The 72,089-nt window shown below is 46.0% G+C and overlaps 1 protein-coding gene across 1 annotated transcript in view; it reads left to right on the top strand.

Moving 5' to 3' along the window:
• Nucleotides 1-71,953: 71,953 nt before the first annotated feature.
• LOC141247840 (general transcription factor II-I repeat domain-containing protein 2-like) overlaps nt 71,954-72,089 on the top strand; it is a 1,836-nt gene continuing 1,700 nt past the window's right edge. Inside the window, exon 1 of the mRNA XM_073669273.1 lies at nt 71,954-72,089. This exon is cut by the window's right edge and continues 1,700 nt beyond it. Within this exon, the coding sequence (XP_073525374.1) occupies nt 71,954-72,089 (136 nt within the window).

Genomic DNA, 72,089 nt, shown 5'->3' with positions numbered 1-72,089 from the left:
TTCTGGCTTTGCTGGACTTCATTGTATAACTACTTTCTAGCTAGCCTGTGCTCTGTATCTAACTCTGTTAGTTTGCTTGGTCTACGGACCTCTGTGTTCTTTATATTTTGTTTGTTCGTCTGTCTGCTACTATTTCTGTTAGGAGGTGTCCCATTTTCCTCCCAGTCCTTAGTACTTGTAGGGATTCCTTCCCCACATCTATAGGTCTCCGTACAGACTAGCTTAGGACTTTAGCAGGTCTGATCGCAGGATCAGGTCCCCTGTTACATCGTAGGGATTAATCTGAGTTCTATCGTAGGGACAGATCTCCTCTCTTTCCTTAGCTCTGGTAGCAGAACATAACACAAACTGCCCAGTGCTGCAGAGCTGTTGAAAGCTGTAACACAGCCGTCTGATCTGTGGCTCTCACTGCTGAACATACAGCCAGGCATGGTTGTGTGTGACAATGGGCGGAACCTGGTGACAGAGAAATGACAGCTGGGGTAGAAACGGTTTCCCTCTATGCCAGTCCTTTCACCGAGCTAAAGAATATGGCTGTGGTGAAATACAACTCCCACTGAGAAGCTGTTTCAGATTGAAAAACATTGTGCCCACCAGAGGATTTGATTCTGAGGGCTAACCTTTTTCAAGAACCCCATAGCAGCTGCAAAGTTAGCGCTATCATGAACTTTCCTGAAGTAGAAGCCAAGGCACACCAGAGGATTCTCTGGTGGGACTGTCCAACCATGCCGAGAAGCAGTCCTGGCTAAGAAAAGTGTGTGGAAAGGTTCCCGGACACTCTATGGCTGCTTTTTTAATGTGGATCGGCCATGTTTATACATGTTATTTCTCAAGCCCCATTACAGAACAGGCCAGTGTCCAACTCTGTATTTAAGAAATTAAATGCGCAAAGAAATATGTGTGTGTGTGTCAAAGCACCACCGACAAGGGAGAGTTGATGCTGGATGGGCTGCCATTGCTTCTGCAACAAGCAGCAATACAGGACTTCCTACGAGAAATGACATGCAGGGTAGATAGGGTTTCCCTCTATGCCAGTCCTTTCACCGAGCTAAATACAACTGTCAGCAAAAAAAAGTTGTGGACTGGCTCCATACCATCCCTGGCCACATTCACCTGTCCACATGTTTGTGATAAGGCGGTCCTTCTCAGAACGTGCACTGGGGAGGGCACGGGTAATGTTGAGGGACACGTGCTTGTGGAAGGCAGAGGCGATACCGGGAAATATAGCAATGCAAAAGTGCAAAAACGCATCAAAAACGCTACTTGTGAACATTACCCAAGGTGTAGAGGAGTATTTTTGGTTTTGGTTATTTATTTTGCCTTCTGTACAAGTCATTATCCTGGTAAGCATGTTCCTTAACATATTTCCCAGGAAAATCCATTTTGGTTTAGTTTTTGCATGTTTTATTGTGAGTCCTTAAAAGTGGTGTAATACTCTGACAATGTTGTTAACAGCAGTTGCCTGGGAGTCAGAAATGCTTCCAGGGGTCTTCCCCATGCTGTTCCCGTGTCATTTGAGCACTGTTCCCATCGATTTGGGCAATTTTTAGGCCCTCTGCAGACTGCCGGGGGGAGCCGCCTGAAATATGCTCCAGTTTCCCATAGACTTACATTGGGCTCGTTGCTTGGGTCGAGCACCCGAGTATTCCAATTTGCTCGACCCGAGCAATGAGTACCCGAGCATTTTAGTGCTTGCTCATCACTAATGTGGTCATTTCGGAGATGGAGGCTGTAGAGGAGTATGTGGCAGAGGAGGATGAGGTGCAGGAGCTGTAGACTGTGGGGGCAACCTTGATTGACAAAGGGCACGCAATCATTGGTATCGGTAGGACGTGTTCCGTCCCAAGGTCCGACTGGGTCCCGGCTTCCACTATTTTAACCCAGTGTGCCATCAGCGAGATGTACCGTCCCTGCCCACAAGCACTTGTCCACGTGTCCGTGGTTAGGTGGACTTTCCCGGTAACTGCATTGTTGAGGGCACGGCAAATGTTTTGGGACACGTGTTTGTGTAATGCGGGGACGGCACACCAGGAGAAATGGTGGCGGTTCGGGACCAAGTACCGAGGGACGGCCGCCGCCATCAGGTTGCGGAATGCTTCCGTCTCCTTGAGCCTAGAAGGCAACATTTCAAGCACAAGCAGTTGGGAAATGTGGGAAATTAGTAGTGTGGCCTGTGGGGTGTCGGCTGCATATTTGCGCTTGTGTTCCAAGGACTGGGGTATGGACAACTGAATGCAGCAGTGGGACAAGGACGTGGACGTGCTTCCTGATGCTGCTACTTGAGAGTGTGCAACGACAGGTGCAGTGCAGGAGGCATCTTCGCATGCACCATGGACAGGGGATTGGCTTGCATGCACAACAGCGGAAGAAGCAGTGGTGCCACCTGCAGACACTTTTCCTTGATCCTGGGATTTGGCCCACAAAGTTGGGTGCTTTGTTGCCATGTGCCTGATCATGCTGGTGGTGGTCAGGCTGGTAGTTTTGCCACCCCTGCTGATGCTGGCCTGGCAGGTGGTGCAAATGGCCTTTTTGGGGTTATAGGCAAAGTCTTTAAAAAACAACCAGACTCGGGAAGACCTAACAGTTGTACTGGCAACTTCCTTCATGTTGGTGTTGCGGGGAACGGTTGCCTGTCTTGTTTCTGAGGCCTCCACACTGCTTTTTCCTGCCTGTTGGGGTGCTCTGCCTCCCTCCCCCTGTGTGCTGCTGTCATCGCTCTGCATGTCCTCCTGCCAGGTTTGGTCAGTTACTATATCATCCACCACCTCGTCTTCCACTTCCGCACTCTGTTCCTCCTCCTGACTTTCTGGCAATTATGTCTCATCTTCGTTCACCTCTTGTGACACTTTCCCACCGTCGCCTTCGTGTGACCATGGCTGCTCAAATATTTGGGCATCGCTACATGCGATTTCCTCTTTCCCCACTTCAAATGGACCGGGTGAGAGACCCGAATCTTTAAATGGAAGAGTGAACAGCTCTTCGGAGTGTCCAAGTGTGGGATCAGTTGTCTCCGAGCACTTGGCATGGTGGGAGGAAGGAGGATCAGGGTGAGGAATATGCAGTCCAGACCCACGGCTACTGAGACTTGACTGTGTGGAAGACAGGGTGGTGGTGGTGGCTAAGTGACTGGAAGCATTATCTGCTATCCAACCAATAACCTTTTGACACTGCTCTGGGATCAATAGTGGTGTGCTGCGGTCTCCTTAGAGTTGGGACAGGAAGGTCGGGCGAGAAGATGTGGGTGTTTGCTGTGGCACAATTTCAGCTTTCCCACGGCCTCGGCCTCTGCATGCACCATCACCATCACGTATAGTTCCCCGTCCCTTGCCATACCCCTTGCCCATTTTAAATGGTGGACAATATCTTCAACTCTCACTACAAATGGCTGAATTTGGAGCGAAGTTATATGTATTCTATGTGACGGAGAAACCACCGTTTTAAATGCCTGGCCTGTAGGTAACTATTTTGAACAGCAAACCGGTGTCAATAACTTTGCTGACACAATGATAAAAAAAATTTAATGTATGCCATAAATGGCAGTATTTTCTGAAAACGTATATGTGATCTGTGTGACGGAGAAAACACAGTTTTAAATACCTGGCTTGTAGGTAACTATTTTGAACAGCAAACTGATGTTAATTTCTTCACTGACACACTGAAACAAATTTTAATGGATGCCAGAAATGGCAGTATTTTTGATGCAATTATATGTGATCCATGTGGCTGACAAACCACGGTTTTAAATAGCTGGATTTTTAGCGCTGTAATATGGAAAGGACGTGGCTGTATTCTGCAGTGCCAACAAGCAAATGGCGCAGAACAACGGTGTTCTCTGGATTGCTTTTTAAGCAGATAATGAGGATTAAGATCCAAAAAAAATTATTCCTGGCCCCTGAGACCTGGGCCTATTTCTAGAAATATCTAACAGCAGCAGCAGACAAAACTGGAATGGAGCCTCTTGTGCTATGTGCACTGCAGTCTGCTATATATACTGCCTGCCTATATATACTGCCTGCCTGATATCTCTGCAGATGGGTTAGTCCTCAGAAGGACTGTTTGTTGAGATGGATATGTGTCTCTAATATAGTTTGGTACACCTACACTAACTAGAAACAAGCTCAGCAGCGCCTCTCCCTACACTGTCTGATTCCGGAGTGACTGTGACGAGCATGGCGGCGCCAGGTCTGATATAGACCTGATGACATTGTGCGTCCAGCCAATCACTGTAATGCCACAACTAACATGGCTACTGCATTACATTGAGTGGCAGGCAATTTCTGCATGTTCATTGGCTCTGTAAAGAGAGCCAAACATGCAGGGAGGAGACCCGAGCTCCCGCCGAGTAACCCCGGAAATACTCGGTGAGCGCCGAGCATCTCGAGCAGTGAGATGCTCGGGTGAGCAGTGAGATGCTCGGGCGAGCACTGAGCAGTAGCGAGCATGCTCACTCATCACTAAATTTTAACATTTTACTACCTTATCTGGCCATGTGGTGTGTGGACATAATCAGACATATCCTGTTTCATTGATGAAAGCGGGACACTGAAAGTCACAATGCCTATTTTTCCAGGACCATCAGGTGGCCCCTACTATTGCTAAAGGGCCAGAAGTCGGCGCTCACTATTGTTAGAGGGCCCTCAGCCGTCTATGCTTTGCATAGCCGTATACTTCTACTACAATATAACAATTCCATCTGAGGTTGTCAATTTTTCTTTTTTGTATATATTCTGTAAAGTTTGATAATTGGATGTCCAGCAGGCGGCCCTCACAATGTATAGAGTCCCAGCAGGTGTACTCCACTATTTTTAGAGGGCCAGCAGGCATCTTGGGTAGTGTTGAGCCACCCCCGTAGTGTTCGAGTTCGGTTCGGTTCGTCAAACACCCGTGTGTTCGCCGAACTGTTCGTCGAACACCTTCGAACACCGTTAAAACCAATGGCAGGCAAACAAAAACACATAGAAAACACCTTCAAAGGTGTCCAAAAGCTGACAAACTGCTCAGAAGACACAACTAACACATGGAAAAGTGACAAGTACATATAGTCATGCGAAAAGAAAAGAGGTGGAGGAGTAAAAGGAGGGGGAGACACAGATATAGGCATGTCATGCCCTTCTAAAATCCAAAAAGTGAGAAGCCGACACGTTCAGTCCGCTCCTGCCCGTGCCACCTCTGTGTCGCCAGGTTTGTGCCAGAGCCACGGTGAACCCTGATGGCCAGCCCCCCTCTCCCAATACTGGTGCCTGTCCGCTGGTGGGTCGAGCGAGCCCCCCTGTGGTGGAGGCAGCTCTAAGCTTTTTAATTTAAATTGTCTCTCTAATTTGAATGAATACACTTTAAATCCATTTACAAGGATCTATTGGAGGGCAAGTCTCATGCCAGCAGCCGTGTAATTCCAGCTCCAGTAGCGTCCACTAAAGCTGCTGCAGTTAAAAAGCTTTTATAAGGATCGAGCTCGGCTGTCCACCGCAAGGCATCCTACTGCCAGTCCCAGCCCCTATGCCTTGGGGTGCCTCCTGATGCTCTTCACTGAGTATCCCGTGGTCCCGAAGCATTTCCTTTGAAAAAATTAAGTGTCCAAACTACAGGTGGTGTAGCTTGCTTAACAGTCGGGATAATCCGCTGACTAGCAGACACTGCTACTAGGCACAAAGTATTTCCTGGTCTAGATGCAGTTAAAAATTTGTAATTAGATACTCTCGTTGGATGCTGAGAAAGCATTCCATAGAGTCTCCTGACACGCCATATATGATTCTCTTAAAAAACTTGCGGTAGGGGTCTAGGGGACCCTTTTATAGCCAAAATCACGGCCCTGTATCACAATACGTCACCTAGGCTGAAGATAAATGGAACTGTAGCACCCTGAGGGCTCGGTTGCTACAGAGGTATTGCACCTCACCCAGAGGTGTGATATCTCACTCTCAGGTAAGGATGGAGTGTGGATCAGGACCCGACACCTGCATGCATTACACCACATTGCCGTGGGGCAGGGCGACCAATATGCCTTTGAGTTGGGCACGACAGTCCCTGTCTCTGGCTGGAGTGGGTGGAGGGAACACTGAGGAAGGGGAACCCTGTAGTGCAGGAGCAGGGAGGAAGCAGTTCCTGGGTGCATTGAGAAGGGAGTATAAAAGGTGGGCACCATCTTAGTTCAGTGCAGAGAAGTCAGAGCAGAAGTGGCAGGGAGCAGGGGCTCTGCATGAGCTCTGCTCCGGAGGCGGGCCTAGTAACAGAGGCCCAGGCCTGGAAGAGGGAGAAGGAAGGGAGAGGAGCGGAGAAGGCTCCAGGAACGAGGAATGAAGGGATCCCAGGGGTGCGGACGGGTGAGTCGCCACCGCACGCCCGAATCCACCTGCGTGGAGGTGTCAGGCCAAAGGGGGAGACCGGTCCCCGAAACTAGTGGAGGCAGGAAACGACCCTCAGCTAGAAACCGGAGGCTGTGACATTTTATGTGGCGCAGCCCCTCGCTACACCCGCTAGGAAGGCACCACATAGGGTCAGGGAAACTGGCGCCAAGTTTACCAAGAGGAGGCCCGAGGCAGCCGGACAGAAGGGTTGGTAAGAAAGGCCAGACAAAGGACACACAAAGGGGGTCCTGTGAAGCGCTCCAAAGTTATCTGGGAGTTGTCTGAGCCCCTCACCTGGTGAGCACAGTACGACGTGGGCAGCCGTTACCTGCAGACGTGGTCTGGATAATAAGAACTGTGAGTAAAGGCCCTGGACTGCATCACAGACTCCGTGTCATTACTGCTGCTGCGCTGCACCATCACCCCCATCCTCCACATACACTGCCCTGAGGCTATACTCCTCCCGTGGGGAGTTATGCTACGCTCTGCTGCACCCACAACACCAGCCTCAGCGGTCTGCCCTGCAGCGGCGGTTCACTCTGACCGCAATCCACGGGTGGCGTAGTCGGACATTTAAACATCAAAACCACATAAATAGTTCCGCCACTGGTTTGACCACCCTGAGCCACGGAACCGGGTCGCCGCCACGAAGACTACAACCACCAGCATCCACCAAAAAGGGTCCGGCTCCGGGTGTCCCAAAGCCCAGGGGGTGCATCAGAACATTTTCATCACCTTTCACAATCACCAATGGGACAAGGCAGGGATGTCCTCTGTCCCCTCTCTTATACATCCTAGTGACGGAGCACCTGCTCTCATCAATTCGCCATAACCCCAATATTAGGTGGATTGAGGTGGGAGGCACCGAGTACAAGTGCTCTCTATTTGCTGATGATGTCCTAGTATATATCACTCAATCACATATATCCATCCATGCTGTTATGGCTGAAATATATCACTTTGTTACATGGTCAAATTTTAAAATCAATGCAGCGAAGTCTGAGGCCCTCGATGTCTCCCTCCCCAAATCCATATAGGATTCCATCCAGTCCAACTTTCCCTTTGCCTGGCCCTCACAGGGTATCAAATACTTAGGAATTCACATTCATAGAGACCTCTCCCATCTATGTTATCTTAATTTTGGGCCCTTTATTGAACAACTCCATACAGACCATGGTTGGCAAGTTAGAACTGTAAGATTCACTACGTGAACCACTGGTGTTTTGTGGAAAAGCACATGTACACTGTGTTCCAAATTATTATGTAAAAAGTGTTTAGGAGTGATAAGGGAAGAATTTGTTTGTTTGTCAGTTAAACTCATTGATGGTGATGTGTGTCAGGGCTCTTTATATCACTGTAAGCAATTGCAGACACCTGTGCTAATTAGTTTGGCAGGTGTGTCCAATGAAAGGCAAGACTACTTAAGAAGGCTGTCTCACATTATTAAGCAGCCTACATTTTCTGCCAAAATGGGAAAGAAAAAGGATGTGTCGGCTGCTGAGAAGCAACAAATTGTGGAGTGTTTAGGTCAAGGCATGACTACAATCAACATTGTGCGATGATCAGGATGAAGTGTCTTGGCAATCAAGAAGTATGTAGCTGATTCACAGTACACACGTGTGCGTGCTGATAAGGGCAAATTGAGGACTCTTTCCTACAGGCAATTACATCAGGTTAAAAGAGCAGCGGCAAAAAAGCCTTGTCATAGCAGCAGACAAGTTTTTGAAGCTGCTGGTGCCTCCAACGTCCCCCGAACAGCAAGATGCAGGGTCCTTCAGAGGTTTGCAGCTGTGCATACGTCATCCTGTCGACCTCCTCTATCCACTTCACACAAGCAGAAACGGCTCCAGTGGGCTAAACATTACATGAAGACTGATTTCAAAACTGTTTTGTTCACGGATGAGTGCCGTGCAGCGCTCGATGGTCCAGATGGATGGAGTGGAGGATGGCTGGTTGATGGACACCCCACGCAAACACGGCTACAGCGCCAACAAGGAGGAGGTGGAGTAATGTTTTGGGCTGGAATCATGGGGAGAGAGATTGTCGGCCCCTTTAGGATCCCTGAAGGCGCTAATGATGAACTCCATAATGTATGTGGATTTTCTCAAACAGCACTTCCTGCCATGGTTCAAGAAGAAGAACCGTGTATTTCACAGCAAGATCATTTTTTTGCATGATAATGCACCATCTCATGCTGCACATAAAACATCTGCATCTCTGGCTGATATGGGCATAAAAGGGGACAAACTTATGGTGTGACCCCCATGCTCCCCTGACCTCTACCCCATTCAGAACCTCTGGAGCATCATCAAAAGGAGTGTCTATGATGGCGGGAGGCAGTTCAGATCTAAGCAACAGCTCTGGGAGGGTATTCTGTGCTCATGCAAAACAATTGAAGCAGAAACCATCCAAAACCTGACAAATTCAATGGACGAGAGAGTTCAGAAGCTCCTTTCGAACAAGGGGTCCTATGTGAAAATGTAACATCACCTAGAATAAAGTTTTGAGTTGAAAACTGTTTGACTTCAGTTTCTAATAACCTGCTAATGCTTATAATTTCAAAAATGACCATTTTTTTGGTCTTTATTAAAAAGAAAAGGTTGATTGAAAAGTTTGGGGGATCTAAGAGTGTGGCAACCCAGTAGTCATGATTACTTCGAATTCTGACAATATGAGGGTCATGTTGCAGGTAGTGCAGCAAGAAGGCACTTATGTGTCTTGCGCATCTCGGAGCCTCAAAATTATTTTCCGGGCTAGATGCAGCTAAAAATTATTATTAATTTTAAATCTGGTGGAGCTTAGTATAGATGGCCTAATAGGATCAGTGCTGCACACTGCTACAAAGCCCAAATTATTTTCCAGCCAAGATACAGATAAACATGATTAGTAATTTTAAATCTGGTGGAGCTTATTATAGATGGCCTAATAGAATCAGTGCTGCACACTGCTACAAAGCCCAAATTATTTTCCAGCCAAGATACAGATAAACATGATTAGTAATTTGAAAGCTTAAAACGATTGGTAGAGTGATTTTAACCAATCATCAAGCTTTTACTCTCCCCAGGATGACACAGGGGTAGAAAAGTCGTTTCGGATCCATGATTTGTTCATCTTTATGAACGTGAGTCTGTCTACATTATCAGTGGAGAGCTGCGTGCGCTTATCTGTCAGCACACCACCAGCAGCGCTGAACACACGTTCAGACAGAACGCTGGCTGCGGGGCATGACAAGATCTCCAAGGCGTAAGTGGCTAGCTCCAGCCATTTATCCAGATTGGAAGCCCAAAAAGAGCAAGGGTCCAGTGACACAGTCATGGCTTCAATGTTTACTTGGAGATACTCCTGTACCATCGTCTCTAGGCGTTGACTATGTGTCAGACTTCTTGTCTCCTGTGGCCTTGCAAAGGATGGGCTAAAAAAGTGGTGAAATGATTCCGCAAAATTGATGTTACCAGCAGATACTGTGGTTCTGTTACGGTTTGAGTGCTGAACACTTGACGGTCCCACGGTTGGCAAGTTGGAACTGTGAGATTCACTACGTGCACCACTGGTATTTTGTGGAAAAGCACATGTAAGATTCTGCAACAGTCTCTGCTGATACTCCTGCATGCGTGCATCCCTTTCTATGGCAGGAATAATTTCTGCAAATTTACTTTTGTACCGGGGATCTAACAGTGTGGCAACCCAGTAGTCAGGATTATTTCTAATTCTCACAATTCGAGGGTCATGTTGCAGGTAGTGCAGCAAGAAGGCACTCATGTGTGTTGCGCATCCAGGAGCACCATGTCCCTGTTGTGTTGGTGGCGAGGTAACAATCATGCTTCCTTCCTCTGTCCTCTCCCCCCAACCTCGCACAACAGAAATGTGATCAAGGTCTCCCTCATCTGATGAGTCTTCCATCAGTTCGTCCTCCACTTCTTCCTGGTCTCCTGCACCTTCCTCACTAGTTTGGCTGCTACCATGCGCCCTGGTAAAATCATCTCCCCCACCCTCACATGCCTGCCGCCTTGGTGCTGCCGACCATCTGGACCTTGCAGATGTTAGCCCTTCCGCATACAACTCCTCCTCCTCTACTTCCTCCACCTCCTCTTGTGCCACCACCTGACTCCGAATTCTGTTTAACATGTGCTCCAGCATGTAAATCACCAGAATAGTCATGCTGATAATGGCATCGTCAGCACTAAACATCTTCGTCGCCATTTCAAAACTGTGCAGAAGGGCGCATAGGTCCCTTATCTGAGACCACTCCTCCAGCGTGATTTGCCCCACCTCTGGATCTCGTTGGCCCAGGCTATACGTCAGAACGTATTGCACCAGGGATTGTCGGTGCTGCCACAGTCGCTGCAACATGTGCAGAGTTGAATTCCACCGGGTAGGCACATCGCATTTTAGCCGGTGAAGTGGCAGGCCCAACGACTTCTGTAGAGATGTAAGTCGCTGAGCTGCGGGATGCGAATGGCGGAAGTGAGCACACAGCGACCGTGCCCTCTGCAGAAGGCCATCTAGTCTGGGATAGTGGGCTAAAAATTGCTGGACAACCAGGTTCAACACGTGAGCCATACAAGGCACGTGTGTGACATTGCCCCGGCGAAGGGCCGCACCCAGGTTTGCAGCATTGTCGCACACGGCCTTCCCTGGTTTCAGGTCCAGTGGAGACAACCATTCATGAAATTGGTTCTCCAGAGCTGACCACAACTCCTCAGCTGTGTGACTCACATTTCCCAGACATTTCAAAGTAAAAACCGCCTGATGACGTTGAGCCCTACTGCCAGCATAGTAAGGAGGTGTGCAGGATCCCTTCTGCACAGTTAGAAAGCTTGTGGAATGACCAGACAGGCTTTGGGTGCAGGTGGAAGACCGAGAGGAGGTTGAGGAGGCAGAAGCAGAGGAGGAACTTTGACATAAACAGGATTGACGCACAACTCGTGGGGACGGCAAGACTTGGACAGCAGCCCCTTGTCCTGCTGTCACCATAGTTACAAAGTGCCCAGTCAGCGACATGTAACGCCCCTGTCCATGCCTACTCTTCCAAGTGTCTGTGGTGAAATGCACCCTGTCACACACAGAGTTTCTCAAAGAAGCGGTGATGTTGTGTGCGACATGCTGGTGGAGCGCAGGCACACCTTTCTTTGAGAAGTAGTGCCGACTGGGCATCTGGTACTGGGGCACTGCGACGGACATAAGGTCTCGAAAATCCTCTGTATCCACCAGGCGGAAAGGCAGCATTTCTGTAGCCAAGAGCTTGCAGATGGTGAAATTCAACCTCTTAGCTTTCTCATGGCTAGGAGGAAATGGTCTTTTACTTGTCCACATCTGAGGGACCGAGGGCTGGCTATTGTGCTTAGACGGGGTTGATAAGGGTGTCCCCGGCGAACTGCCGGTCTGTGAGGAAGATGCAGGCGGACATGTTAGGTTGCCTTGATCCAAAGGTGGTGCTATCGATGTCGGACAGCGCTCAACACCAGCTGGTGTTACCACCTCCAAAGAAAATGATGACCTGCCAATCACGCTGGCTGTTGCGGGTAAAGAGGTGGCAGGTCTGCGCCCCAAAACAGGTGTGACTGCTGTCCCCCCAGTCACAGAGGATGAAGAGGCCGCGGATGCACAAGATATGGCAGACGGTGGTTGGCCCGGCCGGCTAGGCCGCATTGTAGCACACTGAGCTTCCCACTGCAACTTATGCTTCATGTCCATGTGCCAGTTCATGCATGAAGTACTCAAACTATGTATTTTTTGGCCTCTACTTAGCTTTTGCTGACAAATGTTACAGATAACACGAATTGGGTCATCTTTATCGATCTGAAAAAATGCCCAGGCTATGCAAGGCTTAGCACCCATGCGACCTGAAGAGCCACCACGACTTGTGGTGAGAGGCAGAGTTGTGTTTGAGGATGCAGTTGTTGACGTGCTTCCAGTACTACGTCTCTGTCCAGGAAGGCGCAACCTGACCTCGTCGTCACTAGCATCTTCCTCCACCTCCTCTGCTGACCTCATCTCTTGGCTGACTGTTGGTTGACAGTAAGTGGGATCTCCAACCTCATCATCATCACCCTGTGCGTTATCACACCCGTCGTCCTCAGAGCCAACCTGTTCCTGCCCTGACAAAAAACTAAAGTTGTCGCTCCAATCACGTATTTGAGTCTCATCATCGTCCTCCTCATTGTCTCCACCAACAGGAGTTACAGTTTGGGAATGAGGGTCTACATTATGGTCAGAACCTTCTGCGTCTGGTCCTGGATCCGACTCATAAAGATTCTGGGCATCAGTGCAGATCATTTCCTCGTCTGGATTCACTGAAGCGCTGTAGTCGACCTCTGATTCCCAGGCTATAGTATGAGTAAACAGCTCTGCAGACTCAACCATCTGTTCTACCTCATACTAAGACGGGCAGCTGGAGATTTGGGAGCTGTGAGGAAGCAAGTGCGATTGGGGTGACACCTTTGAGGACTGGAGTATTTGTGATGTTGAAGTTGATGTGAAGGAGAGCACACTTAAAGGAGCACTTGATATCCATTGAAGCACCTGCTGTTTTTGTGCCTCATCTGGAATTTGTAGCGATTGGCGTGGCCGTAAGAAAGGGATCTTATCACATTGTCCGCTAAAAGAAGTAGACATTTTAGTTTGGCTGGAAGATGGTCTTTCTTCTGCAGATGTTACTGTTGCTTTAACACCTACCCCACGGACACAACCTTTTTTCCCCTTCCCAACACGCCTATTCCCCTTTCCACCAGCAGCAGGCCTTTTTCCACTCATTTTGGTGGTTAACTAATTCACAACTCTGGAGTTGTTTGCACAAAAAAACAATGGATGGGAACCGAGCAGAGCTGAGTGGCCAAACTGTGGTATTAGGCCAAAACTATTGGCTGGGTTAAATGCAGAAAAAAATTATATTCGATTTGCAACCTGATGGAGGTCAGTATAGATCGACTAATAGAACAAGTCCCACACACAGCTAGAAGCCCAAATATTTTTTCAGAGGTAGATGCAGAAAAAAAATATATTCAGTTTGCAACCTGATGGAGGTCTGTATAGATGGACTAATAGAGAAAGTCCCACACACTGCTAGAAAGCCAAATATTTTTTCAGAGCTAGATGCAGATAAAAATTATTTTAATTTGCAACCTGATGGAGGTCAGTATGGATGGACTAATAGAGAAAGTCCCACACACTGCTAGAAGGCCAAATATTTTTTCAGAGCTAGATGCAGAAAAAAATTATATTCAGTTTGCAACCTGATGGAGGTCAGTATAGATGGACTAATAGAACAAGTCCCACACACAGCTAGAAGCCCAAATATTTTTTCAGAGGTAGATGCAGATAAAAATTATTTTAATTTGCAACCTGATGGAGGTCAGTATAGATGGACTAATAGAGAAAGTCCCATACACTGCTAGAAGGCCAAATATTTTTTCAGAGCTAGATGCAGAAAAAAATTATATTCAGTTTGCAACCTGATGGAGGTCAGTATAGATGGACTAATACAACAAGTCCCACACACAGCTAGAAGCCCAAATATTTTTTCAGAGGTAGATGCAGATAAAAATTATTTTTAATTTGCAACCTGATGGAGGTCAGTATAGATGGACTAATAGAGAAAGTCCCACACACTGCTAGAAGGCCAAATATTTTTTCAGAGCTAGATGCAGAAAAAAATTATATTCAGTTTGCAACCTGATGGAGGTCAGTATAGCTGGACTAATAGAACAAGTCCCACACACAGCTAGAAGCCCAAATATTTTTTCAGAGGTAGATGCAGATAAAAATTATTTTTAATTTGCAACCTGATGGAGGTCAGTATAGATGGACTAATAGAGAAGGTCCCACACACTGCTAGAAGGCCAAATATTTTTTCAGAGCTAGATGCAGATAAAAATTATTTTTAATTTGCAACCTGATGGAGGTCAGTATAGATGGACTAATAGAGAAAGTCCCACACACTGCTAGAAGGCCAAATATTTTTTCAGAGCTAGATGCAGAAAAAAATTATATTCAGTTTGCAACCTGATGGAGGTCAGTATAGATGGACTAATAGAACAAGTCCCACACACAGCTAGAAGCCCAAATATTTTTTCAGAGGTAGATGCAGAAAAAAATTATATTCAGTTTGCAACCTGATGGAGGTCTGTATAGATGGATTAATAGAACAAGTCCCACACACAGCTAGAAGCCCAATATTTTTTCAGAGGTAGATGCAGAAAAAAAATTATTTTTAATTTGCAACCTGATGGAGGTCAGTATAGATGGACTACTAGAGAAAGTCCCACACACTGCTAGAAGGCCAAATATTTTTTCAGAGCTAGATGCAGAAAAAAATTATATTCAGTTTGCAACCTGATGGAGGTCAGTTTAGATAGACTAATAGAACAAGTCCCACACACAGCTAGAAGTCCAAATATTTTTTCAGAGGTAGATGCAGATAAAAATTATTTTTAATTTGCAACCTGATGGAGGTCAGTATAGATGGACTAATAGAGAAAGTCCCACACACTGCTAGAAGGCCAAATATTTTTTCAGAGCTAGATGCAGAAAAAAATTATATTCAGTTTGCAACCTGATGGAGGTCAGTATAGATGGACTAATAGAACAAGCACCACACACAGCTTGAAGCCCAAATATTTTTTCAGAGGTAGATGCAGATAAAAATTATTTTTAATTTGCAACCTGATGGAGGTCAGTATAGATGGACTAATAGAGAAAGTCCCACACACTGCTAGAAGGCCAAATATTTTTTCAGAGCTAGATGCAGAAAAAAATTATTTTTAATTTGCAACCTGATGGAGGTCAGTATAGATGGACTAATAGAACAAGTCCCACACACAGCTAGAAGCCCAAATATTTTTTCAGAGGCAGATGCAGATAAAAATTATTTTTAATTTGCAACCTGATAGAGGTCAGTATAGATGGACTAATAGAGAAAGTCCCACACACTGCTAGAAGGCCAAATATTTTTTCAGAGCTAGATGCAGAAAAAAATTATTTTCAGTTTGCAACCTGATGGAGGTCAGTATAGATGGACTAATAGAACAAGTCCCACACACTGCTAGAAGCCCAAATATTTTTTCAGAGCTAGATGCAGAAAAAATTATATTCAATTTGCAACCTGATGGAGGTCAGTATAGATGGACTAATAGAATGATGCTATGCCCAAAAGATTTTACTTCACTAGGTGCAGTAAAAAAATTGGTATTCTATACACAGGTGGTATATCTTGCAACACAGATAGGCTACTCCACTGACTAACACACTCTGCATTAGGCCAAAAAGGATTAGCTTTGCTAGATTCAGCCAAATGCTGTGAAAAAAACTTGCACAGCACTGGCACAGACCTGCCTTGCAAAAACTGATAGGAACTGATGTAACCTAGTCCTGAAAAGGACTGCAATTACAATTAGTCTTTACTCCCACAATCTATCTATTTAAGAGCACAGACCTGCCTGATAAAAGTCGTAGGAAATGCTGTAACCTAGTCCTTAAAAGGACTGCAATCACAACTATTCCCTACTCCCAAGCTATCTGTAGATTTGTGCGAAAATTGGCTTGAAATTAACAAGGTATAGCGCACACAGCAACAGCGGTGCCGTCTAACATGCAGCTGCAGCAGTGAGAAAATGGTGGCGACGGGGAAAATGGCTTGGTCTTATAGGGCAAGGACATGTGACATACACTGCCAATGACACATGCCCTTGCTTGTGTGAAAAACAGCAGTTCGCTCCGTGTGTGCGCTGCTGATAGGCTGACAGACTGCACCTCCCCACTGCAAATGCGGGAAAGAGAAAAAAAATGGAGATCTTCATTATTCCTGCAGAGATCCATCCCCTGCCCCTCCCCCCACCCTGCTCTACACTCAAACTGCGTATTAACATTAATTTTCATCATTACTGAGAAAAAATCCAGTTATGATTTTGGTGCACGAACAGTTATCGAACATAACCTCGAACAGCCGAATTTTTCTCAAATCGTTCGTGTTCGCCGAACGGCTCGAACACCGCCCAAAACAGCTTGAATTTGAGATTGGCGAACAGTTCGAGTAGAACAACGCTCATCTCTAATCTTGGGGACAGATGAGACCAAGATAGAGCTTTTTGGTAACGCACAAAATTCAACTGTTTAATGTAAATGGAATGAGGCCTACAAATAAAAGAACACAGTTCATCTCGTCAAATATGGTAGAGCTCCAAAATACTTTGGGGTTGATTTGCAGACTTTGGAACAGGGTGCCTTAACTGTGTGCCAGGTATCATGAAATGTGAAGATTCCTAAAGGATTTTGGTTTCCAATGTAGTGCCCAGTGTCTTCAAGCTGGGTTTGCATACTAGGACATGGGTCTTGCAGCAGGACAATGACCCCAAACATACTTCAAGAAGCACGCAGAAATGGATGGAAACGGGGGGGCCGGCTGAGATGAGCACCGAGTAAGACGTGCGTCTCTTAGCTCTGCATACCAATGACCTGGTATCCCCATTTTATGCCTACTCAACAGATTTTCACCACTTGAAAAGCATTTAGAGAATTTTCTGATATACTCAGGACTCTTTTGGGACATTTTGGAGGATTCCTGGCTTAAAATGCCTGATCCTGCAAGGAAAAAATAAACCGCTGACTCACAGACACGACGTTTTCGGCCTAAACTGTGATAGCCTGTGGAGACCTATAGTGCCAGGGCAACCTTCCCTCCAGACTCTGGGAAAACCTTTAAAGCTCCAGTCATATCCTCTTCAACATCTGGCCCCTGGGATCTGGAGGATGACCTTTTTCCACTTTCAAGCAACCCCTCTTCAGCTGTCAAAAAGATGAAAGAAAACCAGCAGCTAATACATCTGCTGCTGTCTCAAGACTCAAGCGCAAGCCACTCACCTTCCATGGATCCAGCGATGTCATACTCAGCCTTCCAGGACCCTAAAGACCCTCTTCAATCAAATGGACTGGTACAGCTTATCGGAAAGACAGACCTGCAGCTGGGAACCGGAGCTGACACTTCAAATAACGAGGCCACAGCGTCCATGTTCCTCAGCACAAGCCTCCTGTCACCGCCAAACCCTGCGTTGTCTTCCTCCTCTACCCAGGACCTCAGGAAGAAGACCCCTCTTCCTCCTGGTGGACCAGAGCAGTCAATCAAGAAGAGGGTTCAGCACCAGAGAATCGGAGCCAGGGCTTCATAAACTGAGGCCGCGGCTCCGGCGGTGATTATGTTACCTCAGCCGCAACGCGTGATCCCTCACTCCTGCCAACTTCAACCAAAGTGTGCCACCCACAAATCTCCTCAGAATGTGTCCAAGCAGAGGGAGCATTATAAGCCCAGAACTCTTCTGCCTCTTCTAAGCCTATTGCCAACCATCCACAATGTCATATACCCACAGTGAACATTAATATTCCAAACTGTAAGCAGTTTATATCCCCCAAACAAATGTTCATTCCACAAAAAGGGAAACAAAACAGAGGGAAAGACCCCAATAGTTCACAAGAAAACCCTGCAATCACAAAAGATACCCCTCCTACTTTAAGACAACAAACCCAAAAAGGGTCGACAATCGATTAAGGCCTCTTAAATGATGATATTATCAAAGATATCTCAGGGGACAAAAAATGAGAAAAGACTTTCATACACGATCGGGTTCTTTATCCACTGACCGTGTAGATCAGGCTTTCATGGAGGCTCAATCCTCACATCCAGAGGACCCCCACATCAACCTTTCCCCATCTGAAATTTACATATACAATTATTTAAAAACTACAATATCTTTGATGGATGATAATATTAATAAAAGATTTGATACACTCCAAAATTCAATAACGGAAATTAAACAAAAAGCCGAAAATACAGAAAAAAGAGCTGATAATATCTCATCTAGACAAGATATGTTAGAAGATTCAAATTCGCCCTAAGATCTGAAATTAAAATACTTAAAACCAAAATTGTTGAACAAGAGGATAGAAATAGGAGAGCAATCTTAAATTTAGAGGGATCCCAGAACAAGTCCCTCCAACAGAACTATCCTCCTACATTAAAAACATCCTAAAAAAAATCTTCCCAGCTATCTCAAATCTTGAATAGGTTCTGGACAGTACACATAGACTTCAAAAACTGAAATCTATCCCCAAATATTTACCTAGAGATATCATTATAAAATTCCACTTCTTTGAGACCAAAGAAATGCTCCTCAAATATTTAAGAGACTACAAATCCTTTCCACCACCATATGACACAATCAGTATTTTACCAGATTTCTCTAGAGAAACTTTGGGCTTCAGAAAATCCCTGGGAGAGATAACTTCATCACTAAGACAAAATAATATCCCATATAAATGGGGCTTCCCTCTGAAATTACTGATTTTTTGGGGCGGGAAAACACATATGTCACAAACCAGGAGGAAGGTCGTCTCTTTCTAAAGAACATAACTCCTGGGAGAGGAAGAGGACTTCACTTGACTTTATCCAAATATTCACTGAGGATTCTTCTTTCGTTTCTTTGGAAAGCCCGAATTTGTCCATGACTTCTCACTTTTATAACTAATAGTTATTGTTTATCTTGTAGAATAAATATCCTTTTTACACCTGCAAAATTCCAGGTCTTCTGTGCAGAGCACTGCTGAACTTTTTTTTCTTTTTCCCCTCAGCTAGGTCAAGGAGTGATATATTGTATCTTTTTTCTTCCACTTCCACTCAGTTTTCTGAGAAACATTAAAGATTGAACACTTTTTTTTTCGTGTATTTAGATATGTCTGTTTTTTCGTTCCTTTCTATATTGCTTTATAAACACACAGATACAAATGTTGACACGGTAATACATTGTTTAAAACTGATCATACTGGTTGTAATTGTAATAGTTTCTTTAGTTTTTAATGGCCTTAAAATTTCTATCTTTGAATGTTAAGGGACTTAACAGTCCCTTGAAGCGATATTCCGCTTGGAAGGAGACTGTACAATCAAAGACTGACATAGTTTATTTCCAAGAAACTAAATTTAAAGAACAAAATCCTCCTAAATTTAGTCATAGATCTTTTCCTTATTCCTTTAGAACTTCATCTTCAGTTAAAAAGGCTGGAGTTCTTACCGCTATAAGGGATACCATTACCTTCCAATTTATTGATGAAATAGTAGATCCAAATGGAAGATTCCATATTTCATTATGTGAACTGGAATCTGTAACACATGATATTGTCAATATTTATGCTACCAACGTAGGACAAATTACATTCCTCAATAAATTGAAGAAGGTAAATAAAATCCAGAAAGGTATCCTGTAAAGATTACAGTATAATGGGTAACTCAGGAGTCTTTTTGCATGGAGTAAAGACACAACAGAACGCAGTTTATAGGTAAGAAAGTCTATATTATAAACACACGGTGGTTCAACCCTAGTGCAGAGGAAAACTCAAAGTCCAGAAACACTCAGTGAAGATACTGAATGAAAACTTAACAATAGTCTGAAGGAAACCTTAGAGGAAAGTGCAATCAGCGGAGTAGTCTATAAAGTGCAGTTTATACTTGAAGATGCTTGAAACAAGAAAGTCTCTGTTAAGTCCAAACACGGACAAGTACAGTACAGACCAAAATTTTGGACACATCTTCTCATTTTAAGATTTTTCTGTACTTTCATAACTTTGAAAATTGTACATTCACACTGAAGGCATCAAAATTATGAATTAACACATGTGGAATTATATACTTAACAAAAAAGTGTGAAACAACTGAAAATATGTCTTATATTCTAGGTTCTTCAAAGTAGCCACCTTTTCCTTTGATGACTGCTTTGCATTCTCTTGATGAGCTTCAAGAGGTAGTCACCGGAAATGGTCTTCCAACAATCTTGGCTTCACTCTGCGGTCCAGCTGACCCCAAACCATCTCAATTTTACTTTAGGTCTGGTGACTGTGTAGGCTAGGTTATCTGGTGTAGCACCCCATCACTCTCCTTCTTGGTCAAATAGCCCTTAAACAGCCTGGAGGTGAGTTTGGGGTCATTGTCCTGTTGAAAAATAAATGATGGTCCAACTAAACGCAAACAGGATGGAATAGCATGCCACTGCAAGATGCTGTGGTAGCCATGCTGGTTCAGTATGCCTTCAATTTTGAATAAATCCCCAACAGTGTCACCAACAAAGCACCCCCACACCATCACACCTCCTCCTCCATGCTTCCCGGTGGGAACCAGGCATGTAGAGTCCATCCGTTCACCTTTTCTGCGTCGCACAAAGACACGGTGGTTGGAACCAAAGATCTCATATTTGGACTCATCAGCCCAAAGCTCAGATTTCCACTGGTCTAATGTCCATTCCTTGTGTTCTTTAGCCCAAACAAGTCTTTTCTCTTTGTTGCCTGTCCTTAGCAGTGGTTTCTTAGCAGCTATTTTACCATGAAGGCCTGCTGCACAAAGTCTCCTCTTAACAGTTGTTGTAGAGATGTGTCTGCTGAGCTGCTGTTAACCTGCGATTTCTGAGGCTGGTGACTTGGATAAACCTATCCTCAGAAGTAGAGGTGACTTTTGGTCTTCCTTTTCTGGGGCGGTCCTCATGAGAGCCAGTTTCTTTGTAGTGCTTGATGGTTTTTGCAACTGCACTTGGGGACACTTCCAAAGTTTTCCCAATTTTTCGCACTGACTGACCTTCATTTCTTAAAGTAATGATGGCCACTCGTTTTTCTTTACTTAGCTGCTATTTTCTTGCCATAATACAAATTCTAACAGTCTATTCAGTAGGACTATTAGCTGTGTATCCACCAGACTTCTGCGCAACACAACTGATGGTCCCAACCCCTTTTATAAGGTAAGAAATCCCACTTATTAAACCTGCCAGGGCACAATTGCGAAGTGGAAACCATTTCCGGTGACTACCTCTTGAAGCTCATCAAGAGAATGCCAAGAGTGTGCAAAGCAGTCATCAAAGCAAAAGGTGGCTACTTTGAAGAACCTAGAATATAAAACATATTTTCAGTTGTTTCACACTTTTTTGTTTAGTATATAATTCCACATGTGTTAATTCATAGTTTTGATGCCTTCAGTGTGAATGTACAATTTTCATAGTCATGAAAATACAGAAAAATCTTTAAATGAGAAGGTGTGTCCAAACTTTTGGTCTGTACTGTATATAAGCAAGTCCATGTAATATATTAAATCATCCAGGGAGGCCTGGGTAGGAAGTCTCAGATAGTCCAGAACAGTCCAGTGCTCTGCATCTACTTAATAGTAGGAAGAGACAGAGCAGCAACCAGCTTACGTGTCTTGCAATTGCAGGTGAGGGCAGAGACTCAGAGGGAGCAGCACGAGTAGCTAGAAGTAGAAGGAATGCTGGCAACAGGTGTAAACACAGAATGTCTGAGAGCAGGAAACAGGAGATTCACACAGGTTTGCAGGAGCAGGCAGAAAACCAGGAAGCCACCAGAACCAGAAATAGGATTCAGGCAGAATACTCTAGCACTGACTAGAGGCTGGGGTGGAGTTATAAAGGCAGGAAGACAAAGGGGACATGAGACAAAAGATGCCATCTTGAAAGAGGGCAGGTATGTCCAAAAGGTAATCAAAAAATATTCAGAGTCCTGACATATCCTCATCATTTTAGGTGACTTTAATATCATCCCAAACAAGCAACTTGTCTCTACAGCTTCCACTAGTTGTAGTAGGCCTTCCTTAAAAAATTGGTTAAAAAAGAACAATTGTATGACATATTTCGTTGTGTGAACTCCTCTTCAAGAGAATTCTCCTTTTTTTCCAATTTACATAAATCTTACTTGTGGATTGATTTAATACACACTGCCATATCATCTATTCAAAAATTTGTAGAAGCCCCAATAATATGCAAATTAGGGATGTTGTCATTATAACACCCCCGTCCCCCCAAAAATAGAAAGGCAACTCCTTTTTTTAAATTATTGTTTATATAAAAAGAAAATAGAAATTTCCTTGGAAAATTATTTTAAAGAAAATAATTCCCCCGAAATATCTCCTGTTTTTGGAATGCCCACAAGACTGTCATTCATGGAATTTTGATACAAATAAACTCTATTCACAAAAAAAAGACTAAAGAACAAATAAAGGAAATTACTCAAAACATCAACATAGAAGAAAAAAATCAACAAAAAAAAACCATTAACCCAAACACAAACTAATCTATTAAGACTCAGGTCAGAATTTAAAGCCCTACTTTTAAAAGATTACAATAAAATGATTACATTTTCTTGGTAAAATTTTTATTTCTCTAATAAAATGTACAAACTTAGCGCAAAAAGAGTAAAAATCAATGTTTCAAAACAAGAATAAATTCATTAAAAATAGGGGACACAGACTATTACGCTTCATCCCCCTCAACTATTGCAGATTAGTTTGGAAAATTGTATTCCAATCAATACAAAACTTAAAGGATGACTCCAACAATTTACAACCTAATACAGAAGATATTAACAAATTCCTAGAAGAGGTCTCTCTACCTAAATTAAATCGAGAACAACTTAATTATTTAAATGAACCCTTCACTAAAGAAGAGATAATCTCTGCTATTACTTAAGCTCAAAGACAATAAATCCCCAGGCCCAGATGGATACCCCGATGAATACTATAAAATATTCCAAAAATATTTAACAAAACCTTTACTTTCCTTCTTTAGCTTTAATTCCCGTGCTGGCTCTTTTTCGAGGGAATCCTTACTCACAAATATTACAGTTATCCCCAAACCAAATAGCAACTTAGAATTAATTCAAAACTACAGTCTCATTTCCCTACTTAACGTAGATGTTGAATTATATGCAAAAATTATAGCAGATAGAATGAAAGACATTAATCCTGAATTAATTCATTCTGACCAAGCAGGCTTCGTTAAAAAACAGACAAGCCCCAATCTTGACAAGGAACAATAATAGCATACAAAATTATGATTGTTCCTAGACTCCTATATATCTTTAGATCAATTCCCCTTCATATACCCCCCCACTGGATTCAAAAATTACAAAAGCAATTATCAGATTATATTTGGCAGAAAAAACCTCCAAGAGTAAATAAAAATCTTCTCATCAACGGAGGTACAGCTTTACCCAATATTTGCACGTATTACGAGGCTAAAATCGTATTACAAAGCAAGAAATGGCTATTTAAAAAACAGCATACAAAATTTGGTCTCTTTAGAAGAATACTCAAATGGAAATATCCCTTTATCTTTCCTAATCCTAATCCATTTATTAATCCAAAATTTGTCATTACCATCTAATCTTCTTTTAAAATCCACAATTACACAATGGAAAAGACTTTACAAACTATCTCTCGACAAAATTTATCCCTACCTGCCTGAAAAAGTTCCTTTAAATACTTTCAATAGTGATGAGCGAGCATGCTCGCTACTGCTCGGTGCTCGCCCGAGTATCTAACTGCTCGAGATGCACGGCGCTCGCTGAGTATTTCCGGGGTAGCTCGGTGGGAGCTCGGGTCCCCTCCCTGCATGTTTGGCGCTCTTTAGAGTGCCAATCAACATGCAGGGATTGCCTGCCACACACTGTAATGCCGCATACATGTTGGTTGTGGCATTACAGTGATTGGCTGGTCGCACAGCGTCATCTGGTCTATATCAGACCTGGCGTCGCCGTGCTCGTCACAGTCTACTCCGCAATCAGGCAGTGTAGGGAAAGGTGCTGCTGAGCTAGGGAGAGATTTTGTTGTTTATTAGTTAGTGTAGGTATTCTACAAGATTCTCTACATATCCATCTCAACTAACTGTCCTTCTGAGGACTAATCCAGCTGCAGAGATAACAGTGCTAGGCAGGCAGGTAGGATAAATAGTAGACTGCAGTGCACTTAGCAAGAAGGTCCATTCCAGTTCTGTCTGCTGCTGCTGCTTTAACAGATAATTGTAGAAATAGCCCCAGGAATCAGGGGTCAGGAATATTTTTTTTTTATCTTAATCCTCATTATTTGCTTAAAAAGCAATCCAGAGAACACCGTATTTCTGTGCCATTTGCTAGTTGGCATTGCAGAATACAGCCAGGTCCTTTTCATATTACAGCGCTAAAAATGCAGCTATTTAAAACTGTGTTTTTTCCGTCACACGGATCACATATAATTGCGCTGAAGATATTGCCATTTCTGTCCTCCATTAAAATTTTGTTGCAGTGTGTCAGTGAACTTATTGACACGTGGACGGCGCTTTAAAAAATAGTTACCTACAGGCCAGCTATTTTAAACTGTGCTTTGTCTGTCACACAGATCACATATAATTGTGCTGAAGATGTTACCTGGCCTCCTTTGAAATTTTGTTGCAGTGTGTTAGTGAACATATTGACACGAGGTCGGCGCTGTTAAAAATAGTTACCTACAAGCCAGGTATTTAAAACTGTGGTTTGTCCGTCACACGGATCACATATAATTGCGCTGAAAATTATGTCATTTCTGGCCTCCATTAAAATTTTCTTGCAGTGTGTCAGTGAACTTATTAACATGAGGGCGGTGCTGTTAAAAAAAGTTACCTACAGGCCAACTATTTAAAACTGTGGTTTCTCCGTCTCATGGATCACATATGTTTGCTCCAAATTCAACCATTTGTAGTGAGCGTGAAAGATATTGTCGTCCATTTAAAATGGGTAAGGCACATGGCAAGGGACGGGGAACTGGATGTGATGGTGAAATTGTGCCACAACAAACACCCACATCTTCTCACTTGACCATCCAGTCCCAATTAATTGGGGACCGCAGAATACCACAACTGAATATAGAGCAGGGTGAGAAGGTTATCGGTTGGATAGCAGAAAATGCTTCTAGTCACTTAGCCACCACCACCCTGTCTTCCACACGGTCAAGTCTCAGTAGCTGTGAGTCTTGACTGCATATTCCTCACCCTGATCCTCCTTCCTCCCACCATGCCGATTGCCCAGAGACAACTGATCCCACACTTGGACACTCCGAAGAGCTGTTCACTTTTCCATTTATAGATTCGGGCCTCTTGGCCTAGTAGACTTGATGAGTGGCAAGAGGAGATCGAATGTAGTAATGCCCAAGTATATGAGCAACCACGGTGGCAACGGTGGGAAAGTGTCACATCAGACACAATTGCCAGAAAGTAAGGAGGAGGACCAGGGTGCGGAAGTGGAAGACGAGGTGATGGATGATATAGTAACTAACCCAACCTGGCTGGAGGAAATGCAGAGTGGGGATAGCAGCACACGGGGAGGGAGGCAGAGCACCCCAAACGGCAGGAAGAAGCTGTGTGGTGGCTGCAGACAGAAGTTGCCAGTAAAACTGTTAGGTCTTCCCGAGTCTGGTTTCCGAGTCTGCCGATAACCCCAAAAAGGCCATTTGCACCACCTGCCAGGCCAGCATTAGCAGGGGTAGCAAAACTACCATCCTGACCACCACCAGCATGATCAGACACATGGCAGCAAAGCACTCGACTTTGTGGGCCGAACCCCAGGTTCCAGGAACAGTGTCTGCAGGTAACATCACTGCTTCTTCCGCTGTTGTGCATGCAAGCCATCCCCTGTCCATAGTGCATGTGAAGATGCCTCCTGCCCTGCACCTGTAGTTACACACTCTATAGTAGCACCATAAGCAAGCACGTTCTTGTCCCAGCGCAGTGTTCAGTTGTCCATATCCCAGTCCTTGGAACGCAAGCGCAAATATGCAGCCAACGCCTCCCAGGCCACACTACTAAATTCCCACATTTTGCCACTGTTTGCGCTCAAAATGTTGCCTTTTCGGCTTGTGGAGACGGAAGCTTTCCTCAACCTGATGGCGGCGGACGTCCCTCGGTTCTCGGTCCCCAGCCGCCACTATTTCTCCCGGTGTGCCGTCCCCGCATTACACAAACAAGTGTCCCACAACATTAGCCGAGCCCTCAACAATGCAGTTACTGGGAAAGTCCACCTAACCACGGACACATGGACAAGTGCTTGTGGGCAGGGACGGTACATCTCGCTGACGGCACACTGGGCTAACATAGTTGAAGCCGGGACCCAGTTGGACCTTGGGACAAAACACATTCTCCCGACGCCGAGGATTGCGGGCCCTAGGTCAACCAGGGTTGCCCCCACAGTCTACAGCTCCTGCACCTCATCCTCCTCTGCCTCCTCCTCCTCTTCAACCTCCATCTCTGAAATGACCACATCAGCCACAAGCTGGAAGGACTGCAGCACTGACTCGGCCAACAGGCTGTGCTGAAGCTAATATGCTTAGGTGACAAACCGCACAATGCTGAAGAGCTGTGGACAGCTCTGAAAGAGCAGGCAGATCTGTGTCTCACACAGCTGAACCTACAGCCAGGCATGGTCATGTGTGACAATGGCCGGAACATGGTGGCGGCTCAGAGGCTTGGCGAGCTCACACATCTACCATGCCTGGCTCATATGCTTAACCTCGTGGCTCAGCGGTTTCTCAAAACCTACCCAGAGCTGCCGGATGTGCTTGTCAAAGTATGCCACCTGTGTGCCATTTTAGAAAGTCATCTACAGCTTCAGCCGCCCTGGCCGTGCTTCAGCAGCGTTTGCAGCTTCTGGCTCACAGACTGGTGTGTAATGTCCTCACTCATTGGAACTCTGCACTGCAGATGTTGGGATGGATTTGTGAACAGAAGAGGGCAATTGTTGAGTACCAGCATCAACAAGGCCGTTGGTATTCAGTTCAGACTCCACACTTAAGACCTCAGGAGTGGACATGGATGTCAGACATATGTATCATTCTCCAAAACTTTGAGGACTCCACCAAGATGGTGAGCGGCGATGAAGCCATAATTAGCATCACCATCCTGCTTCTTTGTCTTCTGAAACTCTTTCTTCTCACAATCAAAGAGGATGCATTGCAGGCGGAGCATGATGAGATGGAGCAAGGAACCATACAAGGTGTTTGCACACAGCCCAGCCTCATCTCAACCCAACGTGGATTGTGGATTGGGTGACAATGAGGAAGATGAGAAGGAGGAGAAAGAACAGGAGTTTGTTTTATGTGCTATAGACGGTACTACCTGCCCAACTGTTATACCGTCTTTTCAGTGGGGATGGCCTGAGGACAAGGTGGAGGAGGAGGAGAGCACGGTCAGTCATCCTCTTGGTGAGGACACGGAAGTCTTGCCTATTTGCAGTCTGACACGCATGGCTGAGTTATGTTATGCTGCCATTCCCGTGACCCTGAAGTTCTCAAAATTTTGGGTGACAAACATTACTAGTTGGTTACACTTCTAGACCCACGCTACAAGAAGAACTTTATGTCTCTTAATCCTGAGGAAGACACATCTGCAAAAATGGGGCAGTACCAGAACTCCCTTTATGTGGAACAATTAAAAAAATTCCCATCTGAAAATGCTGGCGGCAGAGGACACAGTTCGTTGGACAACCAAGGAGTACAGGCGAAAGAGACACAACTCCAATCCAGCAGATGCAGGGGAACACTGTCAAAGTTCTGGGAGAGTTTTCTTAGCCCCTCCCATCGCACAGCCCCTTTGGCGCGGGGTACTGAGTGCAAAGTTTGGGAAGATGCTGAGGGAGTACCTTTTCGACCGTACCAACATCCTCCGTGATTCCTCTGTGCCTTAAAATTATTGGGTATCGAAGCTGGACACCTGGAATGAACTGGCTCTCTACACTTTGGAGGTCCTGGCCTGCCCTGCCGCTAGCGTTTTATCAGAGCGGGTTTTTAGTGCCGCTGGTGGAATTGTAACCCACCGGTCAACTGAAAATGCTGACAGGCTGACTCTTATAAAAAATGAACAAGGGCTGGATTGGGCCAGACTTCTCAATACTACCAAATGATAGCAGCATAACATAAACTCAAATCCAGTGTCTTTCTTTCGAAGGTATATTCCCATGCACCTTTTCATCCCCACACATGGGTATATGCTTCCTGATTTTGTCTATTTACTCTTGTCCTCCTCCTTCTCCTCATCCTCCACCACCATATCACCAGGGTGACCGTGGTACGTGATGCAACACCCACATAATTTTTTTAAAGGGTGTTTATGATGCCCGTAAAAAAATAAATTTATACAGTATGTTCATGTATATCCCCCAGTGGTAAATGTTTGTCAGTCCTTACATGCATGCATGGGCATTACAAGTATAGGAGACCCACCCCTTTCTAATGGGAACATTTTTTTATGAGCCCCTCCTCCACGTCTTTTCCAAGGTGCATTGGAGTGCCTCCAAATTTTTGGCAACACTTGTATTCACTGCACAGGCAAACACAATGGGAGACCCACTTCCTAATAATGGGAACATTGCTTTCAGGAGGCTCTCTGACCTCCACGTCTCTTCCAAGGGGCATTGGAGTGCCTCCAAATTTTTGGCAACCCTTGCATTCACTGCATAGGCAAACACAATGGGAGACCCACTTCCTAGTAATGGGAACATTGTTTTCCGGAGGCCCTCTGACCTCCACGTCTCTTCCATGGGGCATTGGAGTGCCTCCAAATTTTTGACAACACTTGCATTCACTGCATAGGCAAACACAATGGGAGACCCACTTCCTAATAATGGGAACATTGCTTTCAGGAGGCCCTCTGACCTCCATGTGTCTTCCAAGGGGCATTGGAGTGCCTCCAAATTTTTGGCAACCCTTGCATTCACTGCATAGGCAAACATAATGGGAGGCCCACTTCCTAATAATGGGAATATTGTTTTCCGGAGGCCCTCTGACCTCCACGTCTCTTCCAAGGGTCATTGGAGTGCCTCCAAATTTTTGGCAACACTTGCACTCACTGCATAGGCAAACACAATGGGAGACCCACTTCCTAATAATGGGAAAATTGTTTTCAGGAGGCCCTCTGTCCTCCACGTCTCTTTCAAGGGGCATTGGAGTGCCTCCAAATTTTTGGCAACACTTGCATTTACTGCATAGGCAAACACAATGGGAGACCCACTTCCTAATAATGGGAACATTGTTTTCAGGAGGCCCTCTGACCTCCATGTCTTTTCCAAGGGGCATTGGAGTGCCTCCAAATTTTTAGCAACCCTTATATTCATTGCATAGGCCAACACTATGGGAGACCCACTTCCTAATAATTTAAACAATTTTTCATGAGGCCTTCTACGTCTCTTCCAAGGGGCATTGGAGTGCCTCCAAATTTTTGGCCACCATTGCATTCACTGCATAGGCAAACACAATGGGAGACCCATTTACTAATAATGGGAACATTGTTTTCCGGAGGCCCTCTGACCTCCACATCTCTTCCAAGGGGTATTGAAGTACCTTCAAATTTTTGGCAGCCCTTGCATTCACTGCATAGGCAAACAGTATGGGAGACCCACTTCCTAATAATGGGAACATTGTTTTCCGGAGGCCCTCCGCTAAGTCTCTTCAAAGGGATATTGGGGTGCGTCCAAATTTTCAAAAGGGTATTGGGATGTGTCCAAATTTTGGCCAGACCTGCCACTCACTGCATACGCAATAACAGTATAGGAGACCCACTCTTTAGTAATGGGAACTCAAGCGTAGTCGGCTTATGGCTCTCTAAGAATAGCGAGGGCCGACTACTGGCCCCTTAAGAATAGTAAAGGCCGCCTGATGGCCATATAAAAATAGTTTTTGTGACTTTCAGAGTCCCTCCTTCATAAGTGAAACAGGATGTGTCTGATCATGTCTCACACACCACATGGCCAGAGAAGGTTGTAAAATGTTAAAATGACATTTCCCGGTGAATTCATTTGTCACGGTTGAAAGGAATGCAAAAGTGCAAAACCACATCAAAAATGATACGTGTGAACATAGCCCAATGTTTGGAGGAGTATTTTTGTTTTTGGCTATTTATTTTGCCTTATATACATGTCATTACCCTGGAAAGGATGTTCCTTAACATATTTCCCAGGAAAATCCATTTTGGTTTTGGTTTTGTATGTTTTATTGTGAGTCCGTAAAAGTGGCGTAATACCTCTGACATTGTTGACAGCAGTGACCTGGGAGTCAGAAATGCTTTGAGGAGTCTTCCCCGTGCTGTTCCCATGTCATTTGAGCACTGTTCCCATCGATTTGGGCAATTTTTAGGCCCTCTACAGAACGCTGAGGGGAGCCGCCTGAAAAATGCTCGAGTTTCCCAAAGACTTACATCAGGCACGTTATTCGGGTCGAGCACCCCAGCATTCCAATTTGTTCGACCTGAGCATCAAGCACCTGAGCATTTTAGTGCTCGCCATCACTAACTTTCAGTCTAATTATTCCAAAATTTCCAACTGGGAAATGGATTAAATTAGCAATTAAAGACTATTCTCATATTCTTAAAGGCCCAAATAAAGACAGAATACTAAACTTTTATACTGTTTATGGTCTACCAGAAGAGGACATTTTCAATTTGATAGAACTAAGGAAACTTATAAGAAATAAAATATCACTACCTTTGACCTTACCACAGACCATCATTAGGTTATTAGACCAACCTTCTTCAGATAAAATATGAAATTTGAAAAAAAAAAATATATACCCTATTCAACTTGGACCTTGAATTAATTCGCCAAATCTAAACAAATCTTAAAATGGGAAGCTGACATTCACAAGAATTTTTCCAAAAGTGACTGGCAACATATACTAAAATACACATAGAATTTTTTTATTAATGCAAATATTCAAGAATTTTTTTTCAAAATAATTTCCCAATGGCATTTGTCTCCTGTCAGACTCAAAGCAGCCTACCCAAACTATTCCGACCTATGTTGGAGAAAATGCAAATGCAACATAATGCATATTTTTTGGACCTGTCCAAAAATAAAAATATTATGGAAAGAGATTTATGACTTTCTCTTCATTTTGGGTCAGGAAAAACTACATATGATTCCACAATTATCTTTTTTATCTTTAGAGATAGATAATCTCCCCCAAAAAATCAAACATCTTTCTATACATATTTTTTCAGTAGTTAAACTTCTTATTGCTGCTAAATGGAAAGCTGTTGACATACCTACGATAAACATTATTTTGGAAAAGGTCACTTATCATAATACCTTTGAACTTGCTTTTGCCCTAAACAAAACTATATTAAAATATCAGTCTAAATGGTCAATATGGAATTCTCACTTTTCTTCCCATGCGGAATTAGCTACTCACACGTTGCACTAAAATTCTTCAAGTATGACCAAATGATTACATAATCTGATTTTCTATCCTTGTTATCACTAGTAAATGTTATGCTATGATTAGTGTTGAGCGACACCTTCCGATATCGGGAAATATCGGATCGGATTGGATCTGACCGATACCGAAAAAGTATCGGATATCGCCGATTCCGATACCGGAAACCAATGCAAGTCAATGGGACAGAAATATCGGAATGAAAATAAACCCTTTCTTTCCTTGTAGGTTAATTCTACATGAAGGAAAACAACTAAGAATAATGTAGAATGTATTGGGGGAGGTGGGGGAGACAATAAAGGCATAGAGGTTTAGCCCAATCAAATCGAATAGCAGGAATTAATATTTTTTTTAAGACGTTCTGAGTTACGGAAATATTGACTATGTTAAGTATTTTTATATTTTGTCAGATATTTATGTTTCACTACTTCCATGCTCTTCACCTTCTTTTTTACTTCTCCCGCACTTTCTCCTTCATCATCCTCAGCATCTTTTTGATCCACTTCTTCTTCACCTTCTTCATCTTCTTCTTCTTCACCTTCTTCGTATTATTCTTTTTTTTTCATTCTTCATATTCTACTTCTTCATCTTCTTCATATTCTTCTTCTTCATCATATTCTTATTTGTGACAGGCATTCCTGTAGTTGTTATCTATAAAAGGTTGGACATTGCACCTTTCGTTCTGCCCGTCACAAAAGATTTACAACAGGATTTGTCCGCGTTCAGTTTGGCCTGCAGCAGCAGGTCTTTTCCAGGGGCATCACGAGGAGGAACGGACTCACCCCCATACACTGCTTAGTCATCTTCTGCTTATAATTTAGATATTATCTTTTGCTCTGATTTTTAGTCTTATGCTTAATGTTCTTCCGCTTTTTGTTCTGCAGCTTCTTGTATTTCTGCTTCTTGGTTTTCTGTCTCTTGTTCTTCTGTATCTTGGTGCTTGTCTTCTCTTCTTTGTCCTCTTGGTCAACTTCTTCAGGGTCATCTTCTTGGTCTTCTTCAGGGTGGTCTTCAGGGTCGTCGTCTTCGGGGGTCCTCATCTTTGGGGTCCTCGTCTTCTTCGGGTTGGTCTTCTGGATCCTCATCTTCGGGGTCCTCGTCTTCTTCGGGGTGGTCTTCAGGGTCCTCGTCTTCTTTGGGGTGGTCTTCAGGGTCCTCGTCTTCTTCGGGGTGGTCTTCAGGGTCCTCAACTTCTTTGGGGTGGCCTTCAGGGTCCTCGTCTTCAGGGTCATTGTCTTCGGGGTCCTTGTCTTCTTAGGGTTTGTCTTCAGGGTCCTCGTCTTCAGGGTCCTCGTCAGGGAGATCCAGAGTGATTACCAAGAACCATTTCAAAAAGCTTGAACTTGGAAATGTAGCAGAAGGTACAAGAAAGCTGAGGAACTACCGAGGACCAGCTGACGGTACTGGAACCCGGATGGTAGTAGAAGGTACAAGAGCCAATGGAACTGCCGAAGACCAGCTGACGGTACTGGAACTCGGTTACTAAGCAGGAGGTACCTGTGCCAGAAAGCACTACCAAGGACCAGCAGACGTTGGTGGAACTTGGATAGCGAGAAGGAGGCACCTAATCCAAAGACACTGCTGAGAACCAGCTGACGGTACTGGAACCCGGATGGGTAGCAGAAGGTACCCATGTAAAAAAAAGTTCAAGGCCGCGAGCCGGCCGCAGTTACCAAAACCCACAGTCCTACAGGGGGTGCTTGTCCTATTGGCACTATGGAACCAGCCTTCATTGCCAGATCCCGCAGCCCACATAGGAGTCACCTAAACTGCAGGCACCATAGAGTCGGCTAACCCGTCCGCAACATGACAGGACAACGCATTGGAGGCAAAGTGACGTTGACACTACCCGGAAACAGCTGGCGTGCTGGAACCAGGCTGGGCAGGAGGGAGTACCCGTGACAAAGACACTGCCGAGAACCAGCTGACGGTACTGGAACCCGGATGGGTAGTAGAAGGTACAAGAGCAAATGGAACTGCCGAAGACCAGCTGACGGTACTGGAACTCGGTTATTAAGCAGGAGGTACCTGTGCCAGAAAGCACTACCAAGGACCAGCAGACGTTGGTGGAACTTGGATACCGAGAAGGAGGCACCTAATCCAAAGGCACTGCCGAGAACCAGCTGACGGTACTGGAACCCGGATGGGTAGCAGAAGGTACCCATGAAAAAAAAAGTTCAAGGCCGCGAGCCGGCCGCAGTTACCAAAACCCACAGTCCTACAGGGGGTGCTTGTCCTATTGGCAATATGGAACTAGCCTTCATTGCCAGATCCCGCAGCCCACATAGGAGTCACCTAAACTGCAGGCACCATAGAGTCGGCTAAGCTGACCGCAACACGACAGGACAACGCATTGGAGGCAAAGTGACGTTGACACTACCCGGAAACAGCTGGAATGCTGGAACCAGGCTGGGCAGTAGGGAGTACCCGTGCCAAAGTCACTGTCGAGAACCAGCTGACGGTACTGGAACCCGGATGGGTAGTAGAAGGTACAAGAGCAAATGGAACTACCGAGGACCAGCTGATGGTACTGGAACCCGGATGGGTAGCAGAAGTTACAAGAGCCAATGGAACTGCCGAAGACCAGCTGACGGTACTGGAACTCGGTTACTAAGCAGGAGGTACCTGTGCCAGAAAGCACTACCAAGAACCAGCAGACGTTGGTGGAACTTGGATACCGAGAAGGAGGCACCTAATCCAAAGGCACTGACGAGAACCAGCTGACGGTACTGGAACCCGGATGGGTAGTAGAAGGTACAAGAGCAAATGGAACTACCGAGAACCAGCTGGCGGTGCTGGAACCCAGGGTAAATACTGAAAACAGAGTGGAGCCAGAGGTGTAATTGGAGCAAGTTTTAAATCAGCAGTACAGTGGATGTGGACAAAGCAGGAGAATTTGCAGGACACACAGCAGGGGAACAGCTGACGTTACTGAACCCCAAAAACACGGCAGCAAGTGTTGACTGTGCTGACGGCACTTCCAAGTGCCAACTGGCGGTGTTGGAGCTCAGGGATAATACTGAAAACAGAGGAGCCAGAGGTGTAATTGGAGCAACTTTAAAATCTGTAGTAGTAAGAATGTGGACAAAGCAGGAGAAATTGCCGTCCGCACAGCAGGGGAACAGCTGACGTTACTGAACCCCAATAACATGGCAGCAAGTGTTGACTGTGCAGACGGCACTTCCGAGTGCCAACTGGCGGTGTTGGAGCTCAGGGATGATACTGAAAACAGAGGAGCCAGAGGTGTATTTGGAGGAGGTTTTAAATCAGTAGTACAGTGGATGTGGACAGAGCAGGAGAAATTGCCGTCTGCACAGCAGGGGAACAGCTGACGTTACTGAACCCCAATAACACGGCAGCAAGTGTTGACTGTGCAGACGGCACTTCCGAGCGCCAACTGGTGGTGTTGGAGCTCAGGGATAATACTGAAAACAGACGAGCCAGAGGTGTAATTGGAGCAACTTTAAAATCTGTAGTAGTGAGAATGTGGACAGAGCAGGAGAAATTGCCGTCTGCACAGCAGGGGAACAGCTGACATTACTGAACCCCAATAACATGGCAGCAAGTGTTGACTGTGCAGACGGCACTTCCGAGCGCCAACTGGCGGTGTTGGAGCTCAGGGATAATACTGAAAACAGAGGAGCCAGAGGTGTATTTGGAGGAGGTTTTAAATCAGTAGTACAGTGGATGTGGACAAAGCAGGAGAATTTGCCGGACACACAGCAGGGGAACAGCTGACGTTACTGAACCCCAATAACACGGCAGCAAGTGTTGACAGTGCAGACGGCACTTCCGAGCGCCAACTGGAGCTGTTGGAGCTCAGGGATAATACTGAAAACAGAGGAGCCAGAGGTGTATTTGGAGGAGGTTTTAAATCAGTAGTACAGTGGATGTGGACAGAGCAGGAGAAATTGCCGTCCGCACAGCGGGGGAACAGCTGACGTTACTGAACCCCAATAACACGGCAGCAAGTGTTGACTGTGCAGACGGCACTTCCAAGCGCCAACTGGCGGTGTTGGAGCTTAGGGATAATACTGAAAACAGAGGAGCCAGAGGTGTAATTGGAGCAACTTTAAAATCTGTAGTAGTGAGAATGTGGACAGAGCAGGAGAAATTGCCGTCCGCACAGCAGGGGAACAGCTGACGTTACTGAACCCCAATAACATGGCAGCAAGTGTTGACTGTGCAGACGGCACTTCCGAGCGCCAACTGGCGGTGCTGGAGCTCAGGGATAATACTGAAAACAGAGGAGCCAGAGGTGTATTTGGAGGAGGTTTTAAATCAGTAGTACAGTGGATGTGGACAGAGCAGGAGAAATTGCCGTCCGCACAGCAGGGGAACAGCTGACGTTACTGAACCCCAATAACACGGCAGCAAGTGTTGACTGTGCAGACGGCACTTCCAGGAGCCAACTGGCGGTGTTGGAGCTCAGGGATAATACTGAAAACAGAGGAGCCAGAGGTGTAATTGGAGAAACTTTAAAATCTGTAGTAGTGAGAATGTGGACAGAGCAGGAGAAATTGCCGTCCGCACAGCAGGGGATCAGCTGACGTTACCGAACCCCAATAGCATGGCAGCAAGTGTTGACTGTGCAGACGGCACTTCCGAGCGCCAACTGGCGGTGTTGGAGCTCAGAGATAATACTGAAAACAGAGGAGCCAGAGGTGTAATTGGAGCAACTTTAAAATCTGTAGTAGTGAGAATGTGGACAGAGCAGGAGAAATTGCCGTCCGCACAGCCGGGGAACAGCTGACGTTACTGAACCCCAATGACACGGCAGCAAGTGTTGACTGTGCAGACTGCACTTCCGAGCACCAACTGGCGGTGTTGGAGCTCAGGGATTACAGTTCACGTGGTAGAAACAAGAACAGAACAGGAGACCTGGATACTGTTGCCAACCAATTATTTATTCTGGAAGAGGACTGGCAAATTCCTGAGAGATCCAGGCCTTGTTCATTTTGAGAAAAGTAAGCCGGTCAACGTTATCGGAGGATAGTCGCATGCGATGGTCTGTTAGTACACGATCTGCGGCACTAAAGACGCGTTCCGATAATACACTAGCAGCAGGGCAAGCTAGCACCTCCAATGCATACTGACTAAGCTCTGGCCATGTATCCAGCTTACAGACCCAAAACTTGAAGGGAGAAGAGCCGTCTGGGAGTACACTAAGATGGCAAGACATGTAGTCTGTCACCATCTGACGGAAACGTTGCCTCCTGCTGACTGGAGCCGTCTGTGATGGTGTAGACATTTGTGGCGGCGGGGACACAAAACTTTGCCACATTTCGGCCATACTGGTCTTGCCTTGTGCTGAGGCACTGCTTCTGCTCCCTCTTTGTGCAGAGCTTCCTCCACTGACTTGACGCACTGAGCTGCTTTGTAAAGCACTAGCAGCACTGCTCTCGGTTGGAATGGAGAACATGATGGAATGCACCAGTGCGTCTTGGTACTCCCTCATTTTACGCTCGCGGTACAACGGTGTTATGAGGCTTTGTAAGTTGTCCCGGTAGCGAGGATCTAGGAGGGTGGACACCCAATAATCAGCCGTGTTGAGAATGTGGGCGATGCGGCGGTCGTTTCTCAGGCACTGCAGCATGAAATCAACCATGTGCTGCAGACTGCCAACTGGCCAAGAAACGCTGTCCCCTGCTTGAGGCGTGATCTCTGCCTGCTCTGCATCACCCCACCCTCGCTCTAGATACTGACTACTAGAGCATTGTGTACCTCCCTCCTCTGGAAAGATGTCTTCCTCATCCATTGACTCCTCCTCATCCTCCTCACAAAGTGTCCCCTGCCTAGGCCTTTGTGAGGAACCACGTTGCGCAGACTGTAGAGAAGCAGATGGCATTTGTGACTCCTCATCCTCCACCTCTTCCAAAACCTCGTCCCTTAGTGCTTGCAGTGTTTTTTCAAGCAGGCAGATAAGGGGAATAGTCATGCTGACTAGTGCATCATCTGCACTCGCCATCCGCGTGGAATAATCGAAGGCACGCAAAACGTGGCAAATGTCCTTCAAAGAGGCCCACTCAGTGGTGGTGAAGTGTGAACGGCGTGCACTGCGACTTGTTTGCGCCTTCTGCAGCTGGTACTCCATTACTGCTGCCTGCTGCTCACACAACCTCTCTAACATATGTAACGTTGAATTCCACCTGGTGGGTAGGTCACATATGATGTGATGTTCTGGAAGACGTAATCGGCGCTGCAGAGCTGCAATGCGTGATCTTGCATTGCTGGAACGCCGCAAGTGAGCGCACTCTATGCGGACCTTGTGAAGCAGTGCATCAAGATCCGGATAGTCCCTCAAAAAACTCTGCACGACCAAGTTGAGCACATGTGCCAGACATGGGATGTGAGTGAGGTTGCCTTGGCCCAGAGCTGCCACCAGATTTCGGCCAATGTCACACACTACCATGCCTGGCTGGAGATTCGCTGGCACAAACCACACGTCGCTCTGCTGCTTGATGGCATTCCAGAGCTCCTGCGCTGTGTGGCTTCGATTCCCCAAAGAAATAAATTTTAATATGGCCTGTTGACGTATGGCCATGGCTGTGCTCATATTGGTCACCATAACAGGTAACCGTTCACGGGTCGATGTGGAGGTAGACCGTGACGGCTCCTGCAGCGCTGATTCAGAGGAACTGGAGTATGAGGAGGAGTCAATGTGTACTGACTGGATTCCTGCAATCCTTGGAGTTGGCAGAACACGTACAGCACCACTCTCAAGATCTGTACCCGGCTCCACAACATTTACCCAATGGGCAGTGAGGGAAAGGTATCGTCCCTGTCCATGCTTACTGGTCCACGCATCGGTGGTCAGGTGGACCTTGCTACTGACGGCGTTTTGTAGCGCATGTTTAATTTTTCCCTCCACATGATGTTGCAGGGCAGGGATGGCTTGCCTGCTGAAATAAAAGCGGCTGGGCACGTTGTATTGAGGGACTGCCAATGCCATAAAGTTACGGAATGTGTCAGTCTCCACCAGCCTGAATGATAGCATTTCAAGTGCCAGTAGTTTAGCAATGCCAGCATTCAGAGCCTGTGCTCGGGGGTGGTTTGCCGAGTATGGGCACCTTTTCTCCCATGCCTGTGCTAACGATGGCTGTAGACTGGCCTGGGAGTGTGAGGATGACTGGGAAAGTGGTGCTGTGGGTGGAATTACACTGTGTCTCTGTACAACAGTGCCAGAGATTCTTCCATGGCGATTCTGTGAGGAAGCCGAACCAGCTGTGTGTGAGCTGGAGGAAGAGGCTACAACATGAGCTGAAGAGGTGGTAGGTGGCTCTGTAGGTTGGCCTAGGTCTTCAGTGTGTTTTTGTAACTCCACCACGTGCTTGGTCCGCACATGTTTCCACATATTTGTGGTATTGAGGTTGCTGACACTTTTCCCTCTTTTCACCTTCTGATTACACAGCTTGCATTTGACAAAGCAAATGTCATCTGCAACTGTGTCAAAAAAGGACCAGGCACTGCAAGTCTTGGGAGCGCCCGCTTTGGATTTTGGAAGAGCCATGCTCCTAATGGGTGCCGAAGTGGAGGCTACAGGCAACCAAGTCTGCCCCCTCCCTCTCCCTCCTTTTTGGGCTGTTCGGGGAATCTCTTCCTCAGATCTGCTCCCACCACCTTCCTGTCCCTCACGCCATGATGGGTCAAGGACCTAATCATCTACACCACCCTCTTCAAACAACTGCTTCTCCTGGGTAGTCTCGACAGCACAGTACACACCAGAAAGTGGCACCTGAGTCTCATCATCAGATGCGTACTGAGGTGTGCTGCTGACCATAGGCACTGGCCCACCCGCCTCTTCAGATTCAGAGAGACAAAACGGTTGCGCATCACTGCATACTACCTCTTCTTCAAATTCTCAAATTCTGCTTGGCTGGCCCCTTCTTTCCAAGCCAAGAGATTCAGAGAACAGAAGTAGAGATGGCTCCTGTCCAGGGCTCTCTGACTGCCTGGGCAATTTGGCAGGTGGTGAAGAGACAGATGGGTGCTCTTCAGTGCTCAGGACCTGAGAGGATCTGGAACTAATTGAAGTCGATGCGTCAGCTGCCATCCATCAGACAACGGCTTCAATTTGGTCCTCCCGCAGCAGTGGGGTACGGCTAGCTCCTACAAAGCTGCGCATAAAGGACTGTTCCCTGATAAAACTGGGGGATGCTGAGTCACTGGTGCCCGCAGCAGGCACAGAATCCCCACGTCCTCTCCCTGCAGGCACAGAATCCTCACATCCTCTCCCTGCAGAAACTCCACGCCCACGACCACATGCCTTACTCCCTGCCTTCTTCATCTTGGTAGACTGATAAAGATAGGCAGAAAAGTACTAAGGGCTTAGTGTGCTTATTCCTGAACAGCTGCTAACAGGTATAAGAAACACTAATTTTATAAAGTGTGGACTAGACTTTAATATGAGCTAATGTGGCCTACACAACTGTAAAGTGGAGTGTTTGGTGAACTTTATTTAGGTTTTTTTTGTCACAAAAAGACACTGAATGTGCCTAAAGATGTAATAACGATAGTATCACAAACTTTTTGTAGCTATTACAATGTAGGAAGGTAACCTACAATGCAATAGATGAGGCTACAAAAAATAGGCTAATACTAATCTGGCTGGGGCTGCAGGGCCCAATGCTGCAGAAAGGCTCCTCTAACTACTCCTATATAGTGTGTTTGGAACCAATTTAGCTGAATACGGATGGAACCACCACACTAATAGGAGAAATCAGGAAAAATTATGAATTGGCAAAAAAGGACAATGTATGAGGCAGTGACACACACTGAGTGCACTACAACCAGACGTGGTTGAAGCACACACTACAGGGTGAGCTGCACTCACACACCAGACCTTGCAGACAGCGGTGAACAGTACAGATGCAGAGCACTGTGCACTAGCGCTGCAAGACCAAAAAAATTTCTCTATCTACTCCTAAATAGTGTGTTTGGAACCAATTTAGCTGAATACGGATGGAACCACCACACTAATAGGAGATATCAGGAAAAATTATGAATTGGCAAAAAAGGACAATGTATGAGGCAGTGACACACACTGAGTGCACTACAACCAGACGTGGTTGAAGCACACACTACAGGGTGAGCTGCACTCACACACTAGACCTTGCAGACAGCGGTGAACAGTACAGATGCAGAGCACTGTGCACTAGTGCTGCAAGACCAAAAAAATTTCTCTATCTACTCCTATATAGTGTGTTTGGAACCAATTTAGCTGAATACGGATGGAACCACCACACTAATAGGAGATATCAGGAAAAATTATGAATTGGCAAAAAAGGACAATGTATGAGGCAGTGACACACACTGAGTGCACTACAACCAGACGTGGTTGAAGCACACACTACAGGGTGAGCTGCACTCACACACCAGACCTTGCAGACAGCGGTGAACAGTACAGATGCATAGCACTGTGCACTAGCGCTGCAAGACCAAAAACATTTCTCTATCTTCTCCTATATAGTGTGTTTGGAACCAATTTAGCTGAATACGGATGGAACCACCACACTAATAGGAGATATCAGGAAAAATTATGAATTGGCAAAAAAGGACAATGTATGAGGCAGTGACACACACTGAGTGCACTATAACCAGACGTGGCTGAAGCACACACTACAGGGTTTGCTGCACTCACACACAGAGACCTTGCAGAAAGCGGTGAACTTCACAGAGAACTGTGCACTAGCACTGCAAGGCACAGCGATTTATAAAGTAGCTTGGGTAAAGCAGAATAGACCAAATAGGTAGCTAAAACTGTCCCTCAGAACAACAGCGTCCTATCCCTAACTGAATTCACAGCAGAGTGAGCTCAAAATGGCAGCGGCGGCTTTTAAAGTGCATCATGACATCATTTCAGCAGCCAATCACAGCCATGCCATTAGTTAGGATGCCTACATGACTAACAGGATGTGCCCACACTTCTTAGGATCCTAATTGGCTGAATAAAATGAAAATGGCTCATTGCATTATGGGAACTTCCGATTCCGGTATACGATATTGCAAAAGTATCGGAATTAAGTATCGGAATTCCGATACCCCGAATATCAGCCAATACCCGATATTTCAGTATCGGAAGGCTCAACACTAGCTATGATTCTTTATGTGTGAAATATTATCTCAGAGAACTAACTTCTTTTTCCCCCTTTAATTTCCCTTGCCCTTCTTACCTCTATCTTCCCTCTCCTATTTACCTTTCCCTATAACCCTCTCCCCCTCCCTTTACTCCAAGATATGTTTTCTCCCTTCCCATATCCTTCCTATCTTCTCCGTGTCCATTATTATCCTCATCCTAATATTATCTTCCTTTTTTCTCTTTCATATAGCTTAGCTTAACTTTGAAGTTAGTTATTAATATGTTTTTTTAAATAATAAGTCTCATTGTTTGTAACCTTATTATATATGTAAATTCCATATATTGTGGCTTACTTGAGGATTTGGATGGTTGTTTCTCCTCTCCTGAGAATGTTTAAAACTCCTTAATAAAATTTATTGAAACAGAAATGGATGGAAACAAAGCACTGAAGAGTTCTGAAGTGGTAATTCCAGCTCCATTAGCATTAAGTCTCCCACAACTACCTCTTACATACAGAAGCTACAAAGAAACTGTGAATGGACACATTAAATCAGGAAAAAAATTTAAGTTTGAATAATTTCTGTCAACTATAATAAATTTCTGTCAACCTTGATTAATTTCTGAGTACAGATCACCAGAAAAATTGCGTACATGGAAAACATCAATCAAGTTATGCACTGTGGAAGATATGTATGTGATCAGAATATGAACACTAATTTCCTAGCACCTGTCCTTATTCTAAAAGCAGCTAACAGTGGTATTAATAGGGAATAGAATTTTTTTTACAGCACACAGTATAGGGCAATAATCCCTGGCTGGATCCGTATAATACGCTATTCATACTGCAATAGTTCGCCCGTACATGAACTTCAGATAAGAGAGGTAATATTGTAAAATAAAAAATAGATTTTAACTGGCTCTGAAGACCTTTTTTTGGAATGTTGCAGCACCAAACTGCAGGACCGCAAGCAACCCTGCCTGCTTTTATGAATTTCTGAGTGTAAATTGTATTAAAAAAACAAGAATCTATTAATGATTTTTGGAAAAAAGCAATCAAGTTATTAGACAGTGTAAGAGATGTATGCAACCAGAATGAACACTCATTTACAGCTGATGATAGCTGCATTTAGAAAAGAAACAGGTGCTAGGTGACAGCAGTATCAATAGAGAACAGATTTTTTTGTTCGCTTGCAGCAGCAAGAGTAAGTGCAAGGGCTGCTAAAAATTAGGATGCACTCCAATACCAATTTGAAGAGATGTAGTGGAGTGAAAAAATTATTTTCCATTACTAAGGAGTGGGTCTCCGAGACAGGTAATGCCCATGAACTAAGTGCAAGGGCTGAAAAACATTTACCCCTAGGGGGTATACATATATATTATATACAGTGGTGGCCAAAATTATTGGCACCCCTGCAATTCTGTCAGATAAAACTCAGTTTCTTCCTGAAAATGATTGCAATCACAAATTCTTTGGTATTATTATCTTCATTTAATTTGCTTGCAAGGAAAAAACACAAAAGAGAATGAAGCAAAAATCAAATCATTGATCATTTCACACAAAACTCCAAAAATGGGCCAGACGAAAGTATTGGCACCCTCAGCCTAATACTTGGTTGCACAACCTTTAGCCAAAATAACTGCGAACAACCGCTTCAATGAGTTTCTTACAATGCTCTGCTGGAATTGTAGACCATTCTTCTTTGGCAAACTGCTCCAGATCCCTGATATTTGAAGGGTGCCTTCTCCAAACTGCCATTTTGAGATCTCTCCACAGGTGTTCTATGGGATTCAGGTCTGGACTCATTGCTGGCCACCTTAGAAGTCTCCAGTGCTTTCTCTCAAACCATTTTATAGTGCTTTTCTAACTGTGTTTTGAGTCATTGTCCTGCTGGAAGACCCATGACCTCTGAGGGTGACCCAGCTTTCTGACACTGGGCCCTACATTATGCTGCAAAATTTGTTGGTAGTCTTCAGACTTCATAATGCCATGCACACGGTCAAGCAGTCCAGTGCCAGAGGCAGCAAAGCAACCCCAAAACATCAGGGAACCTCCGCCATGTATGATGTAGGGACCGTGTTCTTTTCTTTGAATGCCTCTTTTTTTTTCCTGTACACTCTATGTTGATGCTTTTTGCCAAAAAGCTCTACTTTTCTCTCATCTGACCAGAGAACTTTCTTCCAAAACGTTTTAGGCTTTCTCAGGTAAGTTTTGGCAAACTCCTGCCTGGCTTTTTTATGTCTCAGGGTAAGAAGTGGGGCCTTACTGGGTATCCTACCATACAGTCCCTTTTCATTCAGACGCCGACGGATAGTACGGGTTGACACTGTTGTACCCTTGGACTGCAGGGCAGCTTGAACTTGTTTGGATGTTAGTCGAGGTTCTTTATCCACCATCCGCACAATCTTGCGTTGAAATCTCTCGTCAATTTTTCTTTTCCGTCCACATCTAGGGAGGTTAGCCACAGTGCCATGGGCTTTAAAGTTCTTGATGACACTGTACACGGAAGACACAGGAACATTCAGGTCTTTGGAGATGGACTTGCAGCCTTGAGATTGCTCATGCTTCCTCACAATTTGGTTTCTCAAGTCCTCAGACAGTTCTTTGGTCTTCTTTCTTTTCTCCATGCTCAATGTGGTACACACAAGGACACAGGACAGAGGTTGGGTGAACGTTAATCCATGTTAACTGGCTGCAAGTGTGATTTACTTATTGCCAACACCTGTTAGGTGCCACAGGTAAGTTACAGGTGCTGTTAATTAAACGAATTAGAGAAGTATCACATGATTTTTCAAACAGTGCCAATACTTTTGTTCACCCCCTTTTTTAAGTTTGGTGTGAAATTGTATCCAATTTGGCTTTAGGACAATTCTTTTTGTATTTTATCCTTGCAAGCAAAATAAATGAACATAATAATACCAAAGAATTTGTGATTGCAATCATTTTCAGGAAGAAACTGAGTATTATCTGACAGAATTTCAGGGGTGCCAATACTTTTGGTCACCACTGTAGATTAGAGGTAGGCCTCTAAAATAGTTCCTAAATATTAGTGTTGAGTGAACATGCTCGACACTGCTCGGTACTCGCCCGAGCATCACGCTACTCGGGATGTTCGGCGAGCACCGAGCATTTCCGGGTTACTCGGGCGGGAGCTCTGGTCTCCGCCCTGCATGTTTGGCGCTCTTTACAGAGCCAATGAACATGCAGGGATTGCCAGACAGTCACTGTAATGCTGCTGCCTTGTTGGTTGTGGGCATTACAGTGATTGGCTGGCCGCACAGCGTCACCTCGAGTATTTAAAACCGGGCGCCGCCATCTTGGACACAGTCGCTCCGGATTAGACAGTGTAGGGACAGCGCTGCTGATTTAGGGAGAGATATAAACTGCAAAATAGCTAGTGTAGGGTCTGTAAAGGCTGCCAGAACAAACAAACAGTCCTTTTCAGGACTAATATCCATCCCAGATACCAGGCAGGCAGGCTTTATAGGAGACACAGTGGTTATACCAGCAAATGCTGCATTACAGTCCTGTGTGCTCCTGTTGCTGAAATTGCTGGACTTAGCACCAGGTGTCGGGGGCCAGGAAAAATCCTTTTTTTTTCATCTAAATCTTCCTTTTTTTTCCTCCTTCACACTGTACAAATACCCATCTTATTAACCTTTTGGTGTGTTCCCCCCCCCCCAAAAAAAAAGTGTGTCTCTGATTTTTCAGACACAAATATAACGGTTGAAAATAGTCTGGTGTAGGCTAGAGAAACAGAAGTGTTGTTTTGCACTTCCACGGTTCAAACCTCTGTGTTATCCATTTTGGGCCATTTTTATCTAAAAAAAAATCTGTTTGAGTGTGTCGCTCACTGTTCAGCCGCAAATCTATATATTTAAAAAAGTCTGGTATACCCCAGTAAACAATAACTGTGGTTTTGCCATCCCACGGTAAAAAATCTCTATTATTCAGGTTTTGGTATATTTTCCGTAAAGAAATACAGTAGTGTCTCCTGACTGTTGTGACACAAAAATATATCTGTTGAAAATAGTCTTGTGTAGGCCCGATATCCCAGTGTGGTTTTGCCGTTCCATGGGTCAAATCGCTGTACTATCCAGTTTTGGGCCTTTGGTATCTATAAAAAAAGCAGTTTGAGTGTGTCGCTCACTGTTCAGCCGCAAATATCTCTATTTAAAAAAGTGTGGTATACCCCAGTAAACAATAACTGTGGTTTTGCCATCCCACGGTAAAAAATATCTATTATTCAGCTTTTGGTAGTTTTTTCCATAAAGAAAAAAGTAGTGTCTCCTGACTGTTGTGACACAAAAATATATCTGTTGAAAATAGTCTTGTGTAGGCCCGACATCCCAGTGTGGTTTCGCAGTTCCACGGGTCAAATCGCTGTACTATCCAGTTTTGGGCCTTTGGTATCTAAAAAAAAGCAGTTTGAGTGTGTCGCTCACTGTTCTGCCGCAAATATCTTTATTTAAAAAAGTGTGGTATACCCCAGTAAACAATAACTGTGGTTTTGCCATCCCACGGTAAAAAATCTCTATTATTCAGCTTTTGGTAGTATTTTCCATAAAGAAAAACAGTAGTGTCACCTGACTGTTGTGACACAAAAATATATCTGTTGAAAATAGTCTTGTGTAGGCCCGACATCCCAGTGTGGTTTCGCAGTTCCACGGGTCAAATCGCTGTACTATCCAGTTTTGGGCCTTTGGTATCTAAAAAAAATGCAGTTTGAGTGTGTTGCTCACTGTTCAGCCGCAAATATCTCTATTTAAAAAAGTGTGGTATACCCCAGTAAACAATAACTGTGGTTTTGCCATCCCACGGTAAAAAATCTCTATTATTCAGCTTTTGGTAGTTTTTTCCGTAAAGAAAATCAGTAGTGTCTCCTGACTGTTGTGACACAAAAATATATCTGTTGAAAATAGTCTTGTGTAGGCCCGACATCCCAGTGTGGTTTCGCAGTTCCACGGGTCAAATCACTGTACTATCCAGTTTTGGGCCTTTGGTATCTAAAAAAAAAGCAGTTTGAGTTTGTCGCTCACTGTTCAGCCGCAAATATCTCTATTTAAAAATGTGTGGTATACCCCAGTAAACAATAACTGTGGTTTTGCCATCCCACGGTAAAAAATCTCTATTATTCAGCTTTCGGTAGTTTTTTCCGTAAAAAAAAACAGTAGTGTCTCCTGACTGTTGTGACACAAAAATATATCTGTTGAAAATAGTCTTGTGTAGGCCCAACATCCCAGTGTGGTTTCGCAGTTCCACGGGTCAAATCGCTGTACTATCCAGTTTTGGGCCTTTGGTATCTAAAAAAAAAGCAGTTTGAGTGTGTCGCTCACTGTTCAGCCGCAAATATCTCTATTTAAAAAAGTGTGGTATACTCCAGTAAACAATAACTGTGGTTTTCCTTTTCCACGGTTCTAATCTACTCTTTATTACCCTTTTTCCATTGATAGTCCAAGTGTAAGCTATTTTACTTCATTTACAATGGGCAAGGCGCCTGGCAAGGGACGTGGAAGTGGACGTTCTGGTGATGGTTCGTGCAGAGGACGGGGCCATGGCCAAGGTGAAAATGTGCCACAACCAACAGACACATCTTCTCGCTCCCACTTCTTGACCGAATTACTAGGGAAGCACAGAACAACACCAGTATTGAGAACTGATCAGTGTGAACAGGTTATTAATTGGATAGCAGATAATACTTCCAGTTACCTGGGCACCACCATCTCCGGTCTGTCTTCCACACGGTCAACTCTTAGTAGACGTGAGTCTCGACCACATACTCCTCCTCACCCTGATGCTCCTTCCTCCCACCATGCCGAGTGTCGTCAGACAGCAAGTGATCCCACACTTGGACACTCTGAAGAGCTGTTCACTGGTCCATTTCTATATTTGGGCCCCTCGCCTGATACGCTTGAAGTGGTGGAAGAGGAGATCCCATGTTGCGATGCTCAAATATTTGAACAGCCACGGCCACAGGAAGTCGACGTTGGCAATCTGTCACAAGAGGTGGATGATGACGAGACACAATTTCCAGGAAGTGAGGAGGAGGATCGTGGTGCACAAGTGGAAGAGGAGGAGGTGGTGGATGATCTAGTAACTGACCCAACGTGGAAGGAGGACATGCAGAGTGAGGCCAGCACCACACAGGGGGAGGGAGGCAGAGTACCCCAACAGGCAGGAAGAAGCAGCGTGGTGGTCGCAGACAGAAGGCAGGCAACACCAACACGAGGGATGTTGCCAGTACAAGCGGTAGGTCTTCCAGAGTCTGGAATTTTTTTAAAGACTCTGCTGATAACCCCAAAAAGGCCATATGTTCCACCTGCCATGCCAGCATCAGCAGGGGTGACAAAACTGCCAGCCTGACCACCACCAGCATGATCAGGCACATGGCAGCAAATAACCTGACTTTGTGGGGCGAAACCCAGGGTCCACGACCAATGTCAGCGGGTGTCACCACTGCTTCTTCCACTGTTGTGTGTGCAATAGAACCCCCTGTTGTGTGTGCAAGGCAATCCCCTGTCCATACTGCATGTAAAGATGCCCCCTCCTCTCAGTCTTCACTTGTTATGGCAGTTTCTCAAGAAACAGCATCAACGTCCACGTCCACGTCCCACCGCAGCGTTCAATTGTCCATATCCCAGACCTTTGAACGAAAGCAGAAATTCGCAGCTAACGCCCCACAGGCCACAGTCCTAAATTCGCACATTTCACGACTGCTTGCGTTGGAAATGCTGCCTTTTAAGCTGGTGGAGACGGAATCCGTCCGCAATCTTATGGCAGTGGCCGTCCCTCGGTACTCGGTCCCCGGCCGACACTATTTTGCCCGGTGTGCCATCCCCGCACTACACAAGCACGTGTCCCAAAGCATCTGCCGTGCCCTCAACAACGCAGTTACTGGGAGAGTCCACCTGACAACGGACACGTGGACAAGTGCTTGTGGTCAGGGACGGTACATCTCTCTGACGGCACACTGGGTAAAGATAGTGGAAGCCGGGACCCAGTCGGACCTTGGGACAGAACACATCCTCCCCACACCGAGGATTGCGGGCCCTATGTCAGTCAGAGTTGCCCCCACAGTGTACAGCTCCTGCGCATCCTCCTCCTCCTCCTCATGTTCAGCCTCCATCTCAGATATCACCACATCAGTTACAAGCTGGAAGCATTGCAGTACTGCCTCCGCCAAGCGGCAACAGGCTGTGCTGAAACTCATAAGCTTAGGTGATAAACCTCACACTGCTTGTGAGTTGTGGACAGCTGTGAAAGAGCAGGCAGATCTGTGTCTGAGACCGCTGAACCTACATCCCGGCATGGTCGTGTGTGACAATGGCCGTAACCTGGTGGCGGCTCTGAGGCGAGGTGAGATCACACACGTACCATGCCTGGCTCATGTGCTTAACCTCGTGGGTCAGCGGTTTCTTAAATCGTAACCCGAGATGCCCGATCTGCTTGTGAAAGTACGCCGCCTGTCAGCTCATTTTCGCAAGTCGGCTACAGCTTCCGCCGCCCTTGCTGTGTTACAGCAGCGTTTGCAGCTTCTGGCACACCGACTGGTGTGTGATGTCCCCACACATTGGAACTCTACCCTCCACATGTTGCAAAGGATTTGTGAGCAGAAGAGAGCAGTTGTGGAGTACCAGCTGCAACAAGGCCATCGATATTCAGGTCAGACTCCACGCATAAGACCTCAGGAGTGGACCTGGATGTCTGACATATGTACCATCCTGACAAACTTTGAGGAGGCCACCAAGATGGTGAGTGGTGATGACGCCATCATTAGTGTCAGCATCCCACTTGTCTGTCTTTTGCAACGCTCTCTGCAGAGAATTAAAGAGGAGGCATTGCAGCCAGAGTATGATGAGATGGATCAAGAAGCCGTAGCGGGCGATTACACACAGCCCAGCCTCATCTCATCCCAACATGCATTGTGGGACAATGAGGGAGAGGAGGAGGAGGAGGAGGAGGAAGAACAGGAGCTGCTATCATGCTTTGTAGACGGTAGTACCTGTACAAGTGTCATACCGTCGGTTCAGCTTGGGTGGCCTGAGGACAGAGGGGAAGAGGAAGAGGAGGAGGAGGAGGAAGAGGAGGAGGAGAGCATGGTCAGTCGTCATCTTGGTGAGGACACAAAAATCTTGCCCGTTACCAGTCTGGCATGCATGGCTGACTTTAAGTTACGCTGCCTTAACCGTGACCCTCGCGTTGTCAAAATGTTGGGTGACAGTCATTACTGGTTGGTGACACTTGTAGACCCCCGCTACAAGGAGAACTTTCACTCTCTTATTCCTGAGGTGGAGAGGTCTACAAAAATGGGGCAGTACCTGAAGGCCCTTGCTGCAGAACTCTTAAAAAAATTCCCATCTGAACACGCTAGCGGCAGAGGTCACAGTTCGTTGCCCAACCAAGGCGTACAGGCGAGAGAGACGCAACTCCAATCCAGCAGAGGCAGGGGAACACTGTCAACGTTCTGGGACAGTTTTCTGACACCCGTCCAGCTTACAGGCCCTGAGGCGCGGGGTACTCTCACAAGGAGTGGAAAGTTTCAAAAGATGGTGAGGGAGTACCTTGCCGACCGTAACAGCGTCCTCCGTGATTCCTCTGTGCCTTTTAATTATTGGGTATCCAAGCTGGACACTTGGAATGAACTCGCTCTGTAGGCCTTGGAGGTCCTGGCCTGCCCTGCCGCTAGGGTGTTATCAGAGCGTGTTTTTAGTGCCGCTGGGGGAATTATAACTGATGAGTGCACTCGTCTGTCAACTGACAATGCTGACAAGCTGACTCATCAAAATGAACAAGGGCTGGATTGGGCAAGACTTCTCATGACCACCAAATGACAGCAGAGAAACATAAAGTTAACTCCACTGTGTTATTTCGGGAGGTGTATTCACATGCACTGCTTCACACCCACACATGGGTATACGCTTCCTCGTTTCGGCTGTTTTATCTTCTTCTCCTTATCCTCATCCTCCACCACCACTATACCACTGGGGTGCCAGCATTGCAACTTCCTCCATCCTTATTTTTGGCAGCTTTTGCTTGCAAGGCATTAGCAAATACTATGGGACACCCACTGCCAAATAATTGGACTTATGTTTGTAATATGCTGTACTGCATGGCTCTTCTAAGGGGCATTGCAAGTTGCTCCGTCCTAATTTTTGGCAGCTTTTGCTTGGAAAGCATAAGCAAATACTGTGGGAGACCCACTCCCCAATAATTGGACTTATGTTTGTAATATGCTGTACTGCATGGCTCTTGTAAGGGGCATTGCAAGTTGCTCCATCCTAATTTTTGGCAGCTTTTGCTTGCAAGGCATAAGCAAATGCTATGGGACACCCACTCCCCAATAATGGGACTTATGTTTGTAATATGCTGCACTGTATGGCTCTTGTAAGGGGCATTGCAAGTTGCTCCGTCCTAATTTTTGGCAGCTTTTGCTTGGAAAGCATAAGCAAATACTATGGGACACCCACTCCCCAATAATGGGACTTATGTTTGTAATATGCTGTACTGCATGGCTCTTGTAAGGGGCATTGCAAGTTGCTCCGTCGTAATTTTTTGGCAGCTTTTGCTTGGAAAGCATAAGCAAATACTATGGGAGACCCACTCCCCAATAATGGGACTTATGTTTGTAATATGCTGTACTGCATGGCTCTTGTAAGGGGCATTGCAAGTTGCTCCGTCCTAATTTTTGGCAGCTTTTGCTTGGAAAGCATAAGCAAATACTATGGGAGACCCACTCCCCAATAATGGGACTTATGTTTGTAATATGCTGTACTGCATGGCTCTTGTACGGGGCATTGCATGTTGCTCCGTCCTAATTTTTGGCAGCTTTTGCTTGCAAGGCATAAGCAAATACTATGGGACACCCACTCCCCAATAATGGGACTTATGTTTGTAATATGCTGTACTGCATGGCTCCTGTAAGGGGCATTGCAAGTTGCTCCATCCTAATTTTTGGCAGCTTTTGCTTGCAAGGCATAAGCAAATACTATGGGACACCCACTCCCCAATAATGGGACTTATGTTGGTAATATGCTGTACTGCATGGCTCTTGTAAGGGCCATTGCAAGTTGCTCCGTCCTAATTTTTGGCAGCTTTTGCTTGGAAAGCATAAGCAAATACTATGGGAGACCCATTCCCCAATAATGGGACTTATGTTTGTAATATGCTGTACTGCATGGCTCTTGTAAGGGGCATTGCAAGTTGCTCCGTCCTAATTTTTGGCAGCTTTTGCTTGGAAAGCATAAGCAAATACTATGGGAGACCCACTCCCCAATAATTGGACTTATGTTTGTAATATGCTGTACTGCATGGATCTTGTAAGGGGCACTGCAAGTTGCTCCGTCCTAATTTTTGCCAGCTTTTGCTTGCAAGGCATAAGCAAATACTATGGGACACCCACTACCCAATAATGGGACTTATGTTTGTAATATGCTGCACTGTATGGCTCTTGTAAGGGGCATTGCAACTTGCTCCGTCCTAATTTTTGGCAGCTTTTGCTTGGAAAGCATAAGCAAATACTATGGGACACCCACTCCCCAATAATGGGACTTATGTTTGTAATATGCTGTACTGCATGGCTCTTGTAAGGGGCATTGCAAGTTGCCACGTCCTAATTTTTGGCAGCTTTTGCTTGCAAGGCATAAGCAAATACTATGGGACACCCACTCCCCAATAATGGGACTTATGTTTGTAATATGCTGTACTGCATGGCTCTTGTAAGGGGCATTGCAAGTTGCTCCATCCTAATTTTTGGCAGCTTTTGCTTGCAAGGCATAAGCAAATACTATGGGACACCCACTCCCCAATAATGGGACTTATGTTGGTAATATGCTGTACTGCATGGCTCTTGTAAGGGCCATTGCAAGTTGCTCCGTCCTAATTTTTGGCAGCTTTTGCTTGGAAAGCATAAGCAAATACTATGGGAGACCCACTCCCCAATAATGGGACTTATGTTTGTAATATGCTGTACTGCATGGCTCTTCTAAGGGGCATTGCAAGTAGAGATGAGCGTTGTTCTACTCGAACTGTTCGCCAATCTCAAATTCGAGCTGTTTTGGGCGGTGTTTGAGCCGGTCGGCGAACACGAACAATTTGAGAAAAATTCGGCTGTTCGAGGTTATGTTCGATAACTGTTCGTGCACCAAAATCATAACTGGATTTTTTCTCAGTAGTGATGAAAATTAATGTTAATACGCAGTTTGAGTGTACAGCGGGGCGGGGGGAGGGGCAGGGGATGGATCTCTGCAGGAACAATGAAGATCTCCATTTTTTTTTCTCTTTCCCGCATTTGCAGTGGGGAGGTGCAATCTGTCAGCCTATCAGCAGCGCACACACGGAGCGAAGTGCTTTTTTTCACACAAGCAAGGGCATGTGTGATTGGCAGTGTATGTCACATGTCCTTGCCCTATAAGACCAAGCCATTTTCCCCGTTGCCACCATTTTCTCACTGCTGCAGCTGCGTGTTAGACGGCACCACTGTTGCTGTGTGCGCTATACCTTGTTAATTTCAAGCCAATTTTCGCACAAATATACAGATAGCTTGGGAGTAGGGAATAGTTGTGATTGCAGTCCTTTTAAGGACTAGGTTACAGCATTTCCTACGACTTTTATCAGGCAGGTCTGTGCTCTTAAATAGATAGATTGTGGGAGTAAAGACTAATTGTAATTGGAGTCCTTTTCAGGACTAGGTTACATCAGTTCCTATCAGTTTTTGCCAGGCAGGTCTGTGCCAGTGCTGTGCAAGTTTTTTTCACAGCATTTGGCTGAATCTAGCAAAGCTAATCCTTTTTGGCCTATTGCAGAGTGTGTTAGTCAGTGGAGTAGCCTATCTGTGTTGCAAGATATACCACCTGTGTATAGAATACCTATTTTTTTTACTGCACCTAGTGAAGTAAAATCTTTTGGGCATAGCATCATTCTATTAGTCCATCTATACTGACCTCCATCAGGTTGCAAACTGAATATAATTTTTTTCTGCATCTAGCTCTGAAAAAATATTTGGGCTTCCAGCAGTGTGTGGGACTTGGTCTATTAGTCCATCTATACTGACCTCCATCAGGTTGCAAATTAAAAATAATTTTTTTCTTCATTTAGCTCTGAAAAAATATTTGGGCTTCTAGCAGTGTGTGGGACTTGTTCTATTAGTCCTTCTATACTGACCTCCAGCAGGTTGCAAATTGAATATAATTTTTTTCTGCATCTAGCTCTGAAAAAATATTTGGGCTTCTAGCGGTGTGTGGGACTTGGTCTATTAGTCCATCTATACTGACCTCCATCAGGTTGCAAATTAAAAATAATTTTTTTCTGCATCTAGCTCTGAAAAAATATTTGGGCTTCTAGCAGTGTGTGGGACTTGGTCTATTAGTCCATCTATACTGACCTCCATCAGGTTGCAAATTAAAAATAATTTTTTTCTTCATTTATCTCTGAAAAAATATTTGGGCTTCTAGCAGCGTGTGGGACTTGTTCTATTAGTCCATCTATACTGACCTCCATCAGGTTGCAAATTAAAAATAATTTTTTTCTGCATCTAGCTCTGAAAAAATATTTGGGCTTCTAGCAGTGTGTGGGACTTGGTCTATTAGTCCATCTATACTGACCTCCATCAGGTTGCAAATTAAAAATAATTTTTTTCTGCATCTAGCTCTGAAAAAATATTTGGGCTTCTAGCAGTGTGTGGGACTTGGTCTATTAGTCCATCTATACTGACCTCCATCAGGTTGCAAATTAAAAATAATTTTTTTCTGCATCTAGCTCTGAAAAAATATTTGGGCTTCTAGCAGTGTGTGGGACTTGGTCTATTAGTCCATCTATACTGACCTCCATCAGGTTGCAAATTAAAAATAATTTTTTTCTTCATTTAGCTCTGAAAAAATATTTGGGCTTCTAGCAGTGTGTGGGACTTGTTCTATTAGTCCTTCTATACTGACGTCCAGCAGGTTGCAAATTGAATATAATTTTTTTCTGCATCTAGCTCTGAAAAAATATTTGGGCTTCTAGCGGTGTGTGGGACTTGGTCTATTAGTCCATCTATACTGACCTCCATCAGGTTGCAAATTAAAAATAATTTTTTTCTGCATCTAGCTCTGAAAAAATATTTGGGCTTCTAGCAGTGTGTGGGACTTGGTCTATTAGTCCATCTATACTGACCTCCATCAGGTTGCAAATTAAAAATAATTTTTTTCTTCATTTAGCTCTGAAAAAATATTTGGGCTTCTAGCAGTGTGTGGGACTTGTTCTATTAGTCCTTCTATACTGACGTCCAGCAGGTTGCAAATTGAATATAATTTTTTTCTGCATCTAGCTCTGAAAAAATATTTGGGCTTCTAGCGGTGTGTGGGACTTGGTCTATTAGTCCATCTATACTGACCTCCATCAGGTTGCAAATTAAAAATAATTTTTTTCTGCATCTAGCTCTGAAAAAATATTTGGGCTTCTAGCAGTGTGTGGGACTTGGTCTATTAGTCCATCTATACTGACCTCCATCAGGTTGCAAATTAAAAATAATTTTTTTCTGCATCTAGCTCTGAAAAAATATTTGGGCTTCTAGCAGTGTGTGGGACTTGGTCTATTAGTCTATCTATACTGACCTCCATCAGGTTGCAAATTAAAAATAATTTTTTTCTTCATTTAGCTCTGAAAAAATATTTGGGCTTCTAGCAGTGTGTGGGACTTGTTCTATTAGTCCTTCTATACTGACCTCCAGCAGGTTGCAAATTGAATATAATTTTTTTCTGCATCTAGCTCTGAAAAAATATTTGGGCTTCTAGCGGTGTGTGGGACTTGGTCTATTAGTCCATCTATACTGACCTCAATCAGGTTGCAAATTAAAAATAATTTTTTTCTGCATCTAGCTCTGAAAAAATATTTGGGCTTCTAGCGGTGTGTGGGACTTGGTCTATTAGTCCATCTATACTGACCTCCATCAGGTTGCAAATTAAAAATAATTTTTTTCTGCATCTAGCTCTGAAAAAATATTTGGGCTTCTAGCAGTGTGTGGGACTTGGTCTATTAGTCCATCTATACTGACCTCCATCATGTTGCAAATTGAATAAAAAAAATTTCGGCATCTAGCTCTGAAAAAATATTTGGGCTTCTAGCGGTGTGTGGGACTTGGTCTATTAGTCCATCTATACTGACCTCCATCAGGTTGCAAATTAAAAATAATTTTTTTCTGCATCTATCCCAGCCAATAGTTTTGGCCTAATACCACAGTTTGGCCACTCAGCTCTGCTCGGTTACCATCCATTGTTTTTTTGTGCAAACAACTCCAGAGTTGTGAATTAGTTAACCACCAAAATGAGTGGAAAAGGGCCTGCTGCTGGTGGAAAGGGGAATAGGCGTGTTGGGAAGGGGAAAAAAGGTTGTGTCCGTTGGGTAGGTGCAGAAGAAAGACCATCTTCCAGCCAAACTAAAATGTCTACTTCTTTTAGCGGACAATGTGATAAGATCCCTTTCTTACGGCCACGCCAATCGCTACAAATTCCAGATGAGGCACAAAAACAGCAGGTGCTTCAACGGATATCAAGTGCTCCTTTAAGTGGGCTCTCCTCCACATCAACTTCAACATCACAAATACTCCAGTCCTCAAAGGTGTCACCCAAATCGCACTTGCTTCCTCACAGCTCCCAAATCTCCAGCTGCCCGTCTGAGTATGAGGTAGAAAAGATGGTTGAGTCTGCAGAGCTGTTTACTCATACTATAGCCTGGGAATCAGAGGTCGACTCCAGCGCTTCTGTGAATCCAGACGAGGAAATGATCTGCACTGATGCCCAGAATCTTTATGAGTCGGATCCAGGACCAGACGCAGAAGGTTCTGACCATAATGTAGACCCTCATTCCCAAACTGTAACTCCTGTTGGTGGAGACAATGAGGAAGACGATGATAAGACTCAAATACCTGATTGGAGCGACAACTTTAGTTTTTTGTCAGGGCAGGAACAGGTTGGCTCTGAGGACGACGGGTGTGATAACGCACAGGGTGATGATGATGAGGTCGGAGATCCCACTTACTGTCAACCCACAGTCAGCCAAGAGATGAGGTCAGCAGAGGAGGTGGAGGAAGTAGAGGAGGAGGAGTTGTATGCGGAAGGGCTAACATCTGCAAGGTCCAGACGGTCGGCAGCACCAGGGCGGCAGGCATGTGAGGGTGGGGGAGATGATTTTACCAGGGCGCATGGTAGCAGCCAAACTAGTGAGGAAGGTGCAGGAGCCCAGGAAGAAGTGGAGGACGAACTGATGGAAGACTCATCAGATGAGGGAGACCTTGATCACATTTCTGTTGTGCGAGGTTGGGGGGAGAGGACAGAGGAAGGAAGCATGATTGTTACCTCGCCACCAACACAAGAGGGACTTGGTGCTCCTGGATGCGCAACACACATGAGTGCCTTCTTGCTGCACTACCTGCAACATGACCCTCGAATTGTGAGAATTAGAAATAATCCTGACTACTGGGTTGCCACACTGTTAGATCCCCGGTACAAAAGTAAATTTGCAGAAATTATTCCTGCCATAGAAAGGGATGCACGCATGCAGGAGTATCAGCAGAGACTGTTGCAGAATCTTACATGTGCTTTTCCACAAAATACCAGTGGTGCACGTAGTGAATCTCACAGTTCCAACTTGCCAACCGTGGGACCGTCAAGTGTTCAGCACTCAAACCGTAACAGAACCACAGTATCTGCTGGTAACATCAATTTTGCGGAATCATTTCACCACTTTTTTAGCCCATCCTTTGCAAGGCCACAGGAGACAAGAAGTCTGACACATAGTCAACGCCTAGAGACGATGGTACAGGAGTATCTCCAAGTAAACATTGAAGCCACGACTGTGTCACTGGACCCTTGCTCTTTTTGGGCTTCCAATCTGGATAAATGGCCGGAGCTAGCCACTTACGCCTTGGAGATCTTGTCATGCCCCGCAGCCAGCGTTCTGTCTGAACGTGTGTTCAGCGCTGCTGGTGGTGTGCTGACAGATAAGCGCACGCGGCTCTCCACTGATAATGTAGACAGACTCACGTTCATAAAGATGAACAAATCATGGATCCGAAACGACTTTTCTACCCCTGTGTCATCCTGGGGAGAGTAAAAGCTTGATGATTGGTTAAAATCACCCTACCAACCGTTTTAAGCTTTCAAATTACTAATCATGTTTATCTGTATCTTGACTGGAAAATAATTTGGGCTTTGTAGCAGTGTGCAGCACTGATCCTATTAGGCCATCTATAATAAGCTTCACCAGATTTAAAATTAAAAATAATTTTTAGCTGCATCTAGCCCGGAAAATAATTTTGGGGCTCCGAGATGCGCAAGACACATAAGTGCCTTCTTGCTGCACTACCTGCAGCATGACCCTCATATTGTCAGAATTCGAAGTAATCATGACTACTGGGTTGCCACACTCTTAGATCCCCCAAACTTTTCGATCAACCTTTTCATTTTAATAAAGACCAAAAAAATGGTCATTTTTGAAATTATAAGCATTAGCAGGTTGTTAGAAACTGAAATCAAACAGTTTTCAACTCAAAACTTTATTCTAGGTGATGTTACATTTTCACATAGGACCCCTTGTTCGAAAGGAGCTTCTGAACTCTCTCGTCCATTGAATTTGTCAGGTTTTGGATGGTTTCTGCTTCAATTGTTTTGCATGAGGACAGAATACCCTCCCAGAGCTGTTGCTTAGATGTGAACTGCCTCCCGCCATCATAGACACTCCTTTTAATGATGCTCCAAAGGTTCTGAATGGGGTAGAGGTCAGGGGAGCATGGGGGTCACACCATAAGTTTGTCCCCTTTTATGCCCATATCAGCCAGGATGCAGATGTTTTATGTGCAGCATGAGATGGTGCATTATCATGCAGAAAAATGATCTTGCTGTGAAATACACGGTTCTTCTTCTTGAACCATGGCAGGAAGTGCTGTTTGAGAAAATCCACATACATTATGGAGTTCATCTTTAGCGCCTTCAGGGATCCTAAAGGGGCCGACAATTTCTCTCCCCATGATTCCAGCCCAAAACATTACTCCACCTCCTCCTTGTTGGCGCTGTAGCCGTGTTTGCGTGGGGTGTCCATCAACCAGCCATCCTCCACTCCATTCATCTGGACCATCGAGCGCTGCACGGCACTCATCCGTGAACAAAACAGTTTTGAAATCAGTCTTCATGTAATGTTTGGCCCACTGGAGCCGTTTCTGCTTGTGTGAAGTGGATAGAGGAGGTCGACAGGATGGCGTATGCACAGCTGCAAACCTCTGAAGGACCCTGCATCTTGTTGTTCGGGGGACGTTGGAGGCACAAGCAGCTTCAAAAACTTGTCTGCTGCTATGACAAGGCTTTTTTGCCGCTGCTCTTTCAACCTGATGTAATTGCCTGTAGGAAAGAGTCCTCAATTTGCCCTTATCAGCACGCACACGTGTGTACTGTGAATCAGCTACATACTTCTTGATTGCCAAGACACTTCATCCTGATCATCGCACAATGTTGATTGTAGTCATGCCTTGACCTAAACACTCCACAATTTGTTGCTTCTCAGCAGCCGACACATCCTTTTTCTTTCCCATTTTGGCAGAAAATGTAGGCTGCTTAATAATGTGAGAGAGCCTTCTTAAGTAGTCTTGCCTTTCATTGGACACACCTGCCAAACTAATTAGCACAGGTGTCTGCAATTGCTTACAGTGATATAAAGAGTAGTGTTGAGCCACCCCCGTAGTGTTCGGGTTCGGTTCGGTTCGTCGAACACCGGGATGTTCTAGGAACTGTTCGTCGAACTGTTCGTCGAACACCTTAGAACACCGTCGAACACCGTTAAAACCAATGGCAGGCAAACAAAAACACATAGAAACACATAGAAAACACCTGCAAAGGTGTCCAAAAGCTGACAAACTGCTCAGAAGACACTCTCTTTAAAAAAGCCGGCCGGCAATTCAGCAGCGGCATACACCGGTACCCGACAATTTAGACAAGAAGGAATAGAGCATCACACATAGATTAGATAGATAGAAACATGTCAGTCACATATATATGAAGTACAGTGACAGTGTTGGTTACTGCACTTGTCATTTAGTGTAAAGGATTTATTAAAAAAAATATTAGTGTTTTCATGCACCGTCTCTTTAAAAAAGCCGGCCGGCAATTCAGCATCTGTACCCGACAATTTAGAACAGAAAGAATAGAGCTTCACACATAGATTAGATAGATAGAAACATGTCAGTCACATATATAATAAGTACAGTGATAGTGTTGCTTACTGTACTTGTCATTTAGTGTAAAGGATTTATTTAAAAAAATAATAGTGTTTTCATGCACCGTCTCTTTAAAAAAGCCGGCCGGCAATTCAGCAGCGGTACCCGACAATTTAGAACAGAAAGATAGAGCATCACAAATAGATTAGATAGATAGAAACATGTCAGTCACATATATATGAAGTACAGTGATAGTGTTGGTTACTGTACTTGTCATTTAGTATTAAAATAAAGGATTTATTATTAAAAAAATTGGCGTGGGGTTCCCCTTAATTTTAGGCTCTAGCGGAGGTTAAGCAGACGGCTGGGGCAGATGTTTGAAGCATGGGAAGGGGGTAATACCCACGGAGCTTCCCAGGCTACTAATATCAGCCCCCAGCTGAATACATAGCCTTTACTAGCTATTAAAATGGGGGACCCCCCCAAAAAAATGACGTGGGGTCCCCCCTAATTTAATAGCTAGCAAAGGCTAGGCAGACAGCTGGGGGCTGATATTAATAGCCCAGGAAGGGAGCCATGAATATTGGCCCCCTCCCAGGCTAGAAACACCAGCCGTCAGCCGCCCCAGAAATGGCGCATTCATAGGATGCGCCAATTCTGGCACTTAGCCTCGCTCTTCCACGCTGCCCTGGTGCGGTGGCAGGGGGTAATAGGGTTGGGGTTGATGTCAGCTTATAATGCCAGCTGACATCAAGCCCAGGTTAGTAATGGAGAGGCGTCTATAAGACACCCCCATTACTAACCCCATAGTCAAAGTTAAAAAAAACACAAACACCCAGAATAAAGTCCTTTAATTGAAATAAAGACACAATCCTTTATTGTTCTAAATTAAACCATACTTACCGTCACTCCCATTCCAGCTGAAGCCAACGATCTCCTGCAATAAAAGAAAAATAATAAAGCAACCTCATCCTTACCTTTCCATCGTTCCCACGACAGCTTCAGCTCTGCTACATCGAGATGACAGGCTGGACCGCAGCAGAACGCTGCCATCCAGCCTGTCATCCCGCAGACACTGAGAAGCGCAGGCTTGCTTGCGCTGCTCAGCGTCTCTCTGTGACGACATCCAGATGAGCCGAGTTCATGTCCAATGAACTCGGCTCACCTCATGCACGTCACTGACAGCGTGGGAAAATTCTCACGCTGAAGCGGTGAGTGCAGGAGAATTCTCCCACGCTGTCAGTGACGTGCATAAGGTGAGCTCATGTCCAATGAGCTCAGCTCACCTCCTGCACGTCACTGACAGCGTGGGAGAATTCTCCTGCACTCAGCGCTTCAGCGTGAGAATTTTCCCACGCTGTCAGTGACGTGCATGAGGTGAGCCGAGTTCATTGGACATGACCTCGGCTCATCTGGATGCCGTCACAGCGAGACAGTGAGGAGCGCAAGCATGCCTGCGCTTCTCAGTGTCTGCGGGATGACAGACTGGATGGCAGCGTTCTGCTGCGGTCCAGCCTGTCATCTCGATGTAGCAGAGCTGAAGCTGTCGTGGGAACCATGGAAAGCTAAGGATGAGGTTGCTTTATTATTTTACTTTTATTGCAGGAGATCGTTGGCTTCAGCTGGAATGGGTGTGATGGTAAGTATGGTTTAATTTAGAACAATAAAGAATTGTGTCTTTATTTCAATTAAAGGACTTTATTCTGGGTGTTGTGTTTTTTTGAAATACTTTACTAGAAATTCATGGCGGTCATGTCTAATACTGGCGTGACCCCATGAATTTTGGGCTTGGGGCCAGCTGATAATACCAAGCTGGCCCTAACCCCTTTATTACCCAGTGAGCCACCGCACCAGGGCCCTGGATGAGTTGGGTACAGCGCCAGAAGATGGCGCTTCTATGAACGCGCCATTTTCCGGGCTGGCTGCGGACTGCAATTTGTAGCGGGGGGGGGCCCAGAAAGCTTGGGCCTCCCTGCGCTGCAGATTCCAGCCCCCAGCTGCCTAGTTGTACCTGGCTGGACACAAAAATAGGGCGAAGCCCCACGTACTTTTTTTTTAATTATTTCATGAAATTCATGAAATAATTAAGAAAAAAAGGCCTTCCCTATATTGTTGTGTCCAGCCAGGTACAAATAGGCAGCTGGTGGTTGGGGGCAGCCCGTTCCTGCCTGCTGTACCTGGCTGGACACAAATATAGTGCGAAGCCCCACTTCAATTTTTTTTAATTATTTCATGAAATTCATGAAATAATTAAGAAAAAAAGGGCTTCCCTATATTGTTGTGTCCGGCCAGGTACAAATAGGCAGCTGGTGGATGGGGGCAGCCCGTTCCTGCCTGCTGTACCTGGCTGGACACAAATATAGTGCGAAGCCCCACTTCAATTTTTTTTAATTATTTCATGAAATTCATGAAATAATTAAGAAAAAAAGGGCTTCCCTATATTGTTGTGTCCGGCCAGGTACAAATAGGCAGCTGGTGGATGGGGGCAGCCCGTTCCTGCCTGCTGTACCTTGCTGGACACAAATATAGTGCGAAGCCCCACTTCAATTTTTTTTAATTATTTCATGAAATTCATGAAATAATTAAGAAAAAAAGGGCTTCCCTATATTGTTGTGTCCGGCCAGGTACAAATAGGCAGCTGGTGGATGGGGGCAGCCCATTCCTGCCTGCTGTACCTGGCTGGACACAAATATAGTGCGAAGCCCCACTTCAATTTTTTTAAATTATTTCAGGAAATTCATGAAATAATTTAAAAAAAATTGACGTGGGGCTTCGCACTATATTTGTGTCCAGCCAGGTACAGCAGGCAGGAACGGGCTGCCCCCAACCACCAGCTGCCTATTTGTACCTGGCCGGACACAACAATATAGGGAAGCCCTTTTTTTCTTAATTATTTCATGAAATAATTTAAAGAAAATTGACGTGGGGCTTCGCCCTGTTTTTGTGTCCAGCCAGGTACAACTAGACAGCTGGGGGCTGGAATCCGCAGCGCAGGGAGGCCCAAGCTTTCTGGGCCACCCCCGCTGCAAATTGCCTCCGGTTTCTAGCTGATGGTCGTTTCCTGCCTCCACTAGTTCGGGGACCGGTCTACCCCTTTGGCCTGACCCCTCCACGCAGGTGGATTCGGGCGTGCGGTGGCGACTCGCCCGTCCGCACCCCTGGGATCCCTTCATTCCTCGTTCCTGGAGCCTTCTCCGCTCCTCTTCCTTCCTTCTCCCTCTTGCAGGCCTGGGCCTCTGTTACTAGGCCCGCCTCCGGAGCAGAGCTCATGCAGAGCCCCTGCTCCCTGCCACTTCTGCTCAGACTTCTCTGCACTGAACTAAGATGGTGCCCACCTTTTATACTCCCTTCTCAATGCACCCAGGAACTGCTTCCTCCCTGCTCCTGCACTGCAGGGTTCCCCTTCCTCAGTGTTCCCTCCCCCCACTCCAGCCAGGGACAGGGACTGTCGTGCCCATCTCAGGGGCATATTGGTCGCCCTGCCCCACGGCAATGTGGTGTAATGCATGCAGGTGTCGGGTCCTGATCCACACTCCATCCTTATCTGAGAGTGAGATATCACACCTCTGGATGAGGTGCAATACGTCTGTAGCAACCGAGCCCTCGGTGCTACAGTTCCATTTATCTTCAGCCTAGGTGACGTATTGTGATACAGGGCCGTGATTTTGGCTATAAAAGGGTCCCCTAGACCCCTACCCCAAGCTTTTTAAGAGAATCATATATGGCGTGCCAGGAGACTCTATGGAATGCTTTCTCAGCATCCAACGAGAGTATCTACTTACAAATTTTTAACTGCATCTAGCCCAGGAAATACTTTGTGCCTAGTAGCAGTGTCTGCTAGTCAGCGGATTATCCCGGCTGTTAAGCAAGCTACACCACCTGTAGTTTGGACACTTAATTTTTTCAAAGGAAATGCTTCGGGACCACGGGATACTTAGTGAAGAGCATCAGGAGGCACCCCAAGGCATAGGGGCTGGGACTGGCACTAGGATGCCTTGCGGTGGACAGCCGAGCTCGATCCTTATAAAAGCTTTTTAACTGCAGCAGCTTTAGTGGACGCTACTGGAGCTGGAATTACGCGGCTGCTGGCATGAGACTTGCCCTCCAATAGATCCTTGTAAATGGATTTAAAGTGTATTCATTCAAATTAGAGAGACAATTTAAATTAAAAAGCTTAGAGCTGCCTCCACCACAGGGGGGCTCTCTCGACCCACCAGCGGACAGGCACCAGTATTGGGAGAGGGGGGCTGGCCGTCAGGGTTCACCGCGGCTCTGGCACAAACCCGGCGACACTGAGGTGGCACGGGCAGGAGCGGACTGGCCGTCTCGGCTTCTCACTTTTTGGATTTTAGAAGGGCATGACATGCCTATATCTGTGTCTCCCCCTCCTTTTACTCCTCCACCTCTTTTCTTTTCGCATGACTATATGTACTTGTCACTTTTCCATGTGTTAGTTGTGTCTTCTGAGCAGTTTGTCAGCTTTTGGACACCTTTGAAGGTGTTTTCTATGTGTTTCTATGTGTTTTTGTTTGCCTGCCATTGGTTTTAACGGTGTTCGAAGGTGTTCGACGAACAGTTCGACGAACAGTTCGGCGAACACACGGGTGTTCGACGAACCGAACCGAACTCGAACACTACGGGGGTGGCTCAACACTAATTGCAAGTTGCTCCGTCATAATTTTTGGCAGCTTTTGCTTGCAAGGCATAAGCAAATACTATGGGAGACCCACTCCCCAATAATGGGACTTATGTTTGTAATATGCTGTACTGCATGGCTCTTGTAAGGGGCATTGCAAGTTGCTCCGTCCTAATTTTTGGCAGCTTTTGCTTGCAAGGCATAAGCAAATACTAAGGGAGACCCACTCCCCAATAATGGGACTTATGTTTGTAATATGCTGTAATGCATGTGACGCGCCCCCTGGGCCGTGTGTACACGTGTGTGGGATACCTGGTACCGGGTCTCTGGGGTCTGTAGTCTCCGTGGCGGTGACCCGGTCCCGTGGCTCAGGCTGGTCAAACCAGTGGCAGTCTTTCTTAGGTTTTGAGGTTAATTGTCCGGCTGCGCCATCCGTGGATTGCGGTCAGGGAGTACCACCGCTGCAAGGCAGACCGCTGAGGCTGGTGTTGTGTGCGCAGCAGAGAATGGGATAACTCCCCACGGGAGGAGTATAGCCTCAGGGCAGTGAGTGTGGATGATGGGGGTGATGGTGCACGAGTGCAGCTGGAACGACTCAGAGTCTTTGCAGTGCAGTTCAGGGTCTTTACTGATGATTATAAGGTAGACCCTCCCGGGAGTACTGGCTAGCATAAGAGGCCTGGTCAGTCTGTGAGCAAGCAGGAGTTCCCCTGGCCAGGTGGAGTTGTAGGCCTCCCCGTCTGTCTGCACTCTTCCTGGCTACCTTGCTGTAAGCGGGTAGAAGTAGCCCACGTCACTGAGTGTACCGTGCAGTGCTCACCCGTATGGCTGGTGACTTGGGGCCTTCTGTTAGCCTCCGCTCCACGACGGCGGTGCTGGTCCCTCGCTTGTGACTGAGCCTCCGGGCTTCTATGGCAGGAGGACCTGAAATCCCCTGCCGGCTGGTTTCTGCTGCTGGATATATAAGTCCTCACAGCCTCGGACTCCTGTGTACGGTTCCTATTGTCTTTTGCCAGGGCGAGCTCTGCTCAGCTTCCAGCCCCTGGTCTTTAGCTCCTAGCTACTACAGAGCTCCTTGCTGTTACTTTCCCTTGCTCTCACTCTGACTCTGACTGTTCTCTGTTCTCTGACTCACTCAACCCTGCCCCAGATCCAGTTTATAAGGTCAGAATTCTCCCCTCCCTGGACTGGGGCAGGAGGATGTTACATGTTTAAGGGATCCTGACGAGGAAACCTCCCACTTGCTCTCCGACGTAATATCTCTATTACTGTGGTGACCAGACCCCTGGGGTGCCACACATGGCTCTTGTAAGGGGCATTGCAGTTCCTCATAGTTTTTGGAAAGCCTTCCATTCACTGCTTAGGCCAACAGTGCACAGGAGACCCAGCTGCTATAAATGGAAAAAAAAAGGTTTAGTTAATGCCCTCTGACCTCCATGTCATTTCCAAGGGGCATTGGAGTGCCTCGAAATTTTTGGTAGGCATTGCACTCACTGTATGCCCTATAACTGTGTAGCTGAACCGCTCCTTTTGTTACAGAAACATATCCTACAAGATATATCTGGTTGACTGGCCTGATATTGATGTGAATGGTCCCTGTTCCTCCTGCTCTTTCTCCTTTGCCACTACCTCATCCATCATTTATCACCTGAAGCTTTGTTTTAACGGGAGTCATAAAACTTGGATAGTAGCAGGAAAACATCCAGCAATCCTCGGAGGAGGTAGGATATGCGCCAAAACGCTGACCACCTCAGGCCTAGCCGCTACTACATACATGCGCTTGCATTACAACAAAACAAAGCAGATGCTAACTTCTATCATCCTCATCATGCTCCTCACCTTGGCACTCTCAACTCCCCTGATGGAGAAGCCAGGGTCCACCGGAGGAGTCTGATAGTCCGGTGGGCTCGGTCAATGCTGCCCTAAAGCAGGCCAGGCTAAGAAAAGTGTGGGAAAGGTTACCGGGACAAATAGGGGTGGCTGGGGACCGAGTATGGACACCCGACCACCCCCTGGAGGCTGGGGAGCAAGCGGGGACACCCGGCCACCAGGCGGCTGGGGACTGAGTATGGATACCAGGCCGCCGACACAGCCATGGCATGGTGGCCAGATTCCGCCTCCACATGCCTAAAAGGCCCAATTTAAAGTGCAAGCAAGCAGTATGGTATTGCAGCCTGGGGGTGGGTGGGTGGCAGGCTGCATACTTGCGCTTGCATTGCAAGGAATGGGAGAGGTACAATTGAACACTGCCCTTGGACAAGGACTTGAATGGGGATAGTTGCAAGTCTGCAACGACAGGTGCAAGGTGGGAGGCATCTTCGCATGTACCATGAGCAGGGGTTTGGCATGCACACACTACAGCGGAATAGGCTCTCCTTCCCACTAAATGCACTGGGGAGGGCACAGGTAATGTTTTGGTATACGCGCTTAATCTTATGTATAAGGCACACCAGGACAAATAGGGGCGGCTGGGGACTGAGTATGGATACTTCGCTGCCGAAGCAGCCATGAGGTAGTGGCCAGCTTCGGCCTCCTCCAAACCAAAAGGCCCCATTTCAAGTGCAAGCTAGCAGTATGGAAATGCAGTCTGGGGGTGGGTGGGTGGCAGGCTGCACACTTACACTTGCATTAAAAGAAAACATAGCAGATGCTAACTTCTGTCATCATCATCATGCTCCTCACCTTGGCACTCTCAACTCCACCGATGGAGAAGTCAGGGCCCACCGGAGGAGTCTGGTTCTCTGGTGTGCTCGTCCAATGCTGCCTAAAGCAGGCCGGGCTAAGAAAAGTGTGTGGGGGTGTGTTCCAAGGAGAAATAGGGGTGGCTGGGGACCGTTTATGGACACCCGGCTGCCCCCAGGCGGCTGGGGACCATGTGTGGACACCCGGCCGCGGGGCGGCTGGGGACCGAGTATGGACACCTGGCCGCCGGGCGGCTGGGGACTGAGTATGGATTCCAGGCCGCCAACACAGCCATGACGTGGTGGCCAGATTCTGCCTCCACATGCCTAAAAGTCCCAATTTCAAGTTCAAGCAAGCAAGCAGTATGGTATTGCAGCCTGGGTGTGGGTGGGTGGCAGGCTGCATACTTGCGCTTGTTTTGCAAGGAATGGGGGAGGTACAATTGAACACTGCCCTGGGACTAGAACTTGCATGGGGATATTTGCAAGTCTGCATCTTCTGATGCGGCAAGGATCACTTATGATGGGCACACTTTTAGACAGTGACCTGGGAGTAAGAGATGCTTCCAGGGGTCTTCCCCATGCTGTTCCCATGTCTTTTCAGCACTTTATGCATGTGTCACTCAGCACATGGCCAGATAAGGTTGTAAAACGTTAAAATGACATTTCACGGTGAATGCATTTGTCATAGTTAAAAGCAATACAAAAGTGCAAACACGCATAAAAAATGCTACTTGTGAACATAGCCGAAGGTGTGGAGGAGTATTTTTGTTTTTGGTCATTTATTTTAACTTATACACAAGTCTTTTCCCTGGAAAGGATGTTCCTTAACATATTTCACATTAAAAAAGTTTCACTTTCGTTTTTGAACGTTTTATTGTGAGCCCGTAAAAGTGGCTTAATACCTCTGACCACGTTGTTGACAGCAGTGACCTGGGGGTCAGAAATGCTTCCTGGTGCGATCCCCATGCTGTCCCCATGTCATTTGAGCACTGTCACTATTGTTTTGGGCACTTGTTAGGCTTTTAAAAGACTGCCGGGGGTGCCACCGCAAAAATGCTCGAGTCTCCCATAAACTAACATTGGGCTCATTGCTCGGGTCGAGCACCCGAGTATCTTGGTGAGCTCGGCCCGAGCTTCGAGCACCCGAGCATTTTAGTGCTCACTCAACACTACTAAATATTCTTTAAAAAATTATGTGGGCGTTGCATGATGGTCACCCTGGTCATATGGTGGTACATGATGAAGCGAAGGATAAGGAGGAGGATGACGTAAAATATTTGAAATCCTGAATTATATACCCATGTCTGGGTGTGAAGTGGTGCATGGTAATAGACCCTCCAAAATAGCGGCAGGGCATGCCAGGACCTCCAAGGTGTAGAGAGCCAGTTCATGCCATGTGTCCTGCTTGGATAACCAATAGTTGCAAGGCACAGAAGAATCACGGAGGACGTTGGTACGGTCGGCAAGGTACTCCGTAAGCATTTTCCCAACTTTTCCCTCCTTGTGAGAGTACCCCGCGCATCAAGGCCTGTGCGATGGAAGGGTCAGAAAAAACTGTCCCAGAACATTGACAGTGTTCTCCTGCCTCTGCTGGATTGGATTCATGTCTCTCTCATCTGTACTCCTTGTTGTCCACCGAACTGTGACCTCTGCCGCCAGCCTTTTCAGATGGGAATTTTTTTTATAATTCTTCATCAAGGGCCTTCTGATGCTGTAACATTTTATTAGACCTTTCCGCCATGGAAAGGAGAGATAGAAAGTTCTCCTTGTTGCTCGGGTCTAGAAGTGTGACCAACCAGAAATTACTGTTGCTCAAAATATGTACATTGTGAGGGTTGTGGAAAAGGCAGCAAAACATAAACTCAGCCATGTGTGCCATACTGAGAACAGCCAAGACTTCTCTGTCCCCACCAAGAGGACAAATATCCATGTTCGCCTCCTCATCCTCCTCTTGGTCCTCTTCCTCATCCTTCCCCTCTTCAGGCCATCCACTCTGAACAGACGGTATGAATGTGTTGTGGGTAGTACTGTCTATAGAGCAGGAAACCAGCTCTTCTTCCTACTCCTCCTCATCCTGTTCCTCCTTCTCATTATCACCCAATCCACGTTGAGATGAGATGAGGCTGGGCTGTGTAGCATCACCCTGTTTATTTCCTTGCTCCATCTCATCGTGCTCTGTCTGCAATGCCTCCTCTTTAGTTGTGAGCAGCAAGTATTTCAGTAGACAGAAAAGTGGGATGGTGACACTAATTATGGAGTCATCACCACTCACCATCTTGGTGGAGTCCTCATATTTTTGGAGCACGGCACAGATGTCAGACATCCATGCCCACTCATCAGCTCTTATGTGCAGAGGCTGACCTGAATTCTGATGGGCATGTTGAAGCTGGCACTCTACAGCTGTCCTCTGCTGCTCATAAATCCTTCCCAACAAATGCAACATTGAGTTCCAACACACGGTGACATCACACACCAGTTGGTGAGCTGGAAGCTGCAAATGCTGCTGAAGCACTGCCAGGGCGGCAGAAGCTGCAGCTGACGTTTGGAAATGGGCACACATGAGGCATACATTCACAAGCAGCTCAGGCAGATCTGGGTAGGTTTTGAGAAACCGCTGTAACACTAAGTTGAGCACACGGGCCAGGCATGATATGTGTGAGAGGTTGTCAAGCTTCAGAACCGCCACCAGGTTCCAGCCATTGTTACACATGATCATGCCTGGCAGTAGGTTCAGCAGTGTCAGCCACAGATCTGCCTGCTCTGTTACAGCTTTCAAAAGCAGTGGTGCGTGGTTTGTCACCAAAGCAGATAAGCTTCAGCAGAGCCTGTTGCCGCTTGGCCGAGGCAGTGCTGCATTGCTTCCAGCTTACGACTGATGTGGCATTTCAGAGATGGAGGCTGAAGAGGAGAAGGTGCAGGAGCTGTAGAATGTGGGGGCAACCCTTATTGACCCAGGGCTCGCAATCCTCGGCATCAGTAGGATGTGTTCCGTCTCAGGATCACACTGGGTCCCGGCTTCCACAATATTAACCCAGTGTGCCATCAGTGAAATGTATCGTCGCTGGCCACAAGAACTTGTCCACTTGTCCATGGTTAGGTGAACTTTCCCAGTAACTGTGTTGGTGAGGGCACTGGTAATGTTCTGGGACACATTTTGAGTAAGGCAGAGATGACACACTGGGAGAAAGAGTGGCAGCTGGGGACGGCATACCAAGGGACAGCCACCAACAAGAAGTTTCAGAAAGCTTCCATCTCCACGAGCCTAAAAGGCAACATTTCCTTTGCAAGAAGTCAAGAAATGTGGCAATTTAGTATTGTGGCCTGTGGATGGGTGGCTGCATATTTGCGCTTGCGTTCAAAGAACTGGGGTAGGGAAAACTGAATACTGCACTGGTAGAAGAATGTGGATGTGGTTGCTTATAGTGATGATTGCAGGTGTGCAACGACAGGTGCAGGGTGAGAGGCATCTTTGCCTGCATCATGGACAGGAGACAGGCATGCACGCACAACAGTGGAACAGGCAGTGGTGCCACCCACAGACACCATCTCTGGACCCTGGCATTCAGCCCAACTAGTTGGGTGCTTTACTGTCATGTGCCTGAGCATGCTGGTGGTGGTCAGGTTGGTAGTTTTGCTGTCCCTGCTGATGATGCCATGACAGCTGTTGCAAATGGCCTTTTTTGGGTTAGCTGGACAGTCTTTAAAAAAGACCCAGACTCGGGAAGACCTTACAGTTGGATTGGCAACTTCCCTCATATAGATGGCCCTGATATCTAGGGTTATTGATAGGAGTTTCAGCAGCAGAAAGAACGTGCAATGGACCATATTCCGTACTATACTAGGTCTCCACAAACTCTGCCTAACCAGTGCTATCAGCAGGATTAATATTCATCAGAATGAGCCCTTAGAAGGACTGTTAGTGTAGATCAGGGGTCTCAAACTCGCGGCCCGCGGGCCAACTGCGGCCCGCGGGACAATATTTTGCGGCCCCCCGCCTGGAAAAGCACTTAGCCACCTTAGTCCCCTTCCCTCCGGTACTTGAAGAAGATGAAGTCGCCGCTCTGAACGCACTTGGTGCAGGTCAGCCTCCGGCGGTGTTACACAGCGGGCAGCGCTCCACCGCCAAGTACAGTACCTCGGCGTCTCACCAGGGGGAGTAAGTGGCGGTGGAGCGCTGCCCGCTGTGTAACACCGCCGGAGGCTGACCTGCACCAAGTGCGTTCAGAGCGGCGACTTCATCTTCTTCGATGGGAGGGACACGGAGAGGCAAGTACCGGGGGGGGGGGTAGGAGCTTGGGACCCCTCGGTGCACAGGGCGCGTTCATAGAGAAGACACGTCTCCCAGCTCGGGGCTTCCCTTGCGCTGGGAGACGCCATGACAGCAGCTTCTTCTTTTGTTTTCAATCTAGTGCAGGCTTGGAAGAAAAAAAAAGTGGGGCGTGGAGAGCGTGACTGACAGGCTCTCCAGCCTGTCAGTCACGCTCTCCACGCCCCACTTTTTTTCTTCTTCTTCCCAGTCAGGCGACAGGACGTTCTGCCATTGGAGGCCCTGCATGGGAGGAGGAGACGCAGGGGTTTCTCAATGGGCGTCTCCTTCTCCCTGGCTGTGTTGTGATCCAATCACATCAAAGAGTGTCACAGACAAGGAGTTTTTTTCTTCCTGGCTGTGACTCTCACTGTGATTGGATTGAGGCACATGGAGAAGGAGACGCCCATTGAGAAACCCCGGCGTCTCTTCCTCCTTGATGCTCAGTATTAGCATACAGGGCAAGAAATATACAGGGGGGCACAGCAGAGTGGAGGAGTGCTATTTTTATAAACCAGACCAGGTGCGTGCCCACCCTAAAGGTATTTGGCTACTCCTGTGAGTAAAAATCAGGTCCTCTTTAATGTTGCCGAAGGTCATGCTAGGCAGCTAGGGGGACTGGGAAACTCTATTTCCGCTCATCCAGAGCACCTTGTGCTGAAGTGGGTATCTCAAGGCACCATAGGCCTAAGTTTTTGCTACGCAGCCCCAAATATGTCTTGCTCAAAGCCTGCAGTGAAGAGAAAGGTTGATGATGAGCACAGACAATTTCAGGAAAAGTGGGAAAAGCAATATTTCTTTATTGAGCACAAGGGCATCCCAACTTGTCTTATTTGCACAGAGAAAGTTG

The sequence above is a fragment of the Phyllobates terribilis genome, unplaced genomic scaffold, assembly GCF_046119375.1.
Source record: "Phyllobates terribilis strain yellow unplaced genomic scaffold, ASM4611937v1 Scaffold_2__4_contigs__length_985480577, whole genome shotgun sequence".
NCBI lineage: Eukaryota > Metazoa > Chordata > Amphibia > Anura > Dendrobatidae > Phyllobates > Phyllobates terribilis.
This window is presented reverse-complemented; position numbering and strand designations above follow the sequence as displayed.